The sequence below is a fragment of the Cynocephalus volans genome, chromosome 8, assembly GCF_027409185.1.
Source record: "Cynocephalus volans isolate mCynVol1 chromosome 8, mCynVol1.pri, whole genome shotgun sequence".
NCBI classification, from domain to species: Eukaryota; Metazoa; Chordata; class Mammalia; order Dermoptera; family Cynocephalidae; genus Cynocephalus; species Cynocephalus volans.
Window position 1 is genome coordinate 38,164,757 of NC_084467.1, and position 63,279 is coordinate 38,228,035.

The following is a 63,279-nucleotide window of genomic DNA, read 5'->3' on the forward strand; positions in this document are numbered from 1 at the left end:
TTGATATTGTCCCACGTATCTCTTATACTTTATTCTGTATTTTCCAGCCTTTTTTTCCTCTCTCTGTTTTAGTCTTACTATTTTTCTATTGATTTGTCATCCAGTTCACTAATCTTCTCTTCACACGTGTCTCCTCTGTTGTTAAATTCATCTATTGAGTTCTTAATTTCAATTATTATAACTTTTCAGTTCTGTATTTTCCACTTGATCTCTTTCATAGATTCCAGTTTTTCTGTTGAAGGGCTCTCTCTTATAATCTATTTTCTTGAACATATTAAACTCTTTGAAGTCCATGTATGAAAACTCCAACACCTGGATCTCCTGTGGGTTTGTTTCTATTGTCTGTTTGATTGCTCTTGGTTTTTGGTAATTTGGTCTTATCTCCTAGAATGCCAGGTAATTTTTTATTGAATGCCCAACTTCGTGCATAAAAATTAGTAGAGATAGCACGAGACTCTGGATGATGTTATCTTCTTCCAGAGAGGATCTAGTTTTGCTTCTGACAGGCAGCTAAAGAAGGAAGAGGGCCCCTTAACCCAATCTGGGATTGTGCTCATTGGAAGCTTTGTTTCAGTCTTTCTGAGTCTGGTCTACATCTGATTAACCATTATTCCTAGAGCGTTGCCCTTTGGGACTCCCAACTAAAATCTGGAAGTGTTTGACATGGCCTCTCTTTTTAAGCCCTAAGTTCCAATTCTGACCCCCCAATCCATGGCCACTGCCTCCTACAAACTGGAAAATGCCTTAAAAGTGAAACCAAATATTACTTCTTTTTTCTATAAGACATTGGCCCCTTCAAGTCCTTACTGCTTTGGTAGCTCTCCTATGCCTTTAAACAGATTTCTTAAATGCTTAATCCAGATTTTTACAGTTATCTTCAGTGGGTGAATTGGTCTGATTCAAGCTAATCTACCTTAGCCAGAAACAAAAGTCTACATGAGAATCTGAAATTAGTACTTTCAGATTGATAACTAACAGTTGTGCTATGCTGATATTTACAATAATGTCTAATTTAACTTTAACAACATGAGATTAATTATTACTATTATATCTCCATTTTATAGATGAGGAAATTGAGGCGCAGAAAGATTAAGTAAACTCAGCCAAGATACCAATGGCAGTGGTGGTGCCAGGGTTTCAAACCCAGTGTCCTGAGCCGAAGGCCTGAGCTCTCAACCTAGCACAGTGCTAGGTTTGCTAAATGTTTGTTGAATGAGTGAAGCACAGGGCACAGGCTCTCCTCGAGGCCCTATAGATAAGCTCCTGTAATTAGCACTTACACTGCTCAAATGTCAACAGCAGAGGAGGACAGGGTGTGTTCTCTGTCTCAAGGAAGGTAAACTCACTTGGCTCCTGCCTTGGGTTAGCACACTCGGTTCAACAGAGAGCACATTCCTGCCAGGGCTTAGGTTCCAAGTGCTAATTGCCAATGAATGATTCTTATCTGTTCCTGGGAGGCAGAGCTGACTCCAAAAGAAAAAAACACCTCCCAGGTACACAAAATGCTAAAGGCAGGTTGGTGCTGGGCTGATTCCTGCAGTTGCCTCCACCCTGGTTAACTGGGATCTGGGGACATGCAGGGGTGAGGTGCTGAGGTTGCTCAGCTGTTGCAATTCAGTTTGCACCACCATTCCATCTGGTGGACGTGGCCCTCCAGTTGCTGCTGTTGCAAATGTTGGTCCTGTTTTGTTGTGGCTGTTTGGACTAGCTCTGTTTTGGGGTGTCCTTGGTGCTGTTCACTAAATCTTTTTGGTTTTTCCCTTTTCTGAGCACGTTAAGATTGCACTTCCTGGCTGATTTGTGATTAGGTGGGGCCGTGTGATGAGTTCTGGCCAGTAAAGTGTGACATGCCTCACTTCTAAGCTGGAGAACTTGGTTACAGAAACGGGCCCCTCTGCCTTGCTTCTGTTGTTATCCCAAATCCTCCAAGCCATTTCTGCTTCGTTCCAAGCGCAGCCCTCAACCCCCAGCCTGAGTAGGAGGGAAAGCTGTTGCTCTGAATCTTGAGTTGCTAGGATTGGAAGACCTTTGCTTTAGTGAGTACTCCAACCTGCTGAGGCCACAGAGATCATCTAGTTCAACCCCTCCATCTATAGATGGGGGAAACTGAGGCTTGGAGTGGAGGGGTCTGTTGCCAAGCCAGAACAAAACTAGGCCTTTTTCCACCCAGCCAGGACTCTGAACACTGAACACTGCCATTCAGCTGCCCATGACCTTGGCCAAGCAGTTCACTCTTTCTGCTTCCCTACGTCTGGCTGGGGAGGCCTTGTGGTCTCCATTTGGGTGTCTAGGCCAGAAGCAGTTTGGGGCAAGAGGTGACACTAGGGGCTGTGCCTCAGATGACCATGCTTTTGGTTTTGGTCTGGTTGGGCAACTAGGGAGAGGTGGGACCCCTGTCTGGTCCTTAGTTGTCCGAATGTAAAGGGAGGGGTAAAACCAGGTTACTGTCCCCAAACTGAGGTCCCTTACCAACCCGTTACCCTACCTTCAACTACCTGAGGTTTGTGAAGATGAAAATGGGAACCTGTTCAGAAATTACTGTCAATATATCAAAAGGTCTCATAAAAATGGTACATTTGTCTATAGTACAATTGTACCAAATTCTTTGCTTTGGGCTGAGATTAAGTTATTTCCCTGAGAAGTCACCTGCTGCAGGAGTTCTGTTATAGGGGAAGGACACTCATATTGATCAGTGACTCTGCTAAGCACTTTCCCTACAGTAACACATTCAATCTTCACTACAACCCTGTGAGCTGTTGCAGTCCTGTCCTCAGTTCATAGTGAGGAAACGAACACTCAGAGAGGTGAAGGGACGTTCCCTGGTTTACTCAGCTGTAATAGGGAAAGCTGAGATTTGAATCCAGTTCCATCACATTAAAAAGCCCATGTTTCTGCCACACTAGGATTGCTGCTTACTGGAAGGTATAGAAATGTTTGCTTCTTAAAAATCATAGAGTCTAACACTATATGCACTAACAAAAATTCGGATCCCTGTGCCAGCCAGCCGCCAATTAAAAAAAAGGGTGGGGTGGGGTGGTGGTTCCCAATAGGAGAGGCAAAAGCTCCTGGGGAGGGGGTCTCCATCAGAAACCCCTTCAGGTCAGCCTTCCCCACTCGCCCAGTCCATGTTTCTGGGATGTCTGTGTTCCGTAAGAGCAGTTGCTTGAGAAAGGGCAGCTGCCAGTCCTTTTAGCCCCAGGTTCTTGCTCCAAGCAATTAAGAGCCTCTGGGCGACGGGGCTGAGGCTTCAGTCCAGGCAGCAGCCACTGGCCCCGGCCCCTGCCCTCCATGTGAGACTTAGTCCCTCATCTGCTTGGTCTGAGTTCTTTCCCCCTCACTGTGAACTCCTCTCTTCCCTTAGTCTTAGCCCTTCTGTTCCTCTTCAGTCCCTGAAAGTCTGGGCCAGCCCCGTGCTCTCTCTGTCTCCAACTCTCTCCCCTTGCCGCTATACCCCATCCTCAGGGAACCTCCCACATAACAATTACTCATTGCCAGCTGGGACTTAGTCACTACCCTGGAAACTCTCAGCTTTGGCTAACTGAATTCTGTCTCCCCAGAGTCCAAAGAGCTGCCATCACCCCACCCCAGCCAATCCACAGCCCTTCCCTATCTCAGGCACGTGCGCGCACGCGCACACACATGCGCGCACAGACTCCCAAAGCTGGGAACAGGTTTGAGGGTGAAGCCTGAAGGCGTGGCAGCTTTCCAGCTCCTGTGTCTGATTCCTGGGCTCCATTCTCCTCCTTTCTGAGCACATACACACACACACTCATATCACACATGGACATGCAATAACCAGACATACCCAGAAATGCAAACACCAATGCATTACACACAGAGTTGCAGACCCAGGCCAACATGTAGACAGATTGACAGACACACTCTGAGTGGCCAGCCTCGTGGTGGAGATGAGCTGCTGTCCAGCAGAGGCACCTCTGGAGACATCTCCTTGCCTGGGAATGTGGGGGTGTAGGAGAGGTGCTTGAGAGCAAGAGCCCCTGGGAGAGGTGGTGGGGGTCGGTGTTCAGTTCCAGTGGCCTAATGGTGCTCTCGCATTTATAATGGGTTGCCATGACTGCAACAGGCAAGCACTGACTGTTCCTGTCACTGGGGCTCAGCTTCACCATCAGTACAGTGAGAGTTTGGTCTAGATGGTTTCTGTGGGCCCTGTAGGTTCTGGCTTCCTGCACAGCTGAAAGGCCCCAGTGACAAAGGACCCTGCAGCCTTCTCTGCAGCAATCACAGCTCTGGGTTCATTAGGCCAACTCTTGAACCCATCCAGGCAAAGGTGACTGCAGCTGCCCTGCAGTCTTCTGCTCCCTTCTGGTCCTTCCTGGTGCCCTCAGACTTGTCTACCAGACTCCTCAGGCCACAAGCAGGGGCCATATCTGTGCCGGACTGGGATCTCTGCCTCCACCCCAAGCAACTCAGCTGCCTGGAGCCAGCAGGAGAGGTAGAGGGAGGGAATTTCAGATCCGCGGGGGTGGAACTGCCCTTTCTGTCTGCCTCCCGCCAAGGCTTTGGGACTAGCTCCGCTTTCCCCTCCAGCCTAAGTCCCTCCTCCCCTGAGGGACTTCAGCATCTTTCACACAACCTCCCACCCCTCTGCCCTCTCAGTTCCTTGACTCCTCATCTCCAGTGCCCAATTCCTCCATTCCACTTAGCTGCCCTGCCCACTCACCACCCCATGACCTTAGCACCCCTGTCATCACCCTGGACCATCCCACCTCTGAGAAACCCAACATCCCACTCTTGCCTATAACACCATTGCTACCACCATACAAACACTTGCACAGCACCAAGCACTGTTCTAACCCCTTTATGTATATTAACTCACGTAAGCCCCATGGCAACGCTTAAGTAGACACTATTGCCGACCCTATTTTATGGATGGGGAAACAGAGGCTCAGAGAGGTTAGATCACTTGTCCAAGGTCACAGACATGGTGGTAACACATCGCAGAGCAGGGATTCAACCCTATGCTGTCTCTCCTAAACCTGCGCCCTTTAGCAGGACTCCTCTCTTGTTGTAACTGTTCCTTGATCTCATGCAATCCCCACAACTCTACGTTTTCTCCATCATCCTCTCGCCTCCGCTTGTTTCCACATTCTCCCAAGAACACACAGTGACTTATGTTCGTTACTTTCTTGCAACTTTACTTGTCCCTTTTTACTTCTGCCAAAGCTGCCAGCAAAGACCCAACCTTGCATCAGTCCAGCTTCCTGCATCCTCAAGCCTATTCCCGAACTGCTAGGCCTAGCAGGTGAAGAGCAAACCCAGCTGGGCAGCACAGGCCCTCTGTGGATCTCTGGCATCACTAAGCCAAGGAAACCTCCCTCTTCCTCGCCTGAGCGCACCCGCTCCCTTACCGGATGTACCTCCTCCTGAAGGTACCCAAGCTGCTCCAATCTTAAAACAAAACCCTCCTTTAACCCCACATCTGCCTCCAGCTAACACTCTCCACTTCTTGAAAGTGCTATGTACACTTCACCTTCTTCCTTCTCAAGAATCAGTCCACTCCAGTCTGGTTTCTGCCCCATCGCGCTCTTGACTCTGCTCTCACCAAGGCCATCAGCTGGCTCTTCTTTGCTGAATTCAATGAACACTGTTCAGCCCTTAGGTAACATGACCTCTGCACAGCTTTGGCCCCCTGTTGAACCTCCCTTCTGGAAACATTTCTTCCTCTGGGATACAGGAACACCTGTATCTCCCAGCCAGAACACCTGGGCTTGGTCCTCAGCTCCTCCTCCCCCCTCAGGCTGCCCTCCATGCATTTCCTTTGCAAGTCCTGCAGATTCTCCCCTCCCAGCATCTCTGGAATCCATCCCTCGTCTCTGGTCTCACGACTGCCCTGCTCCGCCCCGTCATCTCTCCTCCTGGGGTCCTCACTCCGCTGCCCGTCTCGATTTTGCTCTAGCAGCTAAACTCAGCAAGTGTGGTAAGTGTGCCTGTGCCTGAGCCATGAGTCCACTTTCTCTTCACCTCCTAACCCCAGCTCTACCTTCAGAGTGCAGCTGGGATGTGGGCTGCTTCCTTCCTTCCTTCTTTCAGCCTTCCCAATTGGGCTTCCAAAGTCCTGACTTCCTCACGGCACCGGCACCGTGACTCCCTGTATCCAGGTCTGCATACCCCTACTATCCTCCTTGAGGACCAGAAGCAGGTCTACCTTGTTTGTCACTGTATCTGTCCCCAGTGGGGGAGTGGGGGTGGTGCCTGCCTCTCCCCAGGTGCCCAGTGACTCTTGTTGCAAAGGGAGGCGTTGTTCAGAGGGTCCCCTGATGTCTGTCTTCCGCCTTTCTGGCTTCACCGCTCCCTTGGATTTGAAGTTGCACTGTGCCCACTTCTCTCAGATTCCCTCTTCACTTTGGGCCTTGGGGAAGAGGTGGAGGGTGGAGATGAATTCTATGGCAGCTTCCTACTGAGTTAAGAGCAGGAGGGACAGAGTAGCTTAGAGGGGCCCAAGGCAGTTAGCCCCGCTGGGTGTCTCCCCTTCTCCTGCGTCCTTGTCTTGTCTTTTTTTTTTTGAGAACTCAGTCTCTCTGGTTTTTTTTGGTTTTTTTTTTTTTTTTTAGAACTCGGTCTCAAAGCTACATGTCCCTGACCCCTGGTCTGGGCACTACTCCTTTCCCCCTGGAATTCGGGGCTGGATGGAGTATCTTCTCCACACCTTAACGTGTCCCCTTCTCACCCGTCCGCCTCCCTCCAGCCTCCCCCAACTCCTGTAGCCTCCTCTTGTCTGAGCGGGTCGGTGGACACTCTCCTGCCTGTCCCAACCCGGCTGACCCTTCCGGCCAGCGGGAGGGAAGGACTCTGGCTGCCGCCAGGGGAGCGCACGGGGTCAGCCCCCTCGCCCGCCCGCAGCCTTGGAGCGGGGGTCTGGGGCGGAGCTGCTTGGAGATCCGGATCGGCAGGTGGTGTGTGGGGGCGCGGGACCCTGGGCTCCGGGCCCCAGCGCGCAGGGCAGAGACGCGCAGACCCGCTCCGGCTCGGCTCCCTCGGAGCAGCCCCCACGGCGCCCGCCGGGGAGGGGCCAGGCCTGCGCGGGCCCCCAGCCGCCCCCACCCCGCTCCCCTTCCCCCGCTCCCCTCTGGGGGCGTCGGCGGCCGACCCTCAGCTCCCCTTCGACCCCGGGAAGCGGGGCAGGAGGGAGCGGTGTTCTCACCTGCTCCGCGCCGTCCGTCTCCCCTTCGCTCCTCCTCTAGGCTTCGTGGTTTTCAGACACCCTTGCAAATAACTCCTAGCCCGCCCACTCGGTCTCGGTCTCGGTCTCGTTGCCACTTTCCGAGAGCCCAGCATGGATACATTGCAACTCACTCTAGGGGGAGGGGTGCGGGTCGCATTGGCTCTGCCTTCAGCCTCAAATGATTCTCCATCTGCCCTGCAGGGGGGCTGCAGCTGTGGGGGGCAAGGAGATTTTTCCAGGGATGGGGCTTGTTTTTGGCACCCATCCCCAATCAACCTCCACCAATCCTACCATGAGCCCATATAGGGGTGACTCCATCTCTTGGTGGGATTTGCAAGAGCATGTTGGGGTGAGGGGTCTGGAGGAGTGCTGAGTCCAGTGCTCCAGGCTGGACTGTGTTGGAGAGAAGACTGAGGTACTGACTTTTCAGACCCTGGGGGAGTTCAGCTGGAAGAGCATCTGCTCCACCTGCCCCCTTCATTTATTCACTCATCCATTCACGCACCCTACGTGGTGTGACTATATGCCAGGCAGTCTTCATCCTGATAGTGGCCCTGTTAGGGACGTGTGACAATCATCTTCCATTTACGGTGAGGAAACCGAGGTTCAAGGCCCCACAACCTCTTACCCCAGCCCCTGGGGGACAGAACCAGCATGTGAGTCTTATCTCCAGACTCCAGCCCCAGACTGGGCAGTCCTCCTCCAGGTTGGCCCAGCAGGGATGTGACATCAAGCGAGCTGCCTGGACCAAGTCCCCTCTGCCTTTGGCTCACTGCTGTGTTCTCAGCAACCAGCCTGGGGTGGGCACAGCTACAGTCCAGGTGTTGCAACAGGGCTATTGGAAAGCTGGGTCCAATGACCTGTCCTTGTCCAGACCCCCTCCTGTGTGAAATATTGGAAAGTTCTGTTGCTGCTCAGAGGTGAGAGGGCACTTCCCCCTCACACTACCTACCATACCACCCCTGCCAGCTTGGCCCAACCTCACCTTTCCTCAAAGCCTGGAGGAGAAGAAGGCACGTGTCTCCACAAGGACCACTCCTGAACCAGAGGCCCAGGCCTTGAGAACTCCCACCCACTTTCAAGGGTCCTTTGGACACACACTCAGTGGATAGAGCTCTTGCCTTGTTATGTGTTCATTCCTTCATGTATTTATTCCACCTTGATCTCTAGCACCTCTCTGTGCCTGGCCCTGCCAGGCAATGGGGATACTATAACCCTGCCTAGGGGAGATCATGCTGGGATGGGCTGCTGGGGGCAGGAGTAGGGGGGAAGCTCCCCCTCCGCAGCTTGGGCTTCATGTTCTCCACTCCCACCCCCTCTACCCTTGGGCATCTCTCTGGGTCACTGAGGTGAGGACTGAAGATGATAGGAGGAAGGGTTTCCTCACTGATCAAAGACGGTCCACCAGGCCTGAGTTATTGTTGATGATATTGAGGAAAAGGAGGAAGGAAAGGAGAAGGGGCAGGGAACAGGCAGGAGGAAGGTGGAGAGGAGGGAAATTCAAGGAGGGAGGAAGTTGCCTTCCCACAGCTGGAGGAACCAGCCGCCACAACTGGCCAGCATTTGTGAAATTCAGCCTTTTACGGAGGTCTGTCACACTGTGGTCAGAGAGTTGACCCCTGCGGCCTGTGCAGAGGAAGTGGAGGATAGAGCCCAGGGTGGGGAGAGGTAGGAGATCTGGACGCAAGGCCTGGCTCCATGACCTTTCACTGGGGAACTTGATGAGTCTTTTTTCTTGTGGGGTTTCATGTCTCCCATCTGTACAATGAAGTGGGGCTCTCTGCTTTTGGTGTGGTTTTCCAGCATCCACTGGGTGCCTTCTGTGTGCCTGGGCCTCTGCTCTTACTCGCAGGAGGGGAACCAGACAAGGACCACTCAGAGTGATTTGGCTGTGATGGGGGAAACCATGGGGCTGTGGGAACATAGTGAAGTCAGGGGAGGCTTCCAGGAGGAAGTGTCATCTGCACTAATCCTGGAAGAATGAGACTATTCCTACGTGTCTTCCGCTCACCAAACCAGGACAGAGGCCACATGGAGCAGGTGTCTCTGTAGAGGCCAAACAACTCTGCTGCACCTGGAGGGTGCAGGTTTGGAGGGAGGCGCAATGTTTTCTGCATGGCTGCACACACCTGGGCCTCCTCACCCAAACCCTGTGGGTAGATGGAGACTTGAAGTGGCTCTTCAGGAAAAGCCTAGGGAATTGTTTTTCCATTAAATTTAAGCCACTAACGTTTATTGAGCACCTACTGTGTGCCCTGTCCAGTGCTAGGGACTGGAAAAGGGGCAACATTCAGCAGGTTTAAGAAGGTTTAATAATTGTTCTATGAGACAGAAGACTTCAAGGTCCCCTGGAGGCTGTCGAGAGAGAGGGTGGCAGAAGAGGATGAGAAGATCACGTGGCCAGGGGCTTTCTGAACTGGGCCTTTAAAGATGGGGAGTTCCGATAGGCAGAGGGCAGCAAGGAGAGGCTTCAAGAACACGAGCCAAAGCTTGGAGGCAGGAGTGCATTTGCCTCGTTCAGAGAGCAGTGAGAGGTTGGGGAAGAAGCGGGAAGGCTGGAGGTCTTGTCTGGAGCCAGACCACGTAAAGCCTCGAGTGGTGGTGTTGAACACTGAGTATCAGGGCAGGGCTTGGGCCAGGTTGGCACCTTACCTGGGCTCCTGTCATACCAGTGATCACTTTATTTGTGTCTGTCCCTCTGTGAGTCTCTCTTCCAGGAACCAGGAGCCCCTCAAGTTCCCCCATCTGACTCTCTGCTGCTCAGGGCCTGTCCCTGAGGAATTGCCCAGAAGTTTATGATATTCTAAAAGGAATGTGGTCCAGCCCCTCTATTTGGCTAGTGAAGTCTAGAGACCCAGGGCCAGGCCATGAGGCTGAGCGGCTCAGCTGGTTCCTGTGGGTCTGTGGTCCACATCTGTCTCCAGGATGAAGTTAGGGACTGGGGCCTAGTGGTAGTCAGGGCCCTGGGCCACAAATTCCAAAGAAATCAGTCAGTAGATCAAAAAGGGAATGAAGCTGAGCTGCAGTCCAGAAAGAAAAGCCAGGCTATGAGCCTGAAACAAGGGAGCCCTGTGGGGGCCTCAGGGGACACCCTGCTTCAGGCCCTGCCCCACACCTGTGGAATCCATTCTGAAGAGCTTGGGTCAGGGCGAATGCAACTCTGTTGTCTTCAGGGACTGGTTCATCTCTGGTTTGGATCTTCTAACCCAGGAGGGCTCAGAGATAGGGGTAGCAGCAGGCAGGGAGGGCAGGCAGGGGCAGTCCCTCAGCCCTCCTCAGCCCTCCTCAGCCCTCCTCAGCCCTCCTCAGCCATCCTCAGCTCCCCGGCTCCCTGGCTTCAACTTCTCCAGGGTCCTGCTCACGGTGGACAGGCTGCTGCGGGCTCCTGGGGGAGAGACCAGGGACAGGCTCTGCCTGAGTAGACAGATCTCCATAGAGATGCCAGGGTCAGAGGAGCCCAAAGGGACCTGAGATCAAAGTGCCCGGTGACCCCAGGGTAGAGCTGGGGTAGAAGGGGGAGAGAGGGCAGTCCTGGGGCAGTTCCAGCCCAGTTTTAAGAGGCACCATGGTCAGAACGGCTCCTCAGGAAGATGGCAGCACAGTGTGGGGTGGAGGCAGGACTGTGGAGCTGCCTGCCTGGTTTGGGATCTGGCTCTACCACTTCCTAGCTGTGAGATTGTGAGCATGTCACTTCATCTCCCTGTGCCTTAGTTGTCCCATGTACAAAATGAAGCGAATTATAGTACCTCCCTCATCTGGCTGTTGCGAGGTTTTAATGAGTTAATATATGTAAAGGGCTTGGAACAGTGTCTGGAATGGGACCTTTTGCTGAGTGTCGGGTGTCCTACCACTGGTGGCAGAGACTGTGGACTGGGGTCATCTTTGAGAAACTCCTGCCCCGAAATTTTCCATTGTGTGTGGGGATGGGAACCAAGGAGATGCCCAGTTTCAGGAATCAGCTCTGAGAGTTGGATTCCACAATGGGAGAGGAGAGTGGGAAAATAAACTGGGGCATGGGACCTATGGGAGGGGAAGGGGCAGTGAGGTTCCCCCATCCCAGGGTCCACGCTGGGCATAACAGAGAAGCCCTGAGGACAAACAAGAGGGGATCAGCCTGGCCTGGAGTGAGAAGGGGCTGGCTGAACACGCTGAACTACCCAAGCACGCTGGCTCCCTGTGTCGGAGAAGCCCTTCCACATGCATCTCAAGGCTTCTCTCTGGGCCCCACAGAGCTGCTCAGCCAGAGAGGGAAGATGAAAGATGGACCCTGGAACTTCTGGAACTTACCTTCCTTATTGCCATTGGTGCTGGATCTTCCCTCCCCATGATCTGGCCCTGGACGGGGGTGGATTCTCAGGTTCCCTGCAGGATGAGACCACACCATGAACCCTGGTTACTGAGCTATACCCAAATCAAGCACAGCTTGGGAAGGGAGGTCCTGCCTGCTGTCTAATCTCCATCCCTGCTGCTGTCTTTGCTCCACTGCATTCCTTTAGGTCTCCCACATGATCTGATCTGATTTGGGGAGAGGCAGAAGAAATAGGCCCTTGAAGGAGAAGATAGCAGATTTTTTGAGGAGGTGGGGGTCCTGGGGAAAACTGGGGATATGTAAAGCCCTACAGGATAGACGGAGATGGGAGTCTATATGAGATGAGGTGGGGAGCTATACAGAGGTCTTGGGGTCTTAGGGGAGATGGAGGGTATTTATGGGGCATAAGGATGAAGAGGAGATTATCTGGCGATCTGGGAGGCTTTGGGGGAGATGGACTCCCTAGGTGCTCCGAGCTGGTCCAGGCACCTTTGCACAGGCAGCAGGCTGGATTCTGTTACACTGTAGTCATGGCAACACCACACAACACACACACAGCAGCGCCAACACACACAGCCAGGAGCAGTCTCACACATGGGCTCAGCTCAGCTATGTGCTGGGTCACAGACTCACACACCAAGTCCTTGGCAGAGGGGTCTGCTGGGGCAGGGACAGGCTGAGGACTCACTTATCGTAGGCAGGATGTGGTCCAAGTTGAACCGAGCCTTCAGGAAGGGGTAGGCCAAGATGAGGATCCCTGAGCAGAGAGAAACAGAGGGGTTCTGTGATAATGAGGGGGTCTGGGTGTGTGAGGTACATAAGGCGCATGAGGCTGGGGGTGGGCTGTGAGCCTGGGGGTGGTTGTGAGGATATGTGCGTGCATTAGAGGAGCATACGTGTGCAGGATTGGGATTGTGGGTGTGCAAATGGGAGCCTGCCGTTGTGAGCTGAGGGTGGCTCCCCCACACCCAGCTGGGTTGGAGGTGGAGGGAAGCAGTGCCTAACTGGGGAAGGGGCTAAGGCCGTGAGGGCCCCAGGCTCCTGGCTCCACCCTGCCCAGCTGAAGAGCAGGCTGGCTTCTTTCCTTCTCAGTTGGCTGGAAATGGGCCCAGCTGACACTGCCACCCTCAACTCTTCTCTGCCCCACCCTCTCCTAGCCCCCTGGGGATGGACTGGGGGCTCCTCAGCATGCTCCTCCCACCCAGACAAGGGAGTGGGTAACAGCAGAGTGAGTCGTGCCCTGCCCACTTCTGCTTCTGTCCCCCAGACCCAGTGTTTGTGCCAGAATTCACAGGTGCAGATGCCCAGAGCCCCACTGCCTGGGGCTTCTGGCTCTGCTTTTGGCCCAGGGTGATGGGGTGGGGTGAGGGGTGGCACTCAGCATCACTGTAGGGATATCAGTGGGCCTGGCCCGACAGACAGATGGACAGAGCTGCTGCTGAGACAAACAGGGAAAGAAAAGGAATTTGTCTGAGCTGTCCTCTTTTACCTTTCCCCAATCAACACGCCCCAGAGGTCTGATGAATCCCACCACAAACCCAAGAGCCCGGGGCTTGGGGCTTGGGAACCAGAGAGGGGAAGCTAGAAAGGAGTGTGACAGCCAGCTCCCCACTGCGGTCTCCTCACTGCCAGTAGGACCCTCACCCCAAGCCTTGTCTTCCTTCCTGCACCCCCGATGGCTGCCTTGCGCATACCTCTGGCTTCCCTTCTTCCTAACCAGCTGCTGCGGGCCAGCCCTTCCCTCCATTCCTCATGCACCTGACCATGCCCCAGCTCCCCCTCCAGAATCTCCCCTGCTCTAACCCAGCCCAGCTCCTGCTCACCCAGACCCGCAGCGCCAATAAAGATACCACCCATGGCAGCTGCAGCCTTGGACACGGAGACGCCGATGATGATGCTCCCGGCCACCAGGCTGAGGGCCACACAGGCCAGCTGCAGGCAGCGGAAGTCTCTGCTGCTGACGGGGATGTCCATGCAGGCCTACCCAGGGCACTGCCTCCGTCTGGTGGGGCCTGTCCCCAGAAAAGTCCTGGAGGTCTCTGTCCTCTTGGAAGTCCCCTTGTTGGAGCTCTACCCTCAGGGTAGGAGTTTGTGGGCAGTAAGATCCTGGGCTGGGACCCCTTGGATTTATCTGTAACCCTCTCCCACAGCTCTCCTAAGGGACCCCAGCCCCACCTTGACCTGGGATCTCCACCAGGTTACCCCAGGTTATTCTTCCTCCCCACTCTTGGAGCTCCTGCCTGGCCACACTTCTGCTTTGGCTGCCAGAATTATGGAGAGCTGGGCTTGCTCCGTGGGGTCCTCCCCTGCCAGTCTCCAAGCTCCCCTGGCCAGGACATCCTGCTCTAGCTTCCTGGAGCCTGTTCAATTGTCACTGAGCAATGAGAGGTGGGGCGGAGGGTGGGGAGGAGATTGGTCCAGGGGACACGGGTTCCTCAGAGATGTAGGCAGCAGGGAGGTGCTGAGTTATTCATGAGGTTGCAATGTGAGCTGCTGCCTGGGTCCTGGAAGCCAATGGGCAGTCAGCCCAGGTTCCACTGTTGGTTCGAAGGTAGGGGGGAGGAGGGAAGGGTGCATGAGGAATGAGCTAGTGGCTTCACGTGGGGTTCAGAAGCCAGGGATGCGAGGAGATCCCCTGGTCACGTGCTCAGGGCCCACACTGCTGTCCTCTGCCCTTTGGCCTAGAGGTGCACCTGGGCCTCTGTTTGGAGTCTCAGAGATAGAGACATGGAAGGAGACCGGCACAAGGCTCGAGACAGGAACTGTGACTGGAACAGAAAGGGGAGAGGGAGAGGGAGAGGTATCCCTCCAAGTCCACTCTCTGCCTTTGGCCTCATCTTCCCCGTGCCTCCCACCATTCTGTCAACCTCTGGGCTCCCAGGCAGGGCTGAGGGGTCCTAGTGTGAGGCTTCATCTCAGAGGATCCCCTTCTCCTCAGGTAAGCTGGCACCCACCCCCCTTTTAGCTGCCAGTGAAATGAGAGGGTGAGCCCTTCCAGCCATCCTGGGGGCCCCTGGCTGGGAGCTGACAGGGAAGAGCAGTGGTGGTGGTGGTGGGTATGGAGTAGGAGAACATGTGAGGGGTAGGGTCCTGCAGGGGCTGGGAGCAGGAGGCTGGGACATGGTTGGCACTTTTTGCCCTCCTGGACTGAGCTCCTCTTTCCAGCCTGTGTGACCTGTTTGCAGGATCCAACCCAAGGCTGGACAGCGGTAACCCAACCCAGCCAAGCCCTGACCCCTGTCCCAGCCTCTAGTTCTGGCCTTCACCATGAATTGCATTCTCTGGCCCTTTCTGGATCAGGGCCTTCCCAGCCCCAGAATATGGCCCTGGGCCTAGGCCTGCACCTGCACAGAGTCCTCTCACCACCCCAGCCCCTGGCCTCTCTTTGGATACCCCGCTAATGCCCCCAAGGCCTGCACTCTCACATAGCCAGGCCCAAGGTCTCCTGTCTCCACTGGTGGCGGATCCTCGCCGCTCCCCTCCCCTCCTCTCCTCTCCTCTCTCCTGCCCTCCCTACTCTGAGCAGCTGCCTGTCTGGAGAACACCTCTTCACTCCTCTGGACTCTGCTTAGCCAACCCCAACTCCATGAAGCCCTTCCTGACCATGCCTGAGCCAGCGGCCTGCCTGCCACCACTCCCACAGCTTCACACTATCCATCCTTGCTCGCTCTCTCCTCTGTGGACTGTGAACCCCTCGAGGACAGGTTCAAGGAGTGAGCTCTACAGAATGCCGTGGCTAGAAGGGACCTTGATTAGGCTTCCAGACATAAGGATAGGGAGCAGGGAGAGGGCTTGGACCTGCACCTCAGGTCGGCAAAGAGGAGAGCAGTGGGTACGAAGGAGCCTCCGACTCTAACAACAGGCTTTCCTTGGGTGTGGAGTGGAGTCCTAAGAAGGGCCCAGGGTCACCTCAGCAGAGCTGCAGCTGAGGAAGACACTGCCAGGAAGCCAGAGAGAGGTGGAGTGACCACAGAACATGGCCGTGTTCCTGGCTCCCCTACAGAGGAAGCCCCTGGGCCAGGCAGTCCCCAGCCACTGCCTGCTGCCAACATACTCTGTGCCTCCCATCAGGATGAGGTCTGATTATTCCTCTAATTAGGCATCAAATGATAGCCCATGTCTCTGTCACATGTAATTGATCCCCCACTGACTAGATTTAGGAGCCACCAATATAATTGTCCATGAAAACGTGTTCCTGAGGTTGAGCTTTGGGAATCTGAACACCTTCCACAATGCCCTCCCACACCCCCTTAAGGGTTTATGTATCTCTGGACCAGGCAGGGCCCATGCTAGCTCCTCTTGTGGTCTACGGCTGAGGGTGGCTCTCTCACACCACCAGCAAGACAGTTTTCCACCTTGCGCTGTGGAGCTTGGGCCAGCCTCCACCTCCCTGAGCCCAGTTCCCTATTCTGGGGGATGGGATAGGGATGGGGTGGCAGAGGCTGGAGCCAGGAATTTCTGTGCACCGAGTTTCAGATTCCGAAAAACACTCTGACCTTCAAAAGCTGGAGACCACATTTTTCTTTGACAGTGTAAATCCCTCAGGGCACAGAAGGAGTCAAGGGAGGACATGTGGAGAGAGACATATTAAGCCATTCTCAGTTACATGATCACAGAACCACACAGCCATCCCAGCTTCTTTATAGAACAGGTGGGGAAACCGAGACACAGGGAAGCGGAGGAATTGTCCCAGAGCCCTCAATAGAACCTTCCTGCCCAGGTTCCTGCTCAGCTGGGAAGTTCTCTAGCATATCTCTGCCCCAAATTCCTATGTTGTCTTATTTGGGGTGGGAGGAATTGGCAACCCCAGCATCAGAGGAAGACACTGTGTTCAGAAGAATCAGTCAAGGCCTGTGTCTTTCTCTCATGACAGGAGAGCGTCATTAAAGGCTCCTGAAGCAGTTGTGATCGTTGCTCGTCTGCTGATTACAAATGCAGAGAGGGAGGCTTGCCAATTCTTTCCTCAATATGGCCTACATCATCTCTGAAAAAGAATATGCATTTGTCTTTGGGTGATGTGCTTACAGTAATGTGTAAATGAGCTAAAGGAACCTCTTTCTGTGGGCGACGCTGAGATGGAAGCCGAAGGGCCCACCAACCCCACACTTCACAAGCATCAGAGCCCTCCTGGCCAAAGCCTGGGTCCTCCTGGAGCCACAGCACCCAGGATGTGGCCAGACCACAGGTGTGGAATCTCTCATCCATTTATGCTCCTTCCTTCTCAGAGGTACCAAGTCCGAGTGTGGCATGGGGATGGGGAGGAGGAGTGGGCGGAAAGGCCCCAGCTCGGTCTGGTTCTGTTTATTTTCCTGAGGGGTGAGAACCCTGGAAAGGAACATGATTAATTTGCCACTCCCCCAGGGCAGTGGTGGGAGTGGGGGGGGACGGACGAGTGGCTTTCTTGGACCGCTTGGAAGCTGAAGTCAGGAAAGTGGCTTCCAAGGCAACTGCTACCATGGCAACAGGAGTGCCAGCCTTAGGGGGACCTTGCTTATCGGCCCCTCCAGACCTGAAGCAGCTGGAGCAGTTGGCATAGGACCAAGCTAGTATAGGACTGCTGTCCATGGACTGGGTCTGGGAGCGGCACTCAGCCTGGAGGGAAGAGCAGACCCCAGAGCTCAGGCAGGTGGACACACAGAGACACAAAGAGTTGATTCCTGTGCCCAGAAGCCCTCAGATAGTAGTCTTAAGGGTCCGACTGAACCAGGACTGAGGCTAAGGCCACGGCCTGCTAACTGGATTTGAGGAAAGACACCTGAGGTCTGAGACACTCCAGCTCTCTCCTTCTCAGGCCTAGCCCAAGCATGAACCCTAGAGCTGGAGAACTGGCTTCCACCATTGCAGGGCCCATGCCTGCAAAGGGCTCTGAGGTTCCAGAGCCTCCTTCAGTGCATCCGCTCTGCCCAACAGAGCCAGGACTTCCCAAGGTCACCCAGTGAATGGTGGCACAGGCAGGTCCAGAACCCAGGGTCCCTGACCCCACAGCTGCCCCTCTGGGACAGGGACTCCAGACCAGAGGGGCAGAGCAGCCTGTCAGCAGGAGGATCTCACAGAGGGCCAGAGGCCCAGCTCATCTTGAAAGCCCTAGAGCCATCTCCATACCACACAAGCCCCTCCATGGAGGGCTCCCTGAACTAAAAAAAAAAAAAAAAGAGCTCATCTCCATCACTGGACCATGAGCTGAATAACTCTGCTCCAGGAGACAACCACAAATAGAACTAAAATGATAATAGCTAATGTTTATGGAGCACTTACTATGCGTGCCTAGAATGGCCCTCAACACTTTACATTTATTAATTTGTAACTTGTACAACATCACCGTGAGGTAGGTGCTATCATCCCCATTTATAGTTGAAGAATGGAGACTCTCAGAGATTAAGTAACTTCCACAAGGCCCAAAGCTAGTTAGTGGCAGAGCTGGGATTTGAACCCGGGCAGCACGGCTCTGGGTCCCAAGCCTCTCTGGAAAGAATTCCAGTTCCACTGTTCCTAGCTGTACAGCTCCAGGCAAGCTATTTTTCCTTTCTCTGCTTGATTTTTCATGTTAAGTGGGTTAAACTAATAGTACCTACCCCATAAGACTGCTGTGAGAATTAAATGATATGCCTGTAAACTTCTTAGTACCTGTTACTTAGTAAGTGCACAATGCCAGTAAAAACAAAATAGGCACAGCAGCATTTAAGCAGAGCTGTGGAGGGTGAGAGGGATCTCACCCCATGGACTAGGACAGTGGGAGAAGGAGGGCGCAGTTTGAGCAAAGGCTCAGCGGCATGGGGGGAAGAGCTGTGGGAGGACAAGGAGTGGAGAGTGCTCGATCCAGGAAGCCCCTTGAAGTCATGCTCCTGTTGGGCCAGCCTGGGGAAGGACTGACAGGCTGTGGTTACAGTCTAGGGACAGAACTCAGATCCTGGATCTGGGCTCCCAGGGGCTGGGAGACTTTGGGATTCTGCAGGGTCTGTTTTTCCAGACAACCCTACTCCAGGAAGGTGAAGAAGGGATGTGAAGGTGGTAAGGTTACTGCAAAAGCAAGGTTGTCACCAAAAAGCATGTCATCATCAATGTGGAGGCATTCATAACGTAAGACAGCTGGTAGCCTGGCGCGTTACCTGCCCCCAGAGCGAAGAGCCCCTAATCCCATCTCCCCTCTCTGATCCCCGAAGGGAAGAAGCTGTCACCAGCACCCAGCCACTGCCCTGACACTCAGATCTCCCTCTTGCCAGCTCCTCGGGAACTTATAAAGGTCGTTCCTATCACAGCCTTCTCCAGCCTGGCTCTAGGGATCACATGGGACGACATACATGAAGGTCCTCTGCGTGACGCACATGAGAACTGGGCAGAGGAGGCCCAAGTTTTTTCTGTTGTCAACTCTGGCAGGACAAGCAAGTCCTGGGCACATAAAAGACCCATGATAAAGGCTTAAAAGTGCTTTAGACAGAAGGGAAATTTGTTCCTGCTTGTGGTGGATGGGCTGGGCTGCTACAGGGAACATCTATTAAGATACTTTTTGAAGTCTGCATGTGTGATTGTTGTTAACACCACCTCTCCCACTTGATGGGGAGCTCCTAAAAAGCAGAGGGTGTTTCTTACTCATCTTGGGGTCCTGGCACAGAAGAAGTGATTGATAAATGTTTGATGAATTTCATTTCTTCACCTAAAAAAGAAAAGCAATGTCTCCTTTACCTTGTTTTGTGGATTACATGTGATTTTATATTTAGGGATCCTGACAAGCGGCACCTTTTCCCACCTGGTTGGACTCAGCCCCAGTCCAGAAGGCCTGTCTCTTTCTCACGTTTGCAGGTAAAGAAAGACCTACCAATAGGCCACAGGTAGAATTTAAAATAGTTTTATTAAAACAAGTATAATGTATAATAGCATTGTTGTGTTGTATAAATGTCTGATATAGGCAAATCTGTTTTCTTTATGTAACTCTATAGCTCAGCTTATCTGCCAATGGCTGTACCTTCACGCTCTTGGGTAGCAGACGCCACCAGCTTCACTTTGCTCAGACCAGGGCAGCAGGGCTGCCTCCAATCTGGCTTCACCTCAGGCACAAAGCTCCATCTAACTGCCCCAGATCCATACCACTCTCCATAAGTGACCTGGGGAACACAGCAGTAGCAGACGCTGACACCGTCTCTAGGTTGCTCATCACAGTAATAGTTTAAAACCAGTTAGAATAATAAGGAACAGCTGATTAAAACCCAAGTGCATGAACATTCCAGAAAGAAGAGTGAGATATTCAGTTACATGCTCTGGAAAGCCCATGGGCTTGCAGTGGGAGTTTAAAGTCCCATCTTTGCTGGAACGGCATGGTTAAAAAAACCCAAACATTAAAAAAAATAATACTGACTTTAGTAGCATCACAAAGAAGAGGTTGATAAATGAGGGACACATTTCGGTCATGGCAAAGAAAGATTATGTGCTTCTCTGTGCTACAGACTGAAAGACTGATCTGGCTTCCCAAATGAGGAAGGCTCCCTGCCCTTCCCCAAATTGAGGGGATGGCTTTGCTCAGCCAAGGGAGAGGACAGGCAGAGAGGACATCTAGAGGACAGAGAAAGGTGGAAGGACCGTCAGAGCAGGGTGACAGTGCAGAGAGAGAAGAGGCACATGTTGTCAGCCTCTGTCAACTGATGCTTCTCAAAGCTGGCTCCCTGAAGGCTGCAGCCTCAGCAGTCAGCAGTTGTGGGGACAGCAGGCTGGATCTGGGATCCGCAGGCAGGCAGGTGAGCAGGTGGAGCCCAGCAAAGAGATGTCTCCACCGCAGGCGATTATGCAAAGTGACAAGTGATTGCTTTCCTTTTCAAAGACAACCCCTTTGGAAACAGCTTTTTCCAGGAGGACCCTGGTGAAATGGGGGATTGGGTGGGAATCTCAGGTCCTTCGTAGATGAAAAAGCCTGAATAGAGCCATGGAGCAGGCCCCTCTGCCTGCTCTGCAGACTTTGGCCTCACACGTTTCCAGGGGGCAATGCCTGGACAGGCCTAGGCCTACAAGGTGCGGCTGGAGCAGTTCAGAGTGCTGTGGGTCTTTGGCACGGTCCCACCTCTCCACTGCGGCCTGCATGGGCCAGGGCACGCCGGCGGGCCAGGCGTGACTTGGATGGAGGGGAAAGCTTCACAGAGCAGAGGGCCTCAGCCAGTGCCTGCGGCTCCTCTGCCAGTTCGTTCTCCTCGTGCTGAGACAGCTGGCGGTTGAGGGCGATGGCCTCGGCTGCGAACAGAGTCAAGTCCATCGTGCTACTGTTCCTGCAGGGCCCAGGGGGAAGGCACAGGAAAGAGGGAGGCAGGGCTTGGTCAGCCAGGCCAAATCCTGGACACTCCCGGCTCACTGAGGCGGTTTTGTACTCCCACCAGATTTTCCTCAGTGGCTTGGGCTGCTCTCTCCAAAGTGGTTCTTGCTTGGGTTTGGAATCTTGCTTGACTGAGGCCAGAACAGCCTTTGGGCCTCAAGTACAGTCCCTGGAGTTGACAGTTGTGGCAAATGCCCCCTTCTGCTCAGAGCACCCTCCTGAGCCCCACACATGACTCCACACGGCTCTACCAGAGGCAGGGCCACAGCACGTTACACTCCCCTCCCAGAGCGGGGCTGTGCTGTCCTTGTCTGTGTCCCCAGAACCCAGCTCAGGCCTAGCAGGTACCAGCACTTTGGGTTTGCCGAATAAATCTTCTAAGAGGGATCTGAGGTTTGGCACCTCAAGGCATCTGGAGGCAGCTCTAGGGAATCAGGAAGGAACCCAAGCTGGGCAACAGCATTCTGGATCAAGTGAATTGAGGCTACGGAGGTGTAAAACTTCTCTGTGTAATTCTGAAAAACTGGCCATGAGCCTGGCCCTTTGGGAGTAGGGTAGTGCTCTCTGGGAATGCTGTCTAGTTGTTAAAAGGCACTAGAGTCAAACAGCCTGTGGCTACTGTGTGGCCTTGAGCAAGTTTACTTGATCTCTCTATTCCTTAGTTTTCTAATCTACAAATTGGGGGTGATAGGAACATCTCTTCTTTAAGTTTACTTTGAAGATTATGGAGATGATATACACTAAGCCTTTGCACTGTGTCTGACTCACGGTTAAGTATTTAATAAGCGGAGGCCATCATTATAATTGTTTGTCTAGCAGTGTGTCCGGCTGGTCCCACTGCCTTAAAGTGCCCCCAACTCCTGCTGCTTTCACCAACTGCAAGAGTTAAGTGTGAATAACCCACAGATAAGGTCTGTCTTTGTGTTTAAATGGTGATTTCCAGTTAGGATTCAGTAGGTATGCACAACACTTTTTCCTGCAAACATTGTGGGGGTGGGGGTGTGTGTCTTAAAGGTGCTAGAGGGCAGAGAAGCAATCCAGAGGAGAAAGAAAAGAGAGGGAGATAGCTCTAACGAAGAGGGAAAAGAGAGGGAGGTGGGGAGAGTGGAGAAGGCAGGCCAGGGAGCCCCTTTGGAGAAGGAAATCTGGGCCTAGAGAGGGGCTCCCTGTCCCCCCACCCCAGCCTCCACCCCCAACATGGCTGAGAACTTGAGGGAAAGTCAAAGCCAAGGAGAAAAGGAAGTTGGGTGTGGTTGTAGCGTTTACCTCTGGAGGACTTGCGGCGTGGGGAGTCCCCTTTCTGGAGCTTGCTAGAATGGGAAGGACAGATGTTGTGGGTAAGTGCTGCTCCCTCCTTCCAAGAGCTGCCCCCACCCAAGCCAGCACAGAGTGGATAAGTTACTACAGGCTCTTGGCACAGCACAAGGATTTGGCTATGCTCACCTGCAAGGTCAGACCTTCCAAGGAGAGAGCAAGAAAGACACAATCTGAAGTCACAGCTGCCTCTGAATGGAGAGCCCCTCTCTCCCTTTGCCTGGCAGAGTCCTAATCATGCTCCAAGATGCAGCTTGAGGGTCACTTCGCCTGTGAAGCATTCCCTCTTGCCTGACACGTCCCTGTACCAGTTCCACACAGGGATGAATCCATGTCCCTTTGTGCCCCTAGCACTTTTTATAGGCATGTATGACACTGTCCTGTAATTTATTCCCTTGTCTATCTCTCTCCACTAGAACATGAAGATAGGGACTGGGTCTGACTCATCCCTGTACTGCTAGAATCTGGCATGTGCTAGGTGCTCACTCTTGGGTAACTGAGAATTAGTTACTTAGATACTCTTGGATTGGGCCCTGTCTGTAACACAGGCTGGCAACGCTTGCCTCCTCCCATTGGTAGGGTCACTGACGCTGGCTAGGGCCTAGAAGGAGACACAGTAAATCACAAGAGGGTGTGCAGACTTCTTGGAGGCACAGAGCTCAGGTATGGTTACTAGCCCACAAGGATTTTAAAAAAATGTTTTCTAGTGAAGATTTGGACCCTTATCTTGGGAAAACACCACCTTTTGCCTTTCAGGCCAGCTGCACCTGGACCCCCAGGCCATGAGGAGACCCTCTGTTCCCCCAAGCAGCCTTACAACATGCAGGGCAGCAAGGCCTGGCTTCTGGGTGTGCTCAGCTGATGATGCTTCTGCATAAGGGGATGGCACTACAGGCCCCAAGTGACAACATCAGGTTGCTTCCTGGGCTGGGTGCCTCTGCCAATAGTAGGATGCGAGTGCCAGAGTGCCAATTCCCTAAAGGGCTCTGCTGGGGGATTAGTTTGTGGCCGAGGTTAGAGCCAAGTCTATGGCCTGTCAGCCTGGGGCGAAGGGAGGAGTAACTCACTGCACACACACGGGGACTAAAGCTGCTCAGTGGCTGCCCCCGGCTGAGGTCGGCCACCTGGTTGGTGCCAGGACTTGTTGGTGTGAGAGCTTCCTCATGGCCACACTGCCTGGCCTGGAGTGGAAGAACATCACCCCTTCCTGGAGTCACTCACCCCCTGCACCCATGGGTGCTGCAGAACTTGGGCGGCGCTGAGTCTTTGCTTTGCATCTCGAACCAGGAGCTTGGAGATGAGGTCTTTGGCCTCACTGGAAATGTGTGCCCAGTCCTTGTCAGGAAACTCATACTTGCCTTCCTGGATGCTCTCAAACAGCTTGTTCTAGGTAAAGAAGATTCCTCCTGAGAACACACTGGCCAGGGGATGGGCAGGATATGCCTGCCATGGATCTGACCCCCCAGGCTCCAATCCACCACAGCTGCAGCTGCAGCTCATGGCTTGACGTTGCCACAGACTGGAGACCCTTCCCAGAACACCCACTCTCCACTAAATCATCAAATGACACAAATGCCCCTGGCAGGCCAGGAAAGCTATGCTACCCGGAGGGCTGGGCTGGAGGGGTACTGAGTGGAGAACATCACCCACAGAACATGGCCCCAGTCCCTTGGCCCTTTATAGAGGCCCTCCGTGAACTGGCTCCTGGCAACCACTCCGGCCTCATCTCCCACTGCCAGGAGCCTTAACTCCACTCCTCTCCCTGTGCACCTGCGGCTGTTTCGTACCTCCATGTCTTCGCTTGTGCTGTTCCTTCTACTTCTGTTTCTCGTCCCTCTTCCCCTGGCCAAGATTCCTTCCTCAAGAGTCAGCTCAGATATGATCTTCTCTAACAATCTTCCCCTGAACTCCTAGCTGGGCTGATATCTAGTTATCTCTATTTTACCTTGTGGCTGCCCTGATAGAAGAGGGAGGGACACTACAGGTGCCCTTTTACATCAGGAACTATTTCCCTGCCCAGTCCTGCTTGGCACTGCACAACCACACTGTCCCCCAGCAGGGCCTGTGTAGTGGGACTACACTCACCTGACACAGCCTGCAGACCTCTCCCCGGTCCCAGCCACAGTCAGCCCCGCAGTGACCTACAAAGGGTGGGTAGCCACTCAGCATGATGTAGAGGACCACGCCCAGGCTCCACAGGTCACAGCGCTTGTCATAGAAAGTAGCTTCGTCTGTGAAGACCTCCACCACCTCGGGGGCCATGTATTCTGCAGAACCGCACTGTGGGGGCCAGGGTTGGGGAGGGGGAGATGGCAGAGAAGAGAGAGGCTTAGTCACAAAGACGGGAGGCAAAGAGCAGAAGGTAGTGGGACTGGAGCAAGAGGATGGAGTTATGAGGCAGGAAGTCATCAGGAAAGCCAGCAGAGAGCTCACCTGATACCACCAAGGCATACAGAGAAGCTGGGCCAACCGAACATTTGTAAACTGAGCCCCATCATTCCCCTTGATCCATGCTACCAGTTCCAAGTTGAATTTTTATCTTTTCAGGTTCTTCTCCAGTAGGCAGAGACCCTTGGCCAAAAAGTTCCAGGAATCTCCCACTGCCTCAGCTCTCTATAAACAGACACTTCAGGTACAGGTACTTAAATGTACCAGGAATATGGCTCCAGGAGGGAGATCTGTGGAGATCCAATTCCATACAGCAAGGATTTCTTAATCCTGCCAAGCTTCCCTGCTAGCTCAGAACAAGGAAGTGCAAGGATTTAGAATTAAGAGACCATCAAAGATAGAAGGAGCTCTTGGAACAAATCCACTCCCCCCGCTCCTCTATTTTCAGATGGCAAAAGCAAGGCCTAGAATGGGATGGGGATTTGTTTGAGCACATCAGTGGCAGACCCAGGACCAGAATCCAGGATTTCTGCCTTCCATCCTTGCATAGAAAACTGCCAATAAGAATAAAACACATTCTTTTTGCTCCCTTCTTCATTATTTCAGGCTCACCAAGAAACAAGCCCCCCTACCAAACCTCCCAAAACTAATTTGATAGATAGTAAGTGCTGGCAATTAGAGTTAATGACTGAGAACAAGGTACCCCAGTGTGTTAGAAGCCAATACAGAAACATTCCTAATAATGTTGCTTAGAATAAGACATGATATAGGCATATTTAAAGGCATGTCTTAAAAAAAGGTTATTAGGAAAATTCACTTATGAAGCATGCAATTCTCCAAAGAAACATAATATGATAGTATATCAACAATGTACAAGAGATGTCTTAGGCATAAGTAGCTCCCAGCAGCACCACCTGGGCGTGAAATGTGAAGTCAGAGAAACGACAGGATAATTTTGCCAAGTGATCCCACATGCATACAGCCAGGGACCTCATAGTTCCCACCACAGAAAGACTATCTGCTTTCCACAGTAGGGGAGGACAGCTCCCCATCCTTCGTCACAAGGTGGATGTGCTGTGACTTCAGCAGTGGGAATAGGACTTTCAGAGCTACCCACATGCTCATATGCAAAGGGCTCACCTGGGAGTACTATATTTTCACCTGGCTCAGGAGTCAGGGTCCAGCCTATGCTGACACAATTTGTCTCTTTATTAGCAGAAAGGACCCACCTCAAACTGAAAGTTCTAATGTCAGTTTCATTAGCAACTAAAGTGGGGGTTTGGGAGCTACCAATACAGAGCAGTGAGCCACATGACTCCTCAGGCAGCAGGAGGTACTCTAGGAATACTTGGTTTTCTTTCCTTCACCCTCTCTCAGGACTGCACAGCTCTGGGTCAGGGGGCACTCCAAATGTATTGGAGCCCAGAAGGAAGTGACACAGGGTACCAGCCTTACGTACTGGAGTGGTCAGCTCTGGGGTGGTTATGGGTGTGCAGGAGTTGTTCAGTTTCACCCCACTGCCCAAGTCAAAGTCACAGATTTTCACTGGAGACACCTGAAAAGGAAAATGGAAGGCAAAAGTCACAGACATAAGAAACTAAAGGGCACAGGGAGACCGACATGACCATACAGGCTCATAGGTGCCTGGCTATCACTGCAGCCCAGTTTTATCCATCAGGTCATATTTACTCTCTTTGGGTTAACTAGAAGTCACCTGAAGATTTTTTTTTCTAAGGTGTCCTCTTCCCCACGCTCTCTTATTTCCCAACTAAGAGAAAAATGAGTGAACTATATGGTGTTAGGCTATTGTTAACTTAGCACAGAGTAAGTGTAGAACTCTTGTTGGTAACTGATGGTATAAGGTGCAACACAGAAGCTAGAGAAAATAATATGTACTCCTGACAGACAGACTCCTTGCAGCCCATACAGTGCAGGGCAAAGGAGCTTGGTGTAAAACCCCTGACTGCCTCAGGTGGATTAGGGTGACCAGCTTGTCCTGATTTGCTTGACTGGAACTTTGTTGGTTTAAGCACTGAAAGTCCTGCATATCAGGAAACCCCTCAGTCCCCGGAAAACTGGGATGATTAGTTACCCTAGGGGCATCAACACAGCAGCCAAGCCCACTAGCATTAGACGCTGAGCTGGAGACCACAGACAGGGTGACGCAGCTCTGGAGCCAATCGGGAGGGCAGTTTATATGCACACATAAGAATGGCCTACATGGCCGGAGCAGCACAGTGAGGGAGATGGAAACGCTGGTTCTGTGAGTCCCCAGTTCACTGCTTCACTGCTTTACCCACCGGGGAAGCCCGGGCAAGTCTTTTAACTTCTTTCCTTCTCTCCTTCCTTCCCTCCCTCCTCTTTTCTTTTACACTTAGTCTTCTCTTTTTCATTGTGGTAAAATATAAAATATGCCAATTTTAAGTGTACAGTTCGGTGGTATCAATCACATTCACACTGTTGTGCAACTGTCACTACTATATCTCTTTCTAAAACTTCTCTGTCACTCCAAACAGAAACCCTATACTCATTAAGCAATAACTTCCCATTCCCCTCCTCCCCAGCCCCAGGTAACCTCTAATCAAATTCCTGTCTTTATTAATTCACTTATTCCAGATATCTCATACAAGTGGAATCATACAATATTTGTCCTCTATGTTTGGCTTATTTCACTAAGCATAAAGTTTTCACAGTTTATCGTGTTGTAGCACATGACAAAACTTCATTCTGTTTTATGCTGAACAAGATTCCACTGTATGTATACAAAATATTTTGTTTATTTATTCATTTGCTGATGGCAACTGTGGTTGTTTCTACCTTTTGGCTACTATGAATAATGCTGTAACGAACATAAGTGTACAAGTGTCTGTTTGAGTCTCTGTTTTCAATTCCTTTGGGTACATACCTAAGAGTGGAATTGCTGGGTCACAGGGTAAATCTATGTTTAGCCTTTTGAGGAACTGCCAAACTGTCTGCCACAGTGGCTGCACCATTTTCCGTCCCCACCAGCAATGTGTAAGGGTTCCAATTTCTCCACATCCTTACCAACACTTGTTATTTTCCATTTTTAAAATGACAGCCATCCTAGTAAGTTTCCGGTGGTATCTCCTGTGGTTTTGATTTGCATTTCCCTAATAACTAAGGATGTGAGCATCTTTTCATGTGCTTGTTGGCTATTCGCATTTCTTCTTTGGAGAAATGTCTGTTAAAGCCCTTTGTAGGGCCGAGCCCGTGGCGCACTTGGTAGAGTGCTGCGCTGGGAGCGCGGCGACCCTCCCGCTGCGGGTTCGGATCCTATATAGGACTGACTGGTGTACTCACTGGCTGAGTGCCGGTCACGAAAAAAACGACAAAAAAAAAAAAAAAAAAAAAAAGCCCTTTGTACATTTTTTAACTGGGCTCTTTATCTTTTTGTGTGTATTTTAGGAGTTCTCCATATATTTTGGATATTAAACTCTTATCAGATATATGATCTGCAAATATTTTCTTCCATTTTGAAGGTTTTCTTTTCACTTTCTTGATAATGTCTTTTGACACTTAGCCTCTCTTAATTTTAGTTTTCACAACCATAAAAAAGGAGCAACAAACCTGTGCCATGAAGATCAAGTGGAACAAAAAACATGAAAATACACTGTAAATCAGAGGCAATAATGGGTAGTTCAGAGCACCCATGGAAATCTAGGCTCTTCTACTTACCAGCTGAGTGAGTTTGTACAAGTTTCTTAACCTCTCTGAGCTTTAGTTTCCTCATCCATAAAATGAAGATAATAATAGTATACACCTCATGATATTTTATAAATACTAAATAAATATAAATGCCTGGCACAATGTAAGCACTCAAGAAACATTAACTGTAATTATTATTAATAATCATCATAGTAATCATAATTTATAAAGTTCTATGCCAGAACTACTGACAGGAAGACGCAAGATCTTATTGGAGCTAATACATTATTATTCTCCACAAAAGAGTTGTAAGTAGCAGGCTGACTCTCATATTAACTCATAGCCATTCCTTATTTACAAACCATGGCTTCATGCACAACAAGACAAGACGTGTACTCTCAAATACACACATGGATACACACATACATTGCCATGAATGTGGGCCACCAACACCACCAGGGCCTAAATCCCTCCTGACAAACACAGAATTTGTCAAATTCATATACTCTTATGGAAATGCAAACACCTCCATTTACTGGCAGACTGAGTTAAGGCAACATTTAAAATAGGTTGCATTTATTCAACACAGAGCATACACGTTTTCTTTTTAATGGGCACCTTTGGAAATAAAAATGGAAAACAGAAACCCTTTTCAAGAAATTATTATGTTTAGTGGTGGATAACATCTAGTATACAAACCATATCACAAATCTCATATATAGGCAGAGACATGCTTTATGTGCGATAGAGTTGTTTATGACTCACATCAACTGCTCTAAAGGTAGGTGCATTGGACTAGAAAATATTAATTTTGTACAAATTTCATACATTTTACAAACTCTCAAGCTTAAGCCAATCACACTGGTGATAAAGAGCAAAGAAGGGACAAGGAATAACCCTACTTGTAATGTAGAGACATTATACATTAGGTATAACATTCTCATGTGTCCATAATGATCAGTTCAAGTTGGTATCTGAGAACAAGAGAACTACTGACAATCTGTAGTAAAGCAAGGGTGGCTTACCCAATCAGTACAAACTTGTAACATCCCAAACTAGGCCCTAAGTACCTTTTCTGGAGATTCACACAATATATTTTCCGGCTTGAGATCACGATGAGCAATGCCTGAAATGACAAAGAGCAAAGAAATGGTTAACATAGGCACATAATTATCAAACATTCCATGCACAATTAATTTTTTCCAAATGCTGTTGTTCGCAGATTAATTCCCAATTATGGTACATTAAAAAATCAACGAGCTGCAGGAGGCAGAAGTAACCAGAGACACGAACCAAAAGCACGGCTGATTCTGCAAGTTCTTTTGAAGCAGAGGCTTTACAAGTCTGGCAGGGATAAGAAGGGCTAAATGAATCCCAGCCAGCCTAACTTTCAGCATTGCAGTGGCAACCAAGAATAAGAAAGCCTAATATAAAGCAGAGCAGAGAGCTCTGCAAATGGCAATGCTTGGAACTGCAATGCAGAAATAATTAGTGCCTTGTTTAGGAGCATCTCAGGGGGCTTAGACTGCTCTACCTCATTTCTTCTCATGTGGCCTATTTAAAAAAGTAATATGAGTATATTACTTCAGTGTGATTCCCTGAGTGTTCAGAGGATCAGGTATTCGTTACCAAATCTCTCAAAGCTTGTCCGATTTCCTTGTCCCCTGCTCTGCATGTCCACGGCTGCCCTGGCAGCAGCACAGCTAGGACTGCTTTGGACCAAGGGTGCTGTTCTTGAGAAGACTCCCTGCATTTTGGCCAGGCCTCCTGAAGGAGACTGCAAATAGCAGCTTACCGCACAAGGGGTTAAAAGTTGCTGACCTGGCCAAGAGGGCACTTGGGGGAAAACCATCTTCCAACCCAAAGAAGGAGACAAAGAACCAACCCATAGGGACATGGTGTTCTGGTGGGACACCGAAGCCTCCCTTTCCTCCTTCCTTCCACAGCAACAGAGCACAGAGACAGAGGGCTGGAAGGTTGAGCAAGACTCAAATGGCTACTGCCTGCAAATACTGGAAAGCATCAGACGATTCTTTGGGTGATAGGGAAAAGCAGAATCTGCTTTACTAAAACTCTCTCGATGATCAACTTAGGCAGCCTGCCAATTCTCTCCTAGAAGGCAAAGGCCTACCCAGTCCACCTGAGACACGTCGTAGAGAGGAAAAACCTGAGCTCCAACAAGCTAAGTAACTTCATCAGTCACCTAATTGAATGAGAACCCAGAGCAACTCCGTCCAGGCTGCACAAATTGAGTCAGGCTACAGCCTGCCGCACTAAAAGTGAAAGATATTTTCCATTACAGCAAGTGCTCCCACAGAAGGATCACGAGCCACACATGGCGCCTTACTCTCCAAATAGCTGCCTATGGCCCCGTTGTCCCTCAGCCTGAGAACTCAGAGAACCAGGCTGTAATAATGGGCCTGCCTGTGTGAGCACACCAGCCATCGGGCGGCTCTGGTTCATTTCCCAGAGGTTAAGCCGCAGTGTGTCCAGTATTTAAGAGTATGGAACTTGTTTCAGGGCTGACCTATTCTTGCCCAATTCATCTTCCCAGCATGAAGTTATTTAGTTCAGCTGGAAATCGTTTTTCATCCCTCCAACTTCTAGTCACATGGGCAGTTGGCCAGCTAGATGTTAACAAGCACTTCAGAACTCCTAAGACACCACCAGCCTCCATTCCCTTTAGTGCATGCTTGTAAATAAATAAATAAATAAATAATAAAACCGCCTTTACTCCTCGCTCCAAGGTGCGGATCTTGTAAAAAGCATGACCCAGTTTTGCAATCTACAGAGGCAGCTTGGGGAGCAGTTGTAAATCTTTGTCAGGCAAGTGTTACCTATATGCATCCCAGCTTTCAGAAACAGAACTGCTGCTATTCATCATGCTGTGGGAAGTACAGACACCCCCTTCTAGGAATTTTCATCTCAGGTGCAAGTCAGGGCCCCAACGTGGGTACTGCCAGTATGCAGCTCTCTTTCGGCCACTGGAAGAACTGAGGTGGAGTCCGTGAATCTGAACTCCCCCACATGAGCCACACCAGTCTGTGCAGTATTGCTGGCACAAGTGGGATATGTGAGTGGCATGCCTACAATCGGTCCTGAGCACTCACAACCAATGTGGCTGGCCGATACCCACAACAGTGAAGGGAACAGAGCTAAGTCACAGATTATTTGCTCCACCCCTACCCCCCACCTCGCAGAATGATTAACTTTAAGGGAATTAATATCAGGAATGAAAATGCTTTCAGCCTAGTGGGGGACGAGGGTAGAAGAAATAACATTTATTCAAGAATTACTATGTACCAGGAACTATGCTCCAGCTATGCTATACATATACGACACATATTAAAGACACACACAATTATGTAAACAAGTATATATATACATATATAAGCTTTAGTGCTTTATTTTATTTTATTTTTTTTTCAGGTTTCTTTTTTAATTAAACAAATTTGCCCAACAGTTCCGTTTTGAACTGATTAATAATCACAGCACGCGAATCAGTCCTTCCTCAAGGGGATGGTCTCCTCCCTGATGCCCTCTTTGGTCACAATGCAGATCCTGAGTGCGTCTCCCGTGTACACGTCCCTCTCAGCCGCAGAAATGAAGACGTCTTTCACTAGCCGCATGGCTCTGTCCAAGGACAGTGGGACATGCTCTACGTTCTGCATATTCTTAAAACCAACCTGGTTGTCAAGCAGCGGCTGAAGCATGGCACTTGCTGAGCCTCCAGCCTTGAAGGAATCTCTCTGGTAGGACCCCACCGGGTCAAAGCTGTACACGGCTCCCTTCCCTTCTTCATCAAGTCCACCGATGATGTTGTAAACATAGTAGGGAAAGAAGCGCCTTGAATACAGGATTGTAGACAGCATCGCAGCAATTGCCCCCGTAGTCATGGCTTTATTATTGGAGTGCTTATACATCTTTAGCCTTGCTTCAATAATCTTTGTCAGGGTAAGACAGTCTCCATGAAAACCACTGCACCCAATGACTGTTTTGTCTGTTAATTTGTAACATTTTGGGCTGTCCCGGGTGTGAATTGAAAACCCTTCACTCAATCGAGTGTCAGAAGCAACAATTGAAAAATCTTCTCCAGCAATTGCCAATACAGTACCCCCGTTGAAAGCGTAGGGCGAAAAGCGCAGCTGTAAAGGGCCCGCGGCGCTGCGCGGCTCTACCCCCATGTCTCTGCCGGGCCCCCAGAACATGGCTGCGGAGGACAACATCTCGCGGAGGCGATGCCAGCTCAAGCTCCTGCTATCTCACGGCGAGATGGCCAGCTTTAGTGCTTTATAACAAGTGCTATATAAGTGTTAACCACTGTTGATATTATCTCTCTTAATTCACACCATAGGGCAGACATTTTTACTGAGAGCAATAGTTGGAAGAAAGGTGAAGCCAGGATTCAGTTTTTCTTTCTTTCTTTTTTTTTTTTTTTGTCCTTTTCATGACCGGCACTCAGCCAGTGAGTGCACCGGCCAGTTCTATATAGGATCCGAACCCGCGGCGGGAGCGTCGCAGCGCTCCCAGCGCCGCACTCTACCAAGTGCGCCACGGGCTCGGCCCAGGATTCAGTTTTTCCATGGCACTACTATTAGGCAAAATTTAAAAATGTATGTAATAGTCAAACAGGTTCATGGAAATATAAAAACACTTAATTCGCAAAAAGATTTAATTCACTACAAATGTTCTTAAATAATTAAGTCTTAAGAAAGGGACTGTAAACTGAAGTGTAATTCAAACAACAGCAACCTGCTAGTTACCCCTATGACAGTCAACAGATACCTCAAACTTATGTTAGTAGAAAAATGCATTTTTCATTTACTGTGAACAGAGATATAAAACAACATATGTCCTATCATGTCAGTTTTGAAAAGAGAGACACAGGTGATATATTTTTAAAGACGAGAAGCAATCACACAAAAACATTTACATTAGAACGGATGTAGTACGCCTGGGTTTTATATTCTTTTAACAGGAAAAGAAAAGGAGCATCGCCCACACCCACAGTTACATATACACACGCTCACATTTATCTTGCTCAACGTAAAATCTTATTCTTTTTCCTCCTCCTCTTTCTCCTGTATCCCTATCCTGCTTAATAACCCTGCCATCTATTCACCATCCGCAGCAGAAGTCCAGGAGCCATCCTGGACTGCCACCCCCCGATCCCCTGGTTGGGCACGTGCAAATCTCAAGCTGTCTGCCAGCTGCACGATCTCCTGGACAGGCCCTCTGCCTGGCCTGTCCCCTCTCCCTTAGGTACCCAGGGGCTGGCCAGCCCAACCCACCCACCAAGGCTCAGGCTTGGTTCACCTTTGGTATGCAGGAAGTCAAGGGCAGCAGCAACATCCCGCACCACTCGGCTGGCTTCTCGCTCATTGAAGTGTTTCCGCTTCTGGATGTGGGCGAGGATGGAGCCTGGGGAGCAGAGGGGACATAGAAGAATGCCTTTTCAGGATCTTGTCAGTGTAACTTCTTAGAGGCCAAGTTTTCACAAGTTTGGGGTGGGGACAGAGGCTTATTCATCAGCAAATGTCCAGCACCGAATGTGGTGCTTGGCACAAAACTACACTGCTATCCTCTGTACCTGTCTACAAGGAGCTCAGAAGGGAACAGAACAACAACTATTTATATGGCTAAAAAATGTTAATGCCGGGGGAGAGGGAGGCGGGAGGGAGGTTTTGGTAATGGGCCACAATAATCAACCACATTGTATATCGACAAAATAAAATTTAAAAAAAAAATGTTAATGCCATCGGGGCTGGTTTGGCTTCTGAAATCGAAAGGAACTAAAAGTGAACACACATGGGGGCCGAGGAGGTCTCTCTGTAGGAACATTTTCTTTTCTGCATCTGATCTCAGAACCAAACAAGAGCACGAGCCTTCAAATGGAAATGCCACACCCTCACCAGATATATAAAGGTCTGAAAAAAGGCGGAAAAACGGCTTTTCCACTGAACTTGCCCATTTATTATTAATATTATTATTATTTTGTTGGCAATGGCTAACATTTATTGGGTAGTTACTATGTGCCAAGAACTATGCAATACTCTTTAAATATATTATTTTATCCTTACCACAACTGTATAAAATGGGTAGTATAGTTATCCCGCTCTTCTAGATGGGGAACCTGAAGCCAAAAATGATTAAGTAACTTGCCCAAGATCACATGACAGTTAAGTAGTGGAGCCAGGACTCAGGCCCAGTGAGGCGGGCCCCAGGGGCCGTGTAGACGTCCTCTCAGCAGCACGTGTGGTCTGACAGCTGGGGGATGGACTGCCCCAGGCCAACCACACTCTCTTTACCCCCTGGGTCTGGCCTCAGTAGAGCTGCACTCTAAGTGATACGGCTACAGAGGACCCCGATTACATCTAGCATGTCAAACATGTCATTCACAGTCCTGTGCTGTTGGGTGGGGCAGGAGCAGCCGCAGGCTTGGCTTCATGTGACCTGTACTTACTACTGGAAGCCAGTTTTCTGGGCTGAAGGAGTCATCTCTGTACCCTAAAAAATGGCACATGTTTAGTTATTGTCTCTGCTTTTTTGGCATGGGGAGGGGATGAAAGTAGAAGAGGAAGAACTGCCAAAGATCTTTCACTTAACGGATTAAACAATCCAACGATCCCAACATGCTGCGGAACATTCCCAGAAAACCAGCTCCTGGCAAGGCTCTAGCTTGCTGTACTGTAGTGAGCCTCTTGTTTCCAAATTTGTTAAAAGGGAAGGCAGAGAGCAACTTTCTATATACTTTCTAAGACAGTCCCTAGTATACCCAATTGTTTTAATAATATTAACAGCCAACATTTACTGAAGCTTTAGTGCTTACCAGGCACTGTGCTAAGCATTTCACATGAATTATCTCATTTAATCTTCACAGCCACTCAAAGAGGCAGGTGCTATCAATATCCCTATTTAATAAATGAGAATACTGTTTGGAAAAGGTTAAGTGACTTGCCCAAGGTCACACGGCAAGCAGTGATGGGGCCAGACTTAAGCTCAGCTCTGTTGGTTTCTCATCAGCACCATGCTCTCCTGAGTGAGCCACGGGCCAGCCCCAGCTCTGTTGGTTTCTAAAGCACACTCCCTTAGCCATCACCATGCCCCTCCACGTGGCCTTCTGCACAGTTCCAGATATACCCGTAACCTTCACCTTGTAAATATGTCCTAGGGTCAGGTGAGTGATAGGGAGGGAAAGCATTTCTCTATTCCCTTTGCTATGTCAGACAAGGAACTTAAACTTACACCCCAGTGATTATGTGCGTGGGTTATGGCATCTTTCCCTCTGAAGGGTGGCACATTCTCAGCCCTCCCTCCATCCTGCATCTGTGTCCCAAACAATGGGACTCTCCTCTGCTTTAGCATTTCTAGCCTTCACAATGTATGCAAGAGCTTCCACTCCATAATTAATTTAGTTAAATAGTGAATGTGTCAAAACAGGGGATTGATAAATCGATCACTAAATGTATCTATATATGACTCCTATTACAATGAAAAGGCATTTATAGAATGACTACACAGGTGACATTCTAAGCTCTGCAAAATGCTAATTATCATCCTTCCCTCCGGCCTCCCTTCTCCCAAATCAAGGGCAGATTTTAAGTCCTTCATCCTTTTTATTAGCTTGACTCATTTTAGAAGTCGCTGGGATTCATGATGGATGATCACCACCCTGGGTCTTAATCAGAAGTCCAAACACATACTCAACAGTAAGTACCTCCTTGCAATTTCTCAAAGACCAGGTAAAACCTTGTGTCATCTTCAAAGAACTCAATCAGCTCCAAAATGTTCCTTAAATGGGGAAAAATAGGAGGAGAGGGAAAAGGGGGGAAATGGCATTACATATTGAAGTCCACTTACAAACATACAATGAAAAAAATATACAATGCCCTATAGCGGGGCAGAAATCAACTTGAAATCAGAATGCTTCCTAAAGACCCATGTTTGGAAGCAGCCAATGGTGTTAGCAAGATTCAGGTCACCTTATCTTTCCATAATGTTTAGTCTCTGGTGTTTTCACCAAGTCTGTGCTGTCAAACCCCAACCCTAAAACCCACTAGGTAGAGTTATAAAAAAGTCCCGGTCACATTAAACTGAATAAAATCTGCAGCCGACTGGAAGCAATTGCGGCTAATAACACTGAATAGTAGGTGTGTGTCCTGGAGGCAGGCAGCAAATAATTACTTGCCCTCCCTCTTGCCCATAAATCATGGGGCAGTATTTACATTGCCTGGAGAAAATGGAAACATCTGTCAAATAGACTTGGGGCCTAACGTGGGCACCGCTAGACCCTAACTGCTAAGCGCTGCTTAATGAAACGGCCGCGTTCCTGGCCACTGTAGCACTTGTGGCCTTCCCCGGTGAGCACTCTCTGTCTGTCCGAGTATTTCAGTGCTCCGCCAACAAGGTCGTCTTGTAACTCAGCAGGGAAGCCACCAGCCTGGATATTGGAGGTGTTGGGGGCTTTTTTTCTTTTAAAGAACGAAATAAACCAAGTAGACTCTCTAATGCTGAACTAAGAGGCTGCAGGGCTGAAAATAAAAATCTGTCCCTCATAAAAAAAATGTTGACCACTTTGGGAGACACCAGGCTTTTACTAGTGTGAAAGCGTCCAAATAAGATGGTCAAAATGGCCTAATTTTAAAGAAGACTGTAGAGGCAGAGCCTGGAGTTAAATCAACAGCAGCCCTCATCCTCCAAGCTTAATGACAAAGCCATCAATACCAGGCCACTGGCTCCCCACTGACCCTGCCATGGCGGGAGAGAGAAGGGGAAGCGGAGTCTTAGAGGTGACCCTGATTTAAAGCCATAGTGGGAGAACCACTCGTTTGGAGCCGGTGGTGAGCAGACTGAGGCTGGGCTAGAGATTACCCTGGCCCAGTTATCAAGCAAGGAGTTCTGGACAAGGTTCCAGGTCCCTTAGTATAAGCAGCTGCACATACGTAAATACCTCCAGAACAGAAAACAGCAGCAAATATCCTTAAGATTTCTCATCATCCTTACCTCGGTATTAAAGCAGGTCCCTAAAGTTTTCTACCAGGCAACACTCAGCCTAGTTTCCACAGGCACTTGAAACAAACAAAACCCCATTTTCTCCCAAACAGTCACTGATTCAGATTGCTCACTCTGCTAACTTGCCCGAATTGCTGATATTTACAATATTTCAGCCTAAAGAGAAGATAGCTTCTTTGCTGCGACTGCTGCTTCTCCTCCCTCCCTCTGTTTTTCTCTCTCACTGAAAAAGGGAGGAGTTACAGGTAGTTATGGAGGAAGGAGTGTGGGCTAAATTCTGGGGTCAGGAGATGGTAAGAAATCACCTCCTTTGCTGTGGCCAAGCATCCCCAGAGAGGCAGCAGGTAACCCACGATGTACTCACTTGTTTCCTTGACACTGATAGAGCGTCTCCACCTCTCGAAACACCCTACTCCGACTGTGCCCGGCTTGTTTTTCGATGATCTGTGGGGAAGAATGAAATCTGTCATGTACACCCACCTGACTTCAAAAGAGCCCCTTGGCAGGAGCCCTCTGGGAGAATGCAAGGTCACATTCAGTCCAAATCCAGCTTCACACAGAAGTCTGGAGTGGGCCTTGGTGACACAGGCACAGTGGCTCTGTCAGCAGAGCAGTGGACTGGCCTGAGGGCTTTCCAGCCCAGCTGGGCCCGTTCCACTCTGGCCGTGCATGACACCAAGGGAGGCTACAAGGCTGCTGCCCCAGCTGCCCAGGGGAGACTGAGGCAGCCAACAAGACAAAGAGCTGTCTCTACTCAGCTCCTACTCCTGATGGGCATCTCTTTCTGCCTTCGGGGTAAGAATTTGCAGCCTCTCTGAAGGATCTTCCAGTACGGGAGGAAGAAGAGTAAGGGTGATGGAGGACACAGGCCCAACTCAGGTGCCACCTCTGCATGTCCCCCTGGAGGAAGTACGGACTTCCTCTTCTGAGAACTTACTCTTTGGCAGGCACTGTATTAAGTGATTTATATACATTATCTCAGTTAACCCTCACAACAATGTCAAAAGATATGAAGGTGTAAAACATTCTATCCATAGACCAAAGCTGACTCCAAAGCCCTCACTATCCTACCCCTGCTTATACCCTATCCAGCTTCATAGAGCACCTAGAGGCTTCGTCTCTCCTATGACACCATGGGCTGCTCCCTTTCTACACCTAGATCTGGAGAGGCTTGGCAAACTCTGACTGAAGGAACGGGTAAGCCTACAGAATGAGCCGATGGCTTACAAAGAAACTGGCTAACTCTGAAAAGCTCTCTGGACCCATCCAGAGCACCAAACTGTGGCAAACAGGGCAAGTGTTCTGCAGAGCCTGGCTCTGCCACACAGCCCCATGTGCAGAGTGGGCAGCACAGAAGGTGACATCTTGCTCCTTCCTTTGAAGACTGCTGTGCAGAACACTTCAAACTTCTTCAATATGTTGCAGCGCAAACATCCGTGAGCAACAGCAATTTTCTAAACAAGTCCACATCTGTTAGTAAGCCACTGTAGGCCCATTTTCCAGGTTGGCAGAGAGGTGCAATGCTGGGGAAAAGAAGCTATTCAGCTCTGAGCTATTCATTCACCGAGCATTTCAGCTCAAAGTCAGGAAGAGCTTTCTACAGACAAGCTTTCTAGCACCAGCAGTCTTCTCTAGGGAGCTAAGGGGATCTTGCTACTAGAGATGGGGGAGCAGGACATGGACAACTATTTGGGGAGCTGTAAAGAAAATCCGTTATCAGATAATGTTGAACTTCCACTCCATCCCCGAGACACTAGGTTTCATCAGTTGGATGCTGACAGGGAAAGCCATGATAAACCAAGTATTGTGGAGCCATGCTGGGAGAAGTAGCCATCCCCAGGGAGCTTCCACAGAGTAGGAGAGACAAGAGACACCAGAAGAACTGCTGAAACCAAGAATTGCCAAGCCAGGGTCCAGTGACTGCCAAGAGATGCCAGGGGACACGGAGGGCCAGGTTTCCCTCCTGCCATCCAACCCCGAAGAAAAGATCTGTCATCCATAAATCTATTCAAACCTTTGAAAGTCAATTTGTGTTTGTGGTTTTTACCATACTTGGGCATATTTTTATAAAGTTACTTGTAATTTATACAGATCTATTTCCAAAAAGGGATTGAGGTAGCTCTTTTGTTACCACGTGGAGCAAACACTCCAGCAAAAAGGAACATGGCTTAGCAGAGGTGTTCTCCTTTATAATCGGCTGCTGGGACTGTGGAAAGTTGGTTAAAAGAAGAGAAATCGTGTCTTTCAGGAACCAGTTAGGCTGGGCTTGCCAGTAGGAGGCAGCACTTGCACCTGGTAGCTTGGGTGGATGATTTGAAACAACTTGAATTGCCTCCTTGGATTTAATAAGAGCCTTCCTCTAGATCAGTGGTCCTCAAACTTTGGTGAGTATCAGAATCACCTGGGGAATGTGGGAGACATGAAGACCCAGGCCCTATCCTATATCGAGAAACCTGGGTCCCTATGTGCTTTGTTAGCTCTCCAGGTGATTCTGACACACACTGAAGTTTAAAACTGCCCTACATCAGTGGTCCTCAGACTAGTGGGTATCAGAATTACCTGGAGAGCCTGTTAGAATTCATATTTCTGGGCTCACCCCTAGTTTCTGATTCAGCAGACCTGGGAAAATGCCAGACAATTTGTATTTCTAACAAGTTTCCAGGCAATGCTGCTGCTGCTGCTGGAAACCAGTGCTCAGACCCTTCCCTTCTTCCACATGGAGTGGGCAAACAGAGGCACAGAGGGGCGAAATGAGCTGCCCCAAGGTCATGCTGCGAACTAAAGGCAGCCATGAGGCTAGAAGACACTTCTCCTGCCCCAAAGCTGCGGGCTCAGTCACTCTAGCTTTTAATCTGCATTATCATGATAATGTACATCACTTGTATAGCATTTTATAATTTTTAAAGTGATTATACCTCTACCAGTTCATTTTCATTTTCATCTTCATAACACCCACGAACCAAAAAGGGCAGGTAGCATCATCTTCATTTTAGAGATGTGGGAACTGAGGTTCAGCCACTTGTCCAAAGTCAGATAGTAATAGTTTGTCAAAACGGAGATTCAGGTAGGCCTTCTAATCCCAAATCTGGTTGTTGAATCCCTTATGCTGTCTTTGTCAGAGTAATAACCAGCAGTTTCCCACGGGCTAGGCATTGTTCTAAGCACTTTATGTATATTAACTTATTTACTCCTCACGACAATTCTGTATAGGTTCTGTTTTTGCACCCATTTACAGATGAGGAAACCGAAGGACAGAGAGGTTAAGTAACTTGCCCAAAGTAACAAAGCAAGTAAGTAGAGAAACTGAGATTTGAATCAAGTGAATATAGCTTTAGAGCCCCCATTCTTACTGAGCCACCATATTGCAGAATATAAAATTTATTTGGTTTAGGACAAGCTGGGAATGACTACTTGCAAAGTAAAGCCTGGCAAACAAATGAGACACTCACTTTGACAGCATACTCTTTGCCATTCTGCAGGCTCACGGCACCTTGAACTTTGGCATAGGCTCCCTCTCCAAGCAATTCAGAGGTCAGCTTGTACAAATCTAGAGGTGAAATGGATAAGAGGAATAACAAGATGAGTCACCAGATTACAAGCTAAGATGGAAGCAGAGCTCTATTGCTCAGCTTCCCCAGTCTGACAACACAGGTGGAACAGGCACACGATGACTGTGGCACTCAGTGAGAAGGAAGACATGTAGTTTCCCCAGCCATCTGAGGAGTCAGTTTCTCAACAAGACCACATAGCAGGCATCCTATTCCTCATGTTAGAGACAAGGTCAATGAAAGGGTTTCTGTTCAGCACATATTTCCTGAGCATCTACTATATGCCAGACAGCATAACAGGGACAAGTGAGGAATAAAATATAGTCCCTCCCCACTAAGGGTCACAGTCCAGTGGAGAAGACAGATACATACACAAGTGACTCCAGAACAAACCAGGAACTGGTAAGTACTATCACAGACGGACAAGGTATAATAACCAAAAAAAAAAAAAAAAAAAAAAAAAAAAAAAGCAGGGGAAGGGAAAGGTTAAATCTGCTCAGGAAATCTGGAGGGTCCTCATGGAAGGGGTATGACTTGACTGAACATCATTCATTCATTTAATCACTTGCTGAGCACCTACTATGTGCCAAGCTCTGTGCTAAGCACTGGTGATACAAAGGGAAGTAAAACACTTGCTCTATCTTATACCACGCACAACAGAAGTCATTAGAGGTTTTTGTGAAGTTTCCAGAAATCACCCACAGGAAATGAGAGATGCAAATGATGCCTCCAGGTTTTTAGGGAAATGAGTCAGAGTGGTTCTAACAGAGTAATAGGCCTGGGTTGAAAGAATATTTAGGTGACCTGCCCAAGCTCACAAATAGCACAAGCTCTTTGAGCCCCTTTCAGAGGAAGCTACATCTCCATCAGGGCCCTTGATGAGCTGACCTTGTCCTCCCCCTTGGCCTCCATTCTTCAGCTTTTTCCTCTTGAGGCAGCCTAGCAATTTAACCCACAGATTAAAAGCAGAATACTTTTAAACCACGAAATCAGATTTTCTCACTCCTAGTCATGAAAAGTTCTGTAATTGCAGAAGTTATCCTTAAAAAACAGGAAATCCTCTCGTGTTCACTGAAAGAGCAAAGATCTGTTGATTTGGAAACTAGTCTAAAAATCTCGGGACTTTTGTCTTCCCACCCCCTTCCTGCCACCCCCCCCAACACACCCGTTGTTTGAGATAAAGGCAGACAAACAAACAAAACAACCCTCCACTGAGTACTTTCTCGGTTCCATCACAGTTTGATCTTGTAGCTGTTTATAAGAACAGATGGCACACTGTTGTTTGTAAGTATTTTAAATGACCTGCTTCTCTCACAACGGACACTCAGGCATTAGCCCTTTACGCACCTCACGATGGGTAGGTGGTTAGAGGTCCAATATTCCTGATTCATAAAGTGCCTGTTATTAGAACCACTCTACAAAAAAATCAATTCACAATAGTGTGTCTGCAAGGCTGGAAAGAGGAAATGTGAGGGAAACCTATTTCAGGTCTCCCAATGAAAGAAACAAAATAGACAAAGGTGGACATGTTACTCCTAAGAGTCCTCTGGAGAAGTGAACAGTGATTCACTTCACCCCATCACATGTCTGGTGACAATAGGACCAGCACCGAGCCTAGTGCCTCACACACAGAAAGCCTCCAAAAATGTTTGAACATCCAACGTCATGTCCCCTGAGCACAACATGTACTCTTTAAAATGGGGTCAAATGCATACAGCACAAGAGCTGCAATCTCTAAGAGTCAAATTCTCTGCTTATAGAACACTGAAGTTCCATTTACAGCCATGGCCCTTGGTGTTTCTCTCTTCCTCTTATGCAGTTGTTCTTCCTCTCTGCAGCCCCTCCAGGAACAACTGAGGGAAGAATCACTCAAAGGAGCTGGAACCCACCAGGCAACCCCACCCCACATACAACTCTGACAGATTGGTCTTTCTGTTCATGGATGAGGTGCTTGAGCCATTCAAAGGAGGCTGGTGCATATTCTAAGGGCTTTTCCCATCCCTGCTCTCTGTCTGTCACTCCTTTGCGCAGACTTGCTCACCCCTATCTTTCCTCCCTACAACACAGATAACCATGAGCTGGCTCTAAGATGCTGCATCCTGGACCTGGACCCAGAGGCTACCAGGATGCTTCTGCCATGCATAGGGAGCCACAGGCCTAGGAGAGTGGCGTGACCAACCTTCAAACTTTCCTGGCAAGGAGTCTGTGGCCCGGGCCTTCCGCTTCTTCCTCTTCTTCTTATCATCATCTGCGATGGGAAGGGGTTCACTGCTGCCCATCTCTGGGATATAAGAGGAGATATAAGGGAAACATCACTGTACTGATCAGGCTATATGTTCAACCAGAAGGAAAAAAAGTGGGGAGGGGCCGAAGCTTTACACTGATGGTTTTTAAATATCTGTGAGGCCTATTGATTTATTTTGACCCAGGAGGCAAAACCATTATAGGAGATCATTAACTATGGAAAGGAACTCAGACAGGCAGGCTAGATTAAAAGAGGATAGAAGAAGCCTGCTTTAAGCAAGTTCATTAACACATGGATTTAGATCTGCCACCAGTCAAACCATATTCCCCAAACAGAACAATGAATCCATATGCAGAATTCCACCTGTGACATCCTCCAGCCTCAGCACCAGAAATGCAGGACCCAGGGAGCTAGGCAAGAAGGGGGATGGGACTGGGTGTCCATGCAGATGAAGTCATGGGCTCAGTAACATCCCTATGAATGTGCACAGGGATGCAGAAGGCCTTCAGTAGAGACTGCCTCTGTGAAGGTAACAATAAGGCTGGGGCTGGGGTTGAGAATGGCCTTCATGTCTAAGAGCACAGACTTGAGTGCCTGTGGGGCCCACAGCGTCCTCTCCACTCCCCAGCTCCTTCACTGGAAAGAATGCAGGTAGGGCTTGTTCAGAAGTCTGCAGCTGACAGGTCCATGCCACGCTGTGGGATGAGGTCACTTATTGCAAAAACATTATTCTCTCTCCCTGGCAAGCACCTGCTCTCCATCTTAAAGGAGGATTTGTGAGGCATTGTACAGATTGGGCAGGAAAGGGTTGGGACAGAAAGAATAGGCAGGAGACTGAGACAGGGAGGAGAAAAGGAGGAACAATGAGCCTGTGCCCAATCATAGTGCTGTTTCTAAGGCACTCTAGTACAGGCCTTCCCCTGCTAAAGATAAATTACTTATAGAACATGTCATGCCCTGATCCAGAGTGGAGACTTAATACTCTTTGCCTGCAGTTAGAAATAATAAGATTTCTCTGAAGTCTCTGGGTCTAAATCCCCACCAGGGTGATTAAACCTTTACATCCTTCTAAAATAGAGGCACTCAAGAGCTGATGGGGCATATGATGTGAGAGACTTTTAGCCCAACCTTCAATAAACACAGGCTCTTGGTTGTTATATATATATATTTTTTGTCTGAGAGATTTTTAAAATGGAAGCTGGCTCTTTGCCCACTGAGGGAAGGTCCACTCTCTTCTCAGATGACCTGGCAGAATACGATCAGAAAAATGGCAGGTCTGCTAGGGAGATTGATGAGTGCTGATGCACGTCTATACACAGTTGTCAGGAAAGTACACAGCAGCCATTAGCAGAAAGCACACAGAAGGGCACTTTTCAACAGCACAATCCAAAAGCAGGGCTAAGCAGCCATGTGTCTGACAGCTCAATTTAGGTGCATTCTTCCTCTCATTTTTGGAATCTGATGACAGCAAATCTTCAATTATACTTTAGAATGGAGAACAGATAAACACACAAATGAAAGGAATCCACAAAGGACTTCAAAATATTACTCTAACCAACAGCTTCAAGCACAAGATATATCTGGGGACTACAATACCTTATGAATTCAGAGTTAAACATAGCACCGGAACACCCACTCTCACCAAGGTAAGTTAAAAGGAAAAAGCTGCCCAAATGCATTTCATGAACATCGTGAGAAATTCTGCAGAAACAAAACAGCGTCACTCATCTTTGACAGCTTAGGGAGCAGCAGGCTGAGGAGGCACCCTGTCCCTCTTGGCCTGTCCTGTGTGCAGTCTTGTGCCAACCTTGTCCCTGTCTATTTTCTCACCAGTACTGCAAGCCAAGTGCAGAGCAGACAGATTTGGGTTCCAGCTCTTTCTCCTTCCCCTGTCCACGCTCTGATGGAGGGCCTCGGGACAAGCAAAACAGCCCAAAGCCAGGCAGTGCAGAGGAGCGGCAAGAGAGCTGGTGGCATTATAATTCACAGGGGATGCTCAGACATACTTAGCTTCTGACTAGAAAACCCTGTTAGTGGCAATTTATACTTGGTTTTACCACAGCAGGGCTGAGGGAGCCTCCTGTGGAAGCAGCATACCTCTGAGCAGTGCTGCACACTCCATATCAGATTTTATGGCTCACACACAAAAAGATAGAGTACCTGGTCTATTTTGCATTGATTTCAATGGAAGAGTGTATGCCGGAAGGGACAAATGGTAAAGACTTTCCTTGGAAACAGAACTTGTTGAAGGACAGTTGGTTTTGAAACTAGGAAGGAAAAATGTAGGAAGATAGTGAAGTGGAAGAAACATGCTTAACCTCCCTGTTTACCTGGGGTGGGTGTGAGGGATGTCATAATCTCACCAAGGGGTTGATAGTTCCCCATCTGGAGGATGGCCACACACTCTACTTTAGTACAGAGTCCACTAGCAGGTCTGTGGGATCTTCATTCATTGTGCACACAATCGCTGGATACATGCTTCCTCGGGCTGCAAGGCCCTACAATCAAGATGCGCCTTGGTTCACCTGCTTCTTTGGGCCTAGTGATTCTTCTTGCCATCAACACCCAGCTCAAAAGTCCCTGCCCCTTTGCAGCTCCCTGATAACTCTAGATGAGTTAAGGTTTGTGCAAACATTTTGGAAACCAGTTAGACATTGTGCAAATAGAGGGTATTGCTGGGCAGAATCAGGAGTTGATCCTCTGCTCTCAAACATGCTGTGAGAGGCTCTACTAGAGCCTTATTTTACTTGATCTTGAGTGCTCCCCCATGTTCCTAAATACCGAAACTGTCCCCTGTTCATCTCTGTCTCTCCTATAAGTGATGGCACAGTGTCACATGCACATCAGCCATCAGAAACTGCACTGGAATGGAAATGATATGAAATGATGCATGTAAGTGTTAGTGCAGTACAGGTCACACAGATCCTTTAGGCACTAAGTGCACATGCTGAAAGAAATGTGGGTACGCCTTCTTTTCAGTTTTCAGACAGAACCCATTTGGTCTGGAAGCCTCCAGCACTTCCGCTGCCTCTAGCCTTTGCCTTGCTCTTGGGCAGGGCTCTGCGGCCCACCGTCTATGTATATTGCTGGAGGTGGAGGTGGAGAGGAAGCACACTGCTGACAGAGAAGGCACACAGGCCTGGCATCAGAGGCCAAGGTAAAAGGCCTGGTTCAGATATTACCAGACAGCACCAAGACTAAGTTTCTTTGCCTCCTAAAGTCTCAATTTCTTTGCCTCTTAAAGTCTCAATTTCCACATTGAAATTTAGAATTCGATTACAGTTTTAAAAATTGTTTCTAGATTTCTCTGTATTGAAATTCAACTTTCAGTAATGAAAAACCATTTCAGGAATACTGATGCCTTGAAGATATTAATTTTATAATCATGACAATAAATGCTATTTTTATTTTTATTTTTTAAATGCTATTTTTTAAAAGGAAATCCCTTGTAAAACCAAATCAAAAAATGCACTGAGCATCTGAGCCTGAGAGCCAGTGGTTCTCCACTACTGCATGACCTTTGGCAAGTTGCGTAGCTTCTCTGAGTATCAGTTTATCTGAGTATCAGAGAAATGAGGAAAGAGTAAGGCCTGGGCTGCCTACATCACAAGGCTGTTGTGAGGATCAAATAAGAAACTAGATGCAAAAGCACCACTGAGTTATTCAGTCAACAATATTATATTTATTGGGCACCTAGTGATCATCTGGTGCTAGACAGTAAGAATACAAGAGAAGACACAATCTCTGACCTTGAGGCATTTAAATTTACTGACACCTAAAACAATTTCAGTTTAGTAGGACCAATGCTGTGACATGGAAGTACCAGGTGCTGTGGAGCAGAAGAGAGGAATCTAACCAGGCTGAGTAACTAGAAGGAGAGACAGCTAAGCTGACACCTGAAGGAGTGGGAACAGGCCAGGGTGGGACTGGAGAGAAAGATTGGCAGCCCAAGGAAGAGTGCGTACTAAGGCCTGCAGCAGAGGCAGCATGGCCGGTCAGTGCCACTGCAATTGTTTAAGCTGGCTGGAGCACAGAGTACATGGGAGAGAGATGACAAATCAGATCATAAGAAGTCTCACCATCATCAATAATAATAAGTGCTTCTATTCCTAGGCATATGTTTATCTTGTCTTCTCCATGAAAATAGGGATGCACATTTTTGTTTCTTTTTAAAACCTGTCAGTCAACAAGTACTGATTGTACTGGAAGTGTAGCAGGTGTGAAGCACACAGAACCAAGAATCAACCCTGTTCCTGCACAAGGAGAGGCCCAGAGAACTCATAGAACAGGTGAGGAAGGGCTGAGGAGGCTCACCCAAAGGGACTACAATAACAACAGATATTCCTTTTATTTTCGGTGGCTGGCCAGTACAGGGATCCGAACATTTGACCTTGGTGTTATAAGGCTGCACTCTAACCAACTGACAGTCCAGCAACTGATATTCTTGACATGCAAGTACTGATCCACAGTTCTCCCCTCAAGATGATCTCAAGGCCCACCTTCTGAGAGAACTGTGTCATTTCTCCATGAAGTCTGATGGGCCACATTGTCCCCAAAGTCACCAGATCTGTACTCCAAATTTTGACAGAGCCTGTAGAGAACTCACCAGCTCTTGCATCTGATGTGTGATACCAAACATGATCATCTGTCCCCTAAGAACATGACTTTGCTGGCTAACTCAGCTCTGCAAACTTAGCTCATGAGCCTCTCTCAACCACTCTAGAGCTCCTTTCAAGGTCTACAGTTCACTCCTCATCCCAACCTGTAAGAGCTACTTCCCTTAGCCACAGAGCTTTCTTTCTAGAGAAGAAGTAGTGGTGAGAGCAAGCTGATGAGTATAATTACCGACTCAGCTGCCTTCTCAGTCAGCAGCTAGCTCAGGGCTCCAAACCAAATGGAGAGCTGAGGAAATGAAAGGAAACTGAGGAGTGGAAGGGAAGGGGAATAGATACTCTTAAGGAAGGGGCCAAGACTAAGAAATGTGGGACACAGAGGGGGCAAGGAGGAGGGGCCTGGGGAGACTGACTCCAGAACATTTACTTCTTTGAAGTGGCAATAGTAGTGGTTATAGTGTATGCTACTACCAGTAGTATTTATAGTATACACACACTCTTACATGGTGCTTACCATATGCTGGCAATGTTCCAAGCACTTTACAAATACTGCACTTTACATATACTGACTTATTTAATCTCCACCACCCTATGCAGTAAGTATGATTATTATCCACATTTTACAGAAGAAGAAACTGAGGTAGAAGGAGATTAAGTGATTTGCTTACAGCCACATAGCTAGTAAGTGGCAGAGGTGGCATTCAAATCTAGAGGCCTGGCTCAGAATTCAAGCTTTTAATCATTACATTGTTTTTAAATATCAGTGCTGAAAGGCAGAAGGGGATAGCTGGTAAAAGTTAGCCAGGCACCAGCAAGAATGCTTTTGTTCACGAACCTTAGCACAGAGTTCCCTGCTGATGTGCTGTGAATGAGATATTGATCAGGCCTCTAGTCCCTGGCTCACTGCTTACTCAAGTGTGCTGAAAAATATCATTTTCTGCATGTGCTATGATGTCAAAAAGGTTGGGCAGCATGACTCTAGCTTATATAAATACAAAGGTATTATTACCACATTAATATTACCATATTACTCTAAAATATAATTTATCAGAAGTTTCTTATTCTTGCTCTGAGATAGCTTTGTATTTTGTCATATTGTGAAAGATGAGCTATAAACCAAAGTCCAACTGTGTTATTTCATGGCAGTGCTGGTGTCAGGCACAAGGCTACATTCTTCTTCTGCCTGACCTACTGGTCGGTTTATGTGGTTTCTGATAGTATCGTTACTGTGCAAGGAACAAAGAAAGGAAATAAACAGAAGCTAAACAAGTTTAACACAGGATGGATGAAAGGAGCTTTGTGTAAAATGAGCTCAATCAAAGGTGGTCTGTCTGTAAATGAGATTCCAATGGACTAAGGTGTTCTTCCCCCAGGAGTCCCGCGTGTAGTAAGCTGGGCAGCATCCTGAAGACTGCAGTCTCACTCAGCTTGAGTCTGGCAGGTGCCTGCTAGGGTGCCCGCAGGGTGACCCACAGTAGGACTCCAATATTGCTGGGAGAGTGAGATTCCCAGAGGGAAAAGATCTAGAACAGGCCCATCTTCTCCCTCTGTTCTGATTCTGGGATCACAAGTAGACTTCAGAGCTGTCACTGCATCTCCTGGTGGAAGGAATGACAAGAGGGAGACATGGAAGGGGGAAAAGGAAGTGTGTGCTGAAGAAACAGCAAGGAGGAGTAAGTGACTGATGAGTGTGAGGAGTAGAGGTCAGGTCTCCAAAGCTTATTAATATGACCCCCAAGGCCCTGCAATACCCGGTCCTGGTTTACTTTCCAGCCTCAAAACCTAACAGTCAGTCATTCTTTCACATAAAAATGAAAACACTGGCTAGTTCAGCTTGCAATTCAAACAATCCCACAAGCGCTTTCCCTTGGGACAAACATGGCACTTTGGCATGCAGCAGAGTGCTTCATGAACACTTCCATTTTGTCACACAGAATAGTAAAAAGATGTGTACTCAAGAGTTGAGATTCAATAAAATTAATAATTTTTGTGGTTTCATCAAGGACATTCTCAAGTAACATGGCATTTTTTAAAAACTAAGTGCATAGCAGTGAAGAATACAATGGCTACTCGCACAGTTTGGTGCCACTGCTTTGACTCGCGCTGAGGCACCAGAAGTTTTACCCGCTGTTGCTTTGCAACAACAGATAATGTCTTCATATAATTATGAAAATCATTTTGACCTTGAAGAGCCCCTGAAAGGGTTATAGGGACCCCCAGGTCTGCAGAGCATACTTGTGAGCCACTGTCGCAGGCAATGGGGAGGGACTGGGCATGACTGGAGCTGTTTCTCCGGCCATCAAACCTGCTGCAATGTGCAGAACCAGCTGGAGGCTGGAGAGATCGAAAGGCTGATGAGTCCGCTGCAACACCCTGGGGAAGACAAGAAAGGCCGAATACTGAGGCAGGGATAGAAAGGAAGAGAAAGAGGCAAGGCGTGTTATGGAGTGAGAGAATGAAGCCACAGAGGCAGGACAGGTCCTACTTTTGCCAAACACATGCAGATGGTGGAAGAGTCAAAGACTACTACCCTCCTTGAAGGAGGGAACAGTGTCTAACTCTACTCTATCCCCATCAACGAGTATGGAGCCAGGCACAGAGGGGGGCTCAATACATGCTTATGAATGGATGTTTATTATTGGGTAAACATAAGAACAGTTGTACTATCAAAGAAAGGGAGAATTCAGAAAGAGGAGCTGGTTTGGGGGTAGAAGGAAGGGAAGAGAGGGGTGCCACGGGAAGCTTCAGATGAATATTCCATTTTGTCACACAGAAGAGTAAAAAGATGTGTTCTCAAGGGTTGATATTCAACAAAATTAATAAGATTTGTGGTTTCATCAAGGATATTCTCAAGCAACACGGCATTTTTAAAAAACTAAGTGCATAGCAGTGAAGAATACAATGGCTACTCGCACAGTTTGGTGCCACCGCCTTGACTCACGCTGGCGTGACACAGAGCAGCAAAGGACTATGAAAACTCACTAATCAGGGGCCGGCCCGTGGCTCACTCGGGAGAGTGCGGTGCTGATAACACCAAGGCCCCGGGTTCGGATCCCATATACGGATGGCCGGTGTGAGCGTGGTGCTGACCACACCAAGTCAAGGGTTAAGATCCCCTTACCGGTCATCTTTTAAAAAAAAAAAAAAAAAAAAAAAAAAAACTCACTAATCACTGCCATAAAAAAGAATGAAATTCTGCCATTTGCAGCAATACAGATGAATATAGAGAAGATTATGTTAAGTGAAATAAGCCAGGCACAGAAAGAGAAATACCGTATGTCCTCAATCATAAATGGGAGCTAAAAAAAAAAACTATAAAAAGATAAAAAGAGAGAGAGAGAGAGAGAGAAAGAAAGAAAGAAAGAAAGGAACAATTCCAATAATATGCTGAACTTTCAAAAGGAGAGAACAGAACTGAGGTTACCAGAGGTGGGGCGGGGGAGATGGTTGATGAGAAATTGGTAAAGGCCACAAAATATGATTATATTGTGTAATGCTGAATATACTAATTATCCTGATTTGGGCATCAAAACAAAACAAAACAGAAACAATAGATAACTAAACAGAAGGAGAAATACAAATTATGAATAAAAATGGAAAAAAAAGTTCAACTTCGAAAAAAAACCTCACAAATCAGGCTAAAACCATTCTCACCCAGCCCCCACCTCACCCAAATCTACAAATGAGGCATTATTTGTTAGAGTGTGACACAGATCATTTCAAAATGTCATCATATATGTCATATATAATCTTAAAAAAATCTGAAAAAATACATTGAAAATTATTAACAGTGGTTACTTGGGGAGAATGAGATTAGGTGGGTGCAAGAATTTCACTTTTTATACTTCTGTTGTATTTGATTTTGTTTTGTTACAATGTGGTTATTTTATTTTTGTAACTGAAAATAAACAGGTATGTTTTACTTACTGCATGGTTTTCCTTATGACGGTCTGCCATTTTTTTATTCTGGTAGAAATGTGGTCCTCCTTAACTATCTATCTATCTTAGGCGTGCCAGGCACAAGCTAATTCTAGCTGTCCAACTAAATACTGAAAACCACGATCTGCTTAGACAACCTCTGAGCCCTGCTTTCCTCTGGAAATATCAGATAATTTCAATTCGAAGTAGTCTAAGAGGATAAGTAAAATGTATACCCAAATCTTACCTATAGGTTTTCCTAATTTTTGAGAAGTGATCCTCTTTAATGCTGAAATTCCAAATGAAATAATGCTCCTGTCAGGAGTTTGGTGTCTCTGGCTACAGGAAGTGTTTCAATGGCCTCCGTACGTAGCTGATGTTCTTCAGTTCTCCATCATCATATCTGACACAAAAATCTTCAAAAAGCAGAAATAGAAAGGATATGGAAATGCTGACTTCTTTAAGAGGACCACAGAAGATAGAGATCAACCCCAATGTGCCCCAAACCTATGAGCTTTACCAGTTAAGTAGATATACATGAGGCAATCACAGATTTCCCCAGTCTTCCAAATCAGGCATTTCTAAGTATTTGAAGATGCTAATGTTAAGCATTTGAAGATTTAATAAGGGTTTGAGTAAAATTTTTCAGATTCTGTTTCCATTGTGGGATTCCAGGCCCCCAAAGACTTAACTAGGTGTGGATGACAGAGATGGGCACTTCTGTTTGCTCTGAGCAGTCCTGCAGAAGGTAAAAGCTGACACTTCTCTGCTGCCTACTGTTTTAGAGATGAATGAGCTCTGGCTCCGACTCCTAGCGGCCAGGCCCAAGTCTCACAGAGCCAGAAAGATAAAGTAGATGCTGAGAGAAGCAGGGGGCATGAACGGGAACAAGGTTTTGTGCCAAATACATAATTATTGCTAGTTTTCAGTCATATGACTTAATTTTTTGTAGGTCCACTGCTATTTTTAATCCTGTGGCTCTAGCTATCACGTCAAAATTGCTTTGTCAACTTCTCTACAAAATGAATATGCATTTCCTCTTTTCCAAGTAGGAAACCTCTGAAAATGCAATTTAAATCTGGGCCTTTGTGTCAAGATTTCTAAAAAGACTTTCTAACTAGAAGCTGGATGTGTTTCACCAGTACCTCAAACCACATGTCCCAAACTGGACTTGTCCCCACCCCCCACCAACTGCCTCCTTCCTCCTGATTTCTCTTCTTCCTCATCAAATTACATCATTCTGCCAGTCAGCCAGCCACAGAACCTTTAAGTCATTTCTAATGCCTCTTTCTCCTCTGTCCTCATAAGCTCCAAATGCTGTCAGGCTTTCCCCCAGGTATATAGCTCTTTGAAAAATAACTTCTATTCATCCTTCAAGGCCCATCAGCAAATTACTCAAAGTAGTCCTGCAAATTACAGAAGCAGCCCTGACTCCTGTTACTTCCTCCAGCATTGAATGGAACCCACAGTATACCATTACAACACTCGGAGCAGGCTGTACACATGCACATGCAGCACTCCCACTATGCCATAAGCTCCTAAAGGAAGGGATGCACCTTTTCCATCTGTGTATTACCAGCATCTAACATAGAATCTGGCACAAAAAAGGGCTCCAGTGAATCTGGATGAATTACATCACCCACAAAATATCTCTTTATCGTCCAATAGAGACATTAGCACATTGGATAGTCCTTCCTACTATGCTTTTCATTCCTAAACAAATCTCTAAGGCCCAGTGATCTCGAGGGCCCAAGGAAACTCGGGTTACACTCCCTCTCCTTACTGTCACCATGGCACTTCCAGCGACAACTTTGAACACCCTTGAACTTTAACCCTTTGCCTTTAATCTTACTGTAGACCCCATTTGGTTCCTTCTATAGTAGGGGTTGGCAAATTTTTTCTGTACAGGGCTAGACAATAAGTATTTTACACTTTCAATGTCACACGATCCTTGTTGCAACTACTCAATTTTGCCTTTGTAAAGTAAAAACAGCCACAGACAAGATGTAAATAAAAGATGGTAGCTGTATGCCAAACTTTATGAATACAGAAACTTGAATTTTCATATGTCACAAAATATTAATCTTCTCCTGATTTTTCCCCCACCACTGAAAAATGTAAAAAGCACTCAGCTTGCAGTCCGTACATAAACAGGTGTTGAACCAGTTTGCCAACCTCTGGTCTATAATAATTAAAAAAAAAAAATCTCAGAATTCCTTTATGGACGTTATGTTATTCTGCCAGCCAGAGCCACCCTAGGGCTAGGGAAGTGGAAAGCACATGGGCTTTTGAACATTAGGTCCTAGATTCAGATTCTGGCCCTACCATTTACTAGCGAGGTAGCCTTGGACACAATACTTAATCTCTGTGCTTCATTGTCTACAAAATGGGGGCGGTAACACCTACATCATAGGGTTGTTTTGAGAATTAATAAGCTAATGTGTAACAAGCTCATGGCACCAATGCCTGGCATACAGTAGGCACTCTATAACTAGTAACTATTACTCTACCTCGTGATATGCTTATCCAGATCAACTGTGGCTCTGGAAAGCAACCCAGACACTCTGCAAACCACAACTGGGTAGCAGGAGGGAATAATCTGACAGCAAAGTACAAAGGCAGAGAGAATTTGCAAGTTTTCAAATACATGACACAGGATTCTACGTGTCTGGTGAGCCCTGATTCCTTCCAGCCCCGTTCCCAATTCCTTTGGGCCTCTTTCCTCCTCAGCAAGAACTTCTGACTCTCACAGTGCCTAAGCCTTGCTAGCATTCCTTACCACATACCCAGCTGAGCCCTGGAACCCTCTCCTCATTCCTGCACCTCTTCCTGGTATAGGGCTGGGGTGGGGAACGGTGACTGTGGCCAGACCAAACCTACACAGACTGCCCTGCAGCTGGGTCTTAAATAGGCTGGGCCTGGCTAGGCGCCCAGTTCTCTCTCAATTCTTCATGAATTCCCTGCTGTATTGGGAAAGAAATTTCTGTGGAGCTTAAGAACTAGACTTTCTATAGAAGTTTTAGAGCAAAACACAGCAAACAAAAAACCACCTCCAAGTATACAAACAAGGGATTTATCGCATTACTTTCAAGACAAAAAACATCAATGGGGCACAAATAAGACTTAGGCTTATGGTATCTTTGTCCTTGGTCCAAAAAGCCAGGTCTGAGCCTGTTACTTCCTTGCTCTGAAACTCTAACAGGTATCCACTGCCTCTGGAATAACCAAGTTCTTGTGCTGTCACTCAGGGCCTCCTTAACCTTGCCCCAGACCACTGCTCGTTTGTTATTTCTTATCACTCCTCTACAGAAGTCTTAACCTGCAGTCCAGTCAAAAGGGACGGTCTATTTCTACCTGACTGCTCTAAACAATTTCCATCTTTCCATACTTGCACATAATTCAATCGCAGTACCTGTAACATTTTATTGTACATCTCCCCCTAGACTGTGAGCTAGGGATAGGGTGGAGACTATGTCTGATTCATCTCTGGGTCCCTTACACCTAGCACAGGCCCTGGCGTAGGGCAACCACTCAATAAATGCTAGTGAATGAATGCAAACAAGTGAAGTTATTTTTCCCTTAAGTTGTTTTAGTTGGACTCTTATTAGCAGACTGAGCACAGTCTGGGTCACTGCCAGGAAGTAGAGAAACCGGAGAGAAAGAAAAAAAGCATGACCAATGTGATCCAAGCAACGGAAAATAGGTTTTAAGAGGGAGGTAAAAGAAACCAAGGCTGTTTAGCCTGGAGAAGAGAAGATGAGGCCTAACTGGCTGAGGATTCTGGCTTTAAGTACACAAAAGGTTTTCATGAGAAAATCTTGATCTCACCCTCCCTTTGTAATCAGAAGGAACTTTTCCATATTCATAGAAAATGGAACTAGAAGAAATGGCTTAAGTTAAGGCCAGACGGGTTTAAGCTGGGGAGAAAAAAACCAAATTAAGCACCGTTTTCCAGAGATATACTGTTATACTTTTTGGCAAGTGGATTGGAAGGGTCTTGCTTAGCACTTCTGTTAAAGGCTGTGCAAAAGGCAATAAACACGCTGCTCTGTTCCTGTTGACTGTGGCATGAGGCGGGTGAAAACACGAGTCAGGTAAGATTTTCTAATGAGCCAATGACTTTTTATTGACCCTTTTCCAACAGGCACTTTCTGTCATGTCATGCTTTGCAACCCTGTGATGCAAAAGTCTAATACTTCAAAGTTTCCTGATAGGGCAATGGAAAGAGAGACGGCAACAATGCCAGAGTAATACAGTAGGGAAAATGGCCCCAATAAATATAATTTCTATAAAAACGGTACCTAACTCGGCATTAATATAATTGTTAACACTATTACTATTAGAGCTAACATTCATTAAGCACCTACTATGTGCCAGGAATTGTGCTGTTTAACATAATTTACCTCAATTCTCATAACAGTCTCATGAGGTAGGTAATATCTGTATTCCCTCTTTACAGATGAAGAAACGGAGACTCAGGAAGGTTAAAAAACTCGCCCAAGTCACACAGCTAGCAAGTGACAGAGCCAGGACTCAAACCAGGCAGTCTGATTCTCGTGGCTATACACCTAACTACTGCCTCCCTATAAGGATGAGTGGCTGGAAGTTAATCCTAGTCTCTCTGAGCCCAGGTTTATAATCTCAGCCACTACCTCCTACTGCCCCCAGCCAGGATGAGCAAAGCAATGCATGACATTAGCAAGAGATGAGGCCTCAGAAGTGAACCCAAATACCCTCCATGTTATGGGGAAAGAAGCTGAGATTGAGGACTCACAGATGCTAATGAGCAAACCAGGACTCGAATGCCAGCCTTTTGACTCCAAGTGTAGCGTTCTTTCCTCTATTGCAGATTCTTGCTGAATTTGAGGGTGGGAAAATGAAGAAACAGGATGTGCCAAAAGGGTGCCTCCCTAGATAGGCACTTTTGTAACGCACCAATCTTGCATTAGAACCGGTGCCTGGATGGCTGGTTAGCTCATCTGGTTAAAGCACCGTGTTGAAACACAAAGGTCAAGGGCTCGGATCCCCATACCTCGGTGTTATAACTGCAAAAAAAAAAAAAAAAAAAAAAAAAAAAGAATCTGTGCCTGAATCACAAGGGTGCCCATAGCCTTTGTAAACAGATTCTAAGATTCCACTAGCTAAGGGTGGCAATGCACTGATTTATGGTACTGCAGGAGCCGCCAACATGCTCATAAATTAAACCAATCAAGCAGACCCAGACCAGGCAGCTTCCATACTAGGGCAGTGGTTCAAAGTTTAAACCTCCTCAGTGATGTCCCCATTCTTGGAACTTCTTTGCTCCAGCCTAGCCTACATCCTGCAGCCAGAATAAACAGAACCTAGTTACGGCATTCGGAGCCTTGCAGCATAATGGAAAGAACACGCACCTTTGAATCCACACTGCTAGGTTTGGACCAAGCTGTGCCACTTACTAGCTACCTGACCTTGGAGAAGTCACTTTAATCTTTCTGAGGTCTTTTTTCTTCCTTTTTCAAGTTGGGGTTAAATACCCCTACATTACAGGATTGTGAGGATTAAATAAATTATAGTGTGTAAAGCATCTAGCATTCTGCAAGCCACAAAGCAGAGACTCAATAAATGTTAGTGTTCTTCTCTCTACTCTCCTCTCTACATTTTGGCCACCATCCACCACTTCAGCTTATTTCCCCTCTTCACCACCCCGCCCCTCCCCCAGCATGCACGTGTGCACGCGCACGCACATTTTTGCCTCTAGGCCATTGCTCAAGCTGCTCCTTTTCCCAGAAATGAACTCCCTCCAAGGCCCAGCATAAATTCTCTACCTTCAGGAATCCTCTGGTCATGTTAGGATTGATTTCTCCCTCTCCCAAACTCCCACTTTGTTTACATTCTTTACTACATTTACCATAGACAGTCTGATTTCAGTTATTTATGTACTTATCTATCTTCCCAACTACACTGGAGGGAGAGGGCTCGAAGAAGACAATTACTTATAGGAGGGCAGGATATATATTGTTTTCCTCTGTGTATATTTCTCAATACCAGGGTCTTATACTTAGCAAGAGCTCAATATGTGCTTATTGAATTGAATCATTCCATCCTAGACTGGGAATCTTTACAGAATGATCCTGGGCCGAGTTTATTCTAAAACTATGCATTTACTGCCTTATTTGATTAACACGCAATTTTTGAAGTATATTAATATTCCTAAACTAAGATCCACTAAAACTCATGTAGCTTTGCTTCATTCCTTCGTCCATTCTTCCAGCACACTCTGGACTCCTCTCAGGACTTCTCCAGCACTCACGGAGACATCAGTGGGAGGATATTTCTCTCACTCATGGAGGTATAGTGATCTGGGAGCAGGCTCTTTGGAGAACTGTCCAACCCCACTGGTTAGGAGGTGACTGCCATTAAAGCCATACTAAAAACCAGAGCTGTGGAATCAAACTAGATCTGAATGATTTCTATCTTCCTCAGTTTCCAAGTCTATATTATAGAGGTAAAAGCACTTAAAACAGTGTCTGGCACAGAGTAAGTGTGAAATAAATGGTAGATGTTCTGTTAACAAAGTAGTAGACTGGAAAAACAGAGTCATGATGTTTCACTTCTAGAACTATCTGCACCACTGACTGATTCCTTCTGTAATCTTGATCAAATCCTTTTTCCTCTCCAGGCTTTTCCCCATCTGCAAAATGAAAGCAGTAGAACCAGATGGTTCCCAAGCTCCTTCTACCTTCAACCATGTACATTTTTCTATGATCAACAAAGAACGTTCTGTTCCATATGCCTAAGCTGTTGGCAAAGAAAAACGTGAATTTGTAGCTGTTGGTCCCCAGATGGGAGGGACCACTGTTTGCCAAGGCCAACGGCAGAGCAACTGATCAGAAAACCACCTGTGAGCTTTCCCCTGTGTGAATCAGATCATACGCAGTGCAGGTCCCTAAACAGAGAACTCCCTCCCTCCCAACAAACTCAAAGCAAAGGCAAAACAAGAGCCTGAAAACAACAGAAATAATGAAGAATCCTGGCTTGTGCAAAATGCCTGCACTTTGCTTTTAATGCCTATAATTAGGGCGTCATCAATCAAAACTAGGGCTCTCCGTAGGCACAAAGAGGCAGAAAAACAGAAGGTCCCATTCTGAACCTGACAGTTCATAAAACAAGGATCAAAGTGAGTAAATAAAAAAGTCACTGACTCAACCACAAACACTGCAGAGGCCTACTATGTGCCAGTCCTGTGCCAGGCAGAGGAGGAATGAAAAATGGTCGCTTGCCACCAATGTACTCAGAGTACATATGGGGTGACATACCCTGAGGCAGACTGTGTTAAGAGCTACATTGGAAGTTCAGCCAATGCTCCAGAAGATGGGAAAGGGAGCAACTAATCAAGCAGGAGGATCAGAGACGCTTCACCAAGAAGCTCACATGAGACATGGGTCTTCAAAGATGATGAAGAGGAGGGAATTCCAGGAAGAGAGAATACAAGCACTTCCTAAGCATGTGCTAGAACCTAACAGCTCCTGTTCACAGAGCTTCTCTCTCCCATGGTTTGGCTTCATGCAATCTGAGTTGCCAGGTTCTCCAACTGTCAAAATCTGCTAAAGTACTAGATTAACAGGACTCCCAGAAAGTCAAGAGCCCAATCAACTCTCTGGATGATAAAAAGAGAAGAGCTGAGGTGGAAGATGTTGGGGGGAGGGGACACCAAAGTTTCTAGCTGGCTCACTTCCACATAAAAACCCAACCCTAGGTCTCTTCTTCACATCTCTTCCAGCTCAGCCCTCTTTAGAGGGGCTGAAGCTAGGGACAGTGGCTGAAAGCCCCTGGCTGATGGCTGGGGATCCAGTGAAACACCGTGCACCAACTGCCCAGAATGGCACCTGGCACATGGGCAGTGACCAATAAGCATTAGCTCCCTTCCCATCCTGTAAGGTCAGTTCTATCTGCAAATCCCACCGAGGCTTCAAGGCCCAGGTCACAGTCACATCAATTCTTCCCCTAGGGCCTCTCTAAAATACCCCAGTCTAAAATGACCTGCCTCCTATGAAATTACAACACACATTTCATGACAATGCCATACGAGGTGACTTACATAATATCCTATTCAACTTTCACAACTACCCTATTATGTCCATTTTACAGAGGAGAAACTGAAACTCTTAGCGGGGAAATGACTTGCCTGAGAACACATAGCAAAGAGGTGGCAGAGATGAAATCTGAATCCAGGAATGCCTGACCCCACAGTCAAGTACTTCCAACAGCACTTCATTCCTGCCACCTGTGCAAGTCTCTGATCTGCCAATGACCGTTTGACAGGTAGCTAGGAGCTCTAAGGAGAGAGACAGCACCTGACCCTATTACCTCTCCCACGGGCCAGCCATCCGCACGTCAGGAGCTTTTAAATATTGCAAAATAAATGAAAGAGTTACCTTTACAATAATGTAGTACACAGATTTTATAAATGCCTCACACGAAAAACTATTCATGACGTTGGACTGCCTGAGCCTTGAACCAGCCATAGCCTCGGCCCTGATCCCTGGGAGGAACTGACTGAGTCTCAAACCGGCCACAGACTGAACTGTCACAACCCAAGCCCGACTAGTCACAGACAGAATCCTGAGGCCAGCCCTAAAAAAGCGTCACCTTCGGATGTCCTTCCGCAGCATAATCAGGGCGTGACCTCGGGTCACTCTCAAGGCCCTGACTGACCCTTCCGCAGCACACAAACCCACTCACAGACCCGTACCCCATTCTGCTGGGACGGATACTTCGCTGCCTCGCTTTTACCTTCACTGACTCCCCGCAGAGCGGTCGTGCGCACCCCACCGACAGATCGGTCCGCTGAGAACGAGGAAAAGGCGGTGCTAGACCCGGGAGGAGGGCCCGACCAGCGAGGGGCGTGAGGGGGCGGGGCTACGCCCGCGCCCTGATGACTATCCGAGGAGGGGGCGAGAGCTGAGCAAACCGCGCAGGCGTAGTAGGAGAGGGGCGGGGAGACTACTGGCTGCGGGGGAGGGCTTTGCTCAGACCGACGCTTTCTTTTGGCAGGGGAGGGTCGGAAAGCCAGGGACGCACCGGGCGGGAGGAGGCCCGGTAGGGCAGGTGTAATTAATATTTACTGGGCGCTTTTGCGTGCCAGGAAGGAATTTTTAAATGCGTTAAATGGGGAAATGCTGCTAGTCTTTTCTAAAACGGGGGCTAATTTTGTAAAATTTCTTTAAAGGTCTGGGTACCTAGAATTTCACCGTGAATATTTACTTGAGTAAAACATTATCCCAGCAGTTAAAAAATTTTTTTCTTGGAGACCTCAACCAGCCTCCTCCTTCCTCACTTTGGTAGGCTGCAGGTGCCATGAGAGGGGATGAGAGTGCTGACTTGGACTTTAATTCAGGTTCTGACTCTGTTTCCTACTTTGTGAGATTGAAGTAAACACCCCTTCCCTGCCTGTCTCAGGATTGTTGTCAGCCTGTTCCTTTTCCCCTTCTGGGTTGAGTCTTCTTCACATCTGTGGATGGAAGGAGATTGGGAACATCAGAGAACATTCAGGACTTCACTAGATTTCCCAATGTGGGTGAAGGCTGTTCTTCTCCCAAGCTTCTGTGTTTAAGCCCTTCTAGAACCCCTCAGTCCGATCTGAAGGCCCTGATATATCCTGACCTCTCCAACACATCACCTTCCAGGCCTACTCAAGCTTCAAGTCCTCAGAGGCCTTGCTGGTCTGTTTACCTCTCCGTTCCCTGACTCAATAGCCAGCTGGTCCTGAGTCACTCAGGCCTATGTTCCAATACAGGTTCTCAAAGTTGCTACGTCCCCCCACATGGCAATCAAGTTCAGTTAACATCGGATGAGGGTTCTGGGGGGCTCAGAGGAAGGGCTCTCCCAAAGCAGGTGGAGGTCCAGCCACGCTTGTGGCCCATTTCACCACACATTCCATAACTCCCTGGGAGATAGTGGGGAGAGTGGCGGCAGGAAACATCAAAGAGGCTGCACTGTTCATGGGTGACAAGGGTGGTGGAGCAACCTTTACTCAACAGGTGGATGCTATGGCCAGGGTGGAGAGGATGGATTACTCCTTCATCCTGTGCTCCAAATATTGTTATGGTCTTGAGCCAACAGGAAAACAAAGCCTAGCCTGGCTTCCCAACCAAGCTGCCACTCTACCTCCAATTCATTGCCTCTCCCAGGACCCTTCCCTGCTAGGTTTTGCCCTATTGGGGGTGGGGGCTCTTTTCTCTGCATCACTGAGACCCCAGCTCTCTTTTTCTTCTTTCTTCCTTTTTTTTTTGAAAAATGACCGGTAAGGGGATCTTAATCCTTGACTTGGTGTCAGCACCACACTCTCTAAAGAGAGCTAACCAGCCATCCCTATATAGGGATCCAAACCTGTAGCCTTGGTATTATCAGCACCACACTCTCCCAAGTGAGCCACGGGCCAGCCCTCTTCCTTTCTTTTTTACCTCTGCTTATTCTTCTCTAAGCATTCCTCTCTGAATATCTCAAAGCAACTTTTTGCTGGCTTCCTGATGTATTTACAGACATTCCCATGTAAGGTGCAAGACTTGGGCCACACAGATGTGAGCTAAACCTACCCTCACTGCCATAGTGTATTTCAAAATGACCATGCACCTAAAACATGGACTTTCTAACAGTCTGAGCTGTCCAATGATTGAGAGGTAGTGAGTAATCTGTCATAGGTGTGCAAACAGCACCCTTTAGAATGCTGGACTTGGGCCTCTTCTGGTGAGTCAGAAGAAGGGGCAGCAGAGTGGAGGGCCTTCCAGATCCTATAGCAATGACAGGAGGGAGGAATACTGGAGCTGAGAGGGAAGCCAGCCAGCTGGCCAAAAACGAACTTGATTCAACAAACTATTATATGTCAGGCTCTTAGAACTGTACCTGAGACACAGTAAGCATTAGCTATTACTGTTACTACAGGGGATAAGTTCCTTATCCACAGGGGATAAGTTCCAGGACCCCCAGTGGATGCCTAAACTGGATAGTACCGAACCCCATATATACTATGTTTTTTCCTTACATACATATGTATGATAAAATTAAGTTTAGAAATTAGAGACAGTAAGAGATTAACAACAACAATAATAAAATAGAACGTTATAACAATATGCTGTAATAAAAGTTATGTGAATGTGGTCTCTCTCAGTATATTTTATTGTACTGAACTCACCTATTTTCAGACTGCAGTTAACCATGGGTTAAACCACAGAAAGTGAAACCATTGATAAGGGGGGACTACTGTACTGTGAATGACTGTAATGAAGGAGCTTAGAGATCAATCAGCCCTTTGCTCTGACTCCTGATCATGAAATAGATGGGGAAGTTGAGGTCTAGACTGGGAAGGGACTTGCCATGGAATCTTGGTGGCTGGGTTGGGACTGGAACTCAGGCCTCCCTGTAGAGCCCCTGCACAAAGCCAGGCTGGCTCCTTGCAGGAAGAGGCTCTAGGTGGGCCTTAGTTGACTCTTAAGAACCAAGCGACTTTTTAACTCCTGTCTGGGCAGCTTGTGGGTTAGGAGCAGTGGAATGACAGCAAGACAGGAGCCAAGAGACTCAGGTGTCTCCTGGGAAGTAAGCTCAGGAAACAGTTGTGTCCTGGAGAGGGCCTGTCAAACCCTTTTTCCATGGGAATCAGCCCCATGTCCTTCTACCCCCACTTTGAGCTCCAGCCAGCAACAAACATCTTCCTCTTGAGAATAGCTTCCTCTCCTGTAATTAGGGTTGGGACTATATGTTTACGCTGTCCTTTTACCCATTAGCTCCAAAAACCACCCAGATTATGGGGGCGGGG

General features: G+C 48.1%; 3 protein-coding genes across 14 annotated transcripts; all 3 read right to left on the reverse strand.

The window, feature by feature from the left end:
* Nucleotides 1-10,488: 10,488 nt before the first annotated feature.
* Nucleotides 10,489-13,466, reverse strand: KNCN (kinocilin). The gene is made up of 4 exons (XM_063103776.1): nucleotides 13,316-13,466; nucleotides 12,181-12,249; nucleotides 11,471-11,545; nucleotides 10,489-10,568 (listed from the first exon to the last, which is right to left on the reverse strand). Exons 1-4 carry the CDS (start codon nucleotides 13,464-13,466, stop codon nucleotides 10,489-10,491), a joined length of 375 nt encoding a protein of 124 aa, XP_062959846.1.
* Nucleotides 13,467-19,358: 5,892 nt separating this feature from the next.
* Nucleotides 19,359-60,345, reverse strand: MKNK1 (MAPK interacting serine/threonine kinase 1). Of its 12 annotated transcripts, XM_063104444.1 has the most exons (16): nucleotides 60,261-60,324; nucleotides 56,263-56,533; nucleotides 51,736-51,904; nucleotides 45,321-45,455; nucleotides 45,118-45,224; nucleotides 42,892-42,993; nucleotides 40,614-40,711; nucleotides 37,529-37,608; nucleotides 35,870-35,943; nucleotides 33,469-33,573; nucleotides 29,223-29,278; nucleotides 25,946-26,041; nucleotides 24,184-24,378; nucleotides 23,320-23,484; nucleotides 22,051-22,094; nucleotides 20,648-21,208 (listed from the first exon to the last, which is right to left on the reverse strand). In XM_063104444.1, exons 5-16 carry the CDS (start codon nucleotides 45,131-45,133, stop codon nucleotides 20,941-20,943), a joined length of 1,299 nt encoding a protein of 432 aa, XP_062960514.1. In that variant the 5' UTR covers nucleotides 45,134-45,224; nucleotides 45,321-45,455; nucleotides 51,736-51,904; nucleotides 56,263-56,533; nucleotides 60,261-60,324; the 3' UTR covers nucleotides 20,648-20,940. The 12 variants fall into 12 exon arrangements, with proteins under 12 accessions (XP_062960519.1, XP_062960511.1, XP_062960521.1 ...); XM_063104449.1 differs by lacking the exon at nucleotides 45,321-45,455 and having other exon boundaries at nucleotides 19,359-20,740; XM_063104441.1 differs by lacking the exon at nucleotides 45,118-45,224 and having other exon boundaries at nucleotides 19,359-20,740; nucleotides 45,288-45,455.
* On the reverse strand, nucleotides 31,584-32,448 carry LOC134383425 (proteasome subunit beta type-1). The gene has a single exon (XM_063104452.1). It carries the CDS (start codon nucleotides 32,376-32,378, stop codon nucleotides 31,653-31,655), a length of 726 nt encoding a protein of 241 aa, XP_062960522.1. The 5' UTR covers nucleotides 32,379-32,448; the 3' UTR covers nucleotides 31,584-31,652.
* Nucleotides 60,346-63,279: the final 2,934 nt, after the last annotated feature.

What these genes read in the sequence shown, in the direction of transcription:
- KNCN (XM_063103776.1), bottom strand. Translation starts at nt 13,466, where the DNA reads ATGGACATCCCCGTCAGCAGCAGAGACTTCCGCTGCCTGCAGCTGGCC. An exon ending in TATTGGCGCTGCGGGTCTGG is followed by an intron (nt 12,250 to 13,315) that starts GTGAGCAGGAGC and finishes CTCTCTGCTCAG; the next exon opens with GGATCCTCATCTTGGCCTAC. An exon ending in CCACATCCTGCCTACGATAA is followed by an intron (nt 11,546 to 12,180) that starts GTGAGTCCTCAG and finishes CTCATCCTGCAG; the next exon opens with GGAACCTGAGAATCCACCCC.
- LOC134383425 (XM_063104452.1), bottom strand. Translation starts at nt 32,378, where the DNA reads ATGTTGTCCTCCGCAGCCATGTTCTGGGGGCCCGGCAGAGACATGGGG.
- MKNK1 (XM_063104440.1), bottom strand. Translation starts at nt 45,342, where the DNA reads ATGGGGAACTATCAACCCCTTGGTGAGATTATGACATCCCTCACACCC. An exon ending in TGTGTGAATCTCCAGAAAAG is followed by an intron (nt 26,042 to 29,222) that starts GTACTTAGGGCC and finishes TTTCCTTTTCAG; the next exon opens with GTGTCTCCAGTGAAAATCTG. An exon ending in ACGCCGCAAGTCCTCCAGAG is followed by an intron (nt 21,209 to 22,050) that starts GTAAACGCTACA and finishes CTGATTCCCTAG; the next exon opens with AGCTGCCTCCAGATGCCTTG.